The sequence below is a fragment of the Rattus norvegicus genome, chromosome 2 (assembly GCF_036323735.1).
Source record: "Rattus norvegicus strain BN/NHsdMcwi chromosome 2, GRCr8, whole genome shotgun sequence".
NCBI classification, from domain to species: Eukaryota; Metazoa; Chordata; class Mammalia; order Rodentia; family Muridae; genus Rattus; species Rattus norvegicus.
This window is the reverse complement of record NC_086020.1, coordinates 250,865,633-250,937,721: the sequence shown is the minus strand read 5'-3', so window position 1 is coordinate 250,937,721 and position 72,089 is coordinate 250,865,633. Positions and strand designations below refer to the sequence as shown.

Here is a 72,089-nt window from a genome sequence, read left to right as displayed (position 1 = left end):
GGTCCAGGACACCATAAGGACACTTACAGCATTAACTAACCTGGGCTCACAGTGACTGGGCCACAAACAGAGACCATGCTGGATCTGGACCTAGACTCCCTACAGAATTTTAGCAAATATGCAGCTAGTTCTTCACATGTGACTCCCAATAAGTGGTCTGTGCTCACTGCCCCTAGATACCCTTTACCCTACCTAGACTGCCTGGTTGGTCCCCATTGGGAGAGAATATGCTTAGTCCTGATGGGACTGGATGTTCCAGGGTGGGGTAGTACCCAAAGTGGGCTTCTCCCTTCTTTGAGAAGAAGGGAAGGGAGCAATGAAGAATGGATTTGTAAGGGTGAGACTGAGAGGAGAGGAGGGAGGCTGGGCTCTGATCAGGATGTAAAGTGAATTTAAAAAGTAAATTATCAGAACAAAACAAACTTAATTATCTGACACTGATGGGAAAATTCTCTGGGGCTGGGGAAAGACTCTTTGGGGCTGGTAAAAAGGGTGATACACACACACACATACACACACACACACACACACACACACACACACACACACACAAACACACACTTGCTGGGTGAAGCAAGGTTCCACAAGCCCCAACAACTAACTTCTTACCCTTTTTATGTGAAGTCAAAAATTCTTTATGCAAGAAAATGACAACCTCATAGCCACAAGTTGCATGTTCTCCAAAATCACACAATCACAAGACTATATTCCTCAAGAACAGATTAAAATAATTACCCAAAAGGAAACAACAGGATTATTCTGTATTCCTTTTTGAATCTCATACATAACTAAACACATATCTTTCTTTGTACAAGTTCACTGTAATCCCAAAGCAATTTTTGTCACTGATTAAAAAATTTTAAGCAAGCCAGTCTATATAGTAGCAAGTTTTTCTATATGTTTAGCTGAAAACAATTTGTATTTACCAAAAAACAGATAATCATGTGTCTTATGTCTTATTTTTGAAGTCTTATTCAGCTAAGCTGGCTAATCATCTATGCCAGTAGCCACCTGGCCTGAAGAGGGGTTGAGAGGAGACACAGAGTAGGACTCTAGTGGGGCTTAAAGATCGAGGGTCTATGGACCTTCTAGCTCTCCAACAATACTAAAATGCTGATAATAACTTCTAAAACATCCAAAAAACTTTCTTGCTCTGAGGGTAAAAAGCTGCTGGGTGATGTGATTTACACCTGTGGCCTAAGACTGGGAGATTATGTAATATGGCCATTGTTCTTTCAGCAGGAACTTCTAGCCTGCTAGTAGAATTGAAGGAAGGAAAAAAAGAACACTTTGAAAAGTGATTATAGTGTTTATTTCTAAGTTGTAAAAATTACCTGTGAAGACTCTCTAAGCAAAAGGGGAAAAGCAGAAAGATCCTAAGTGGGCAAGCGAAAAATTTTCTCACACTCTGCTCTCTGTCCTCAGCACATATATGTCTTTCAGAATACTTGATCACATGGTAAAAGTTCATCACAAGTTTACACAAATTCAAATCAAAAACTAAGTAAGAAGTTTACAATAGGAATGTTTACATGCAAATCCATTAGGAGTAATTATCTGGCTAAACATTAATCACCTGTCACAGCTCCACAGGCTCACTGAGAGTTAAAAATCATACCTAAGTTATTAGTGAAGTTTTGTATAGATAAACCCAGTCAATATTTTATCTTCAGTCCTAGCACCTATAATTAATCATTAGTCCCTTTTAATGACTTTTGGTTAACGGTTTTACAACTGCTTGGAATGTGCTCTGAGTAGTCGAAAGTCTGGTACCTATCTAGAAGCAATTAACTGGTGACACATGGGAGACTGACAGAGTTCTCTTTACAGATTTGGCTATCAGAAGAGAACAGCAGTCTCAGTATAAAAGAACTTAATAAATACTGATATAATTTTAGGAATTCTTATAGGATCATCATACAGAATTAAGAAGTCATCTATTTGTCAACTTAGCATCACTATTGGACAGCATATCTTTCAAAAATGATTTTCTCTTAGGCCTTGCCTATTGGAATTCTGTCATAGAGGTTAATCTAAGGTGGTCATTTCAGGAAGATTGCCTGCTAGTTATTAGCTTGTCGTATGATGGCTCTTGACACATCTGTTCTCTATTCTTATACTCAAAATAGAATTATATATTCATTGTTCATAACCCTGTCATTTCTTTGTATACATTGAAATCTGTGGCCACATCCCTAGATCACAAGATCAAGGAACTCCGACCCAAACTAGAATGAACGTTTTCTTTTATCATTAACTTGTCCCAAGCCAATTTTTTTCTTCCAAGTACAATTATATGCTCGTAACACAGGAAAGCTCACTATATTCCTTTTCTAACCCATGTAGCCCTCACTATTTTATAAGGGAGGGAGAAATTCTGCTCTCAATTCTAACTTCATTATATCTTTCTGGCAAAACAAGTTGAACAATCTCCTTAAGTCTTCTGTCAACTACCCTCAGTTCCTAAAACTAGTTAATTCAAATCAGGATTTTGTAAAAATTATTAAATCATCTAAAGTGATTATTTTATGAAAGTTTGTCTTCATATTATTTTTCAGGAAAATTGACAAAAAGAGTGGACTTTCTCAAGAAACACACACACGCAGAATATAGACAGTGAGGGTCCCCCGTCCACTCACACCATACTAGATATATGAGGAATATAGCAATGACAAACATGAGTGTAGAGGGCCGCAATAACATTCGCCACCACTAGATGGCGCTGGCTTCCACTGCGCCCCACGTGGAAGGCCAGGATAGCCTCCGCCATTACAAGATGGCGCCAGCCTTCAACGCGCCAGCCGGCTCCCTTTCAGGAAGTTAACTATGCGCATGTGCAAGAGTGCCTTCGTGCCAGGTCTTTGCCCACTCCGGGGCGTGCCTTATGAGATCATGGGTAAACAACCAATCAGGTGTGGATGCGCCGCACTAGGGTGTTTATAAGCATGCCATGTTGGCGCGGCGGGCCCTTCCTCTTCTAAGATTAATGAAGTTGGTCACAGTAAGGATTTCTATGTACCCACGTGTTTCCTGCCGGTGGGAAGTCGCGCGCGGGACATTTGGTGCCGAGAATCCGGGACACAAAAAAGCTACATCATCGCCGGTGCCAAGAGGAGGCTCCGTTTCATGGAAGAAGTCCAGAAGCTGTGAGTGGGGTTAAGACTCTGAGAGACTATGTTTAGCCTTGATCTGTTCCAGCTCAGTCCTCTGCCGGACGCAGCAGGAGCCGCTATGGTTGCTCTGGCAGCCCTCGGGTTGTTTCTATTGACCTTTGAGTTTCTAGTTACAGCCAAACGGCATCAGAGGTCACGTGGGAACTGCTCAGCTGTAACAGCAAAGCGGAGAGTGTTGGGGGAAGGGCGAAGCGTGTCAGAAACAGAGGGTAGTGAAAAGTTGCAACGAGAAAAGGATCCTGATCGATCTCAAGCACCAGGCCCCTCTGCGGTCTTACCACCACCAGAGGCGAAAGATTAGGGAAAGAACGCCCCGGGTGAGGAGAAGGGAGGAGATAAAAGAAACACAGCATTTTGGGAGAAAAATTTTGTCTTTGTGTCTGTTAGAAGTGTGCTTAAGCTCCGGCGCCGGCTCTGGGGACGCCGTGGCGTCCCTGCGCTGACGTGACAGCTTTACAGAGTCATACTGATCAGATTTGATAGAAGCAGACCGCCTGAAAATTTATTCAGGAGAATCAAACAAAAGGACATCTCAGTGCCCGTGCACAGCCTGATGGAGTTAATGTAATTGGGTTGTGAGTAAATATATTCAGGGCTGTGTTTCACTTCCATGCCATTGGCGAATGTCAGTCGTTCTGCTCATATAATATATCTCAGTATCTTACAGGAATTGGGTTTCAACACGTTGGTGGACTAGTCCAGGAATTGAGACAATCCATCGCCCATATTCGACTCCACTCGAGTGGATAGTCGCGGTGAACACCATCTGTTTTTTTCCCTCTTTGTCTATTGTTTGTCTCTGGTGCACCAGGATGTCCCCATGTCTGTCAGTGTATGTCTGTGGTTTTTATTTCTCATTGTTTAAATGTTTTATGTTTCATGTTCAAAAGAAAAAATGGTAAAAACTTTATCTGCCGGTCATTCACACCTTGACTTGGTTTTAACTCGTTTCAAAAGGGAACAAATGAATAAAAAACAGTTTCAATCAGGTCTTTGGGCCCCTGTGCCTGGAGCCAGGTGTCTAGATTAGCTGGAGAAGCTGCCCAGAGGCTAAGCGTCTACACGAGCTGATCTTAAAGGCGCCAACAGCTTCTCAGCTTCTTCGATACAAGAGTTGATAGCTGTTTCTCTTAGAGAGATCCCTGACTTATTATTTGACTCAACAGGTGACAAGGTGCTTCTCTTAAAATCATAGCTAAAAAGGTAAAAATGGTGTTTGGTCTAAATATTAAAGATATGTGTAGCCACTTCAATTTTGTTTCTCATTGGTTTTAAATGTATACATATGCTCTACTTGCCTTGGTTATGGACTATTGGCTTTCAAGTTATTAGATATGGTTAAAAAGGTATAATATTGGTAACAGAAGGTTGACATAAAGCTGGTAATCTGGATGAAGTCATTCTAGATAACGTGTGACATGGGCCAACCTAGGGAAACAGGTCTAAATTGAAATAATATTTTTATGGAATTCTTATCCTAGAAACCAGGCTTCTAAAAGAATTTAGGACATTGTCTCTTTGTTGAGGTATTGGAGACTGCACCATCGTGCGTTCATATATAAGAATTGGCAGTCAAACTTTGTATCTGTATTTTAATGCTAATTCCGCTACCCCAAGAACAGCTGCCTAGCGAGGTTTGCTTTCCAAAGTTGTGGTTTGCCCTAAAGCTATCTGTATTTTGATGCTAATTTCTAATGCCCTAAGGACAGCTGCCTAGTCACATACTCAGAACTCAGGTGATGTTGTGGTTGCGCTCTGGTGTTACAAAGAGAACTTAAGGATTGTGATTTAGGATTGCCAGTGTTACATTGACTAACTCAAACTTATTTTCAATTAAGGAAAAATCAAACAGGTAGAGATTGTTACAAGATTTACGAAGGATTGATGAGGTTTTGGAACTTGTGAGAACATTACAGCCAGTTTACTTACTCCAACTGCCATTTCAGGATAGATTTAGAGGATTGCTAACAGCCTTATATTAGGTAATTTTGTTGCTTCCTCAGTGTAAGAAGTTAGAACTTAAATCTTTCAATGTATATGGAAATTTTTACTACAAACCTTTGCTCTCAAATTGAGCTTTGATATTTGGGGAGTAGCTGTTACACTACTCCAGATAAGAATATTTGAAGCTAATTTTAAGCTTCTAAGGATCTGTTAATTGGCTAAGTACCTCACCCTACCTGAGGACTTAGGTCTTTGTTATGCACATTGGAGATAAAGCTTCAGCTGTGTTAGTACAGAGTTGTAGACTGGAGTCATGGAAGTATTTTGAAAAGAAACCTGGTAAAACATTTCTTATTCCAAACAACAGTTAATTGGTTATTACAAAATACTGATATTTGGCCTATTACATATACAAATTTTTCAGACAAAATTGATAATTTTACTCTTTACATGCTTTTGTACTTCCTGTATATTTGTGCATACAACCCATAGGAAATGCGCTTACTGTATTTATAGGTGGTTCATCTAATGAAAAGGCTACATGTATGATTGGATCACTTGTTTATTCTCTTGAGTTTCTATTGCTTCAACACAGATTATTAAATTCTGTAGTTTAGCCACTGTTTTAAAATCAAACTTTCATTTCACATACTGATAGCCAATATGTGGCTTGTGGTTTACAATTGATTTCAATTACTTAATGCTTTATTAGAGACAGGTTTTCTACTTAAAATCAGTGAGTGATTTCAGTGTAAATTGTCTGACAACTCACTGTCCTTTCAGTGCTCTGGCTAGGACAACTAAACAAAACCATAGCCCCAGCTCTTCAAAAATGGTAATGGAGTTGATAACACACCCTCCCGAAAAGAGGAAGACTCCATTTGCTTACTTTCAACTCCCAGCCTCACACTGCCAGCTCAGGGATTTCTAGTAAGACTGAATCTAGACGATATTTACAAGATTTGACATTTCTAATTAATGCTTATGTTTAGGTAAATAAAGTTTGTGAGGTGCTAGAGAAATGGCTTAGTGGTTAAGAGCACTAAGTACTGTTCCTTTATATAGGACATTTAAGAACTCAAACTGGATTGCCTGGGCTCTTTAGCAAGGGAGGACAAGATACCAGATTATAGGCCTTACATAGGAAGAATTAGTCAAAAAATCTCATTCTTTATATATCCAAAACAATAATGCTGGAGACAATAATTTGGTATACAAGTCAATTTATAAATACAAGTCCTCAGTGTCCTCAATTTAATCCTCGAGGACTTACCTTAATAAATAATATCTTTAATATATCTTAATAAATAAAAAGGGGGAGTTATCCCTGTATGCTAAATAATGCTCCTTTTATTTCAATTTTAAAATTTTGGATGCCAAAGTTTATGGCACCCTACAACTAGGCATACTTCTGCCTAGGTGAAATAGAGAGATCCACTTATTGACATGTTCCTGTCTAGATATTTTATATGGGGAAGAGGGAATGTTTGTGTTTTTTCTACAGGATGTTACAAGAGTGTGCCAGCTGCCTGAGTGGTTGCTGAGACTTGCTGATCCTGGTTACATGAAGATTCAGCTCTCGTGGTTCGGGTCCCTGGAGTCATCCCTCTGCCCTGAGAGAAAAATGAAAGATTCCCCTTCATCCTTTGTCATCACAGAGATTTTGCCATTGCTGCAGTCAGAGTTACTGCTGCGTGTGTCCCGTCCCACTATGGCCTGCTCTCTGACCCCCTGTACACTGCTGCTTGCTGGAGAAGACTGGACTCCAGCCGTTGCTGCCCCCTTCATTTTCCCTGGTGACTCTTGCTGCCTTAACTGGTCATTTTATAGACTGTAGCTTTACAGGAATGCTACCTTCATAAAGCTACAGTGGACTGGGGAACTCTGTCCTGGTTATACAGATCTCAGAAATGGTTCCATTGTCTGCTGGTTGTTCCAGAGAAAAATGACTGATCCTGAACTGTCCTGGAAAAGACCTTGTCACTTTCGCTGCTATTGTAGCAGCCATTACTGCTGCAGACATTGTGTCTGCAGTGTCTGGAGTTATCCTCCCCCAATCTATTGTTAGACAAGTACAGTGGGTGAACTTTCTGGAGTAGTTACTAACAATTGGGAATTCTAAATTTTATTATAGGAGTGGCTTGACTACGGCCCTTGATGGTAACAGCTGAGGAGGACCAAATGAGGTGCCCACTACTTATCGGGAGTGGCTCTGTCTGGTGCAGCCCTATGCTGTGGATCAGTGTTCATACTATGATTGGTTTGCAAACTCAGATCTCAACAGAAACGTGACAAGGCCGTTATCACTCAAGCACTTGTGGCCATTGTACAAGGGGCCTCCCCTGGAATTTGGTTATCTTGCTCAGGACCCTCTCTGTATCTGAGTTCTCTGCTCCTGAACCCCATGGATCTGTGGATCCATTGCACTGGGAGGAGAGGGACTCTCTCTGTATCTGAGTTCTCTGCTCCTGCACCCCAGGGATCTGTGGATCCATTGCACTGGGATGAGAAAGACTCATTGTTCCTTTGATCAGCCCTTCCACATTGCTGAGGTTTCCTCATTGCACGCTATAGGGTGATCATGACTGCTATAAAATAATATAAATTATAAGGGCGAGATGTAGAGGGCCGCAATAACATTTGCCACCACTAGATGGCGCTGGCTTCCACTGCGCCCCATGTGGAAGGCCAGGATAGCCTCCGCCATTACAAGATGGCGCCAGCCTTCACCGCGCCAGCCGGCTCCCTTTCAGGAAGTTAACTGTGTGCATGTGCAAGAGTGCCTTCGTGCCAGGTCTTTGCCCACTCTGGGGCATGCCTTATGAGATCATGGGTAAACAACCAATCAGGTGTGGATGCGCCGCACTAGGGTGTTTATAAGCACGCCATGTTGGCGCGGCGAGCCCTTCCTCTTCTAAGATTAATAAAGTTGGTCACAGTAAGGATTTCTATGTACCCGCGTGTTTCCTGCCGGCGGGAAGTCGCGCACGGGACACATGAGAAGTCATAGAAGCAGCAAGAAGCAATCTAGACACAAACCCCCCAAGGTTTTGCCTCTCTGAGGTACATTCACCACAGCTGTGACAAATAGTGGACGTCTTCAGGAAGCTTACTTGCCCACTGCAATTCCTCCTGTATGGTGTCTACAAGCAAGGCAAGTGTTTTTGCCATCTGAATCATCTCCCCAGCCCTTTCTTGATATTTATTCTCCACCTACCAAATAGCAAGGTATCCAGATCATTTTTCAAAAATACAAATATTTTAATACAAAAAGTGTGTATCCATTAGAAAAAATCTAATTTTCATAAAAAACAAAATTAGAGACTGTTCCACTGTGTTCTAAGCACAGAGAAAAGAATTCCTCATGTGCATAGTTTACTTTTGTCTTTCATCTTCCAGATGGAAATTTTGAAATGTTTGAGAAACTACAGTTTTAATCTTTGCACTTATAAATTTACTTGCTTGCTTCTTCCTTATCACAAGACAAACATGTTTTAAACTATGTTGTAAATGTATTGTAAATATTATATATAATCATAGCTCTAGTTATATAAACTTAATTATCTTTTACTTTGTGATATTTAACTTATTTCTAGAGTTGAGCATGGTGAAAGATGTGACATATAACAAGTCTTTCTACTCCATTCCCAAATGAATAACTACAATTAAATATCTTTCTCAAATGTACTTCTACATAGATTCCAGATGGAGTAGAAATTTAGTATTTATCAAGTGGTATCATAAGGGAATTAGAAGAATATAAAGATGAATTTTTGTATAATCTTGTTCTAAGAGACTTATTAAGTAACAGAATAAGATGAAAGGCACTACATGGAAATAATTAGTAAATTTAGTTACACAGAATTCAAGATCTGCCTTACAATAGAATATATGCCTGTATTTTTAATACTATGAAAAAATGACTGCTATGCCAAAAGCCCTTAGAAATCAACAATGTGCAAATAATATGTGTTATCTCAAACTGATATATGAGTAATTCACAGACATGGCAAATGTTTAAACATCATTAGCACTAGTAATAAACATAAATTAAAACAATATTGCCTCTAAAGGCTGGTAATTCCTAATGCTATCAGAACTAAAATGACACAAAGTGTCAGACATAGTGAAGATGTCAGTAAGCCATTTCTCTGCATGGAACTGACTATACCAAAGACTCTAAACATAGTGTACTTTCTTTTTATTGGATATTTTCTATATTTATATTTCAAATGTTATTCCCTCTCCCTGTTTCCCCTCTGGAACCCCCCATCGAATCCCCCAACCCCTACTTTGATGAGGGTGGTCTCCTATCTATCCACCCACTCCCCGCAGCCCACCTCCCTGCACTGGAAATCCCTATACTAGGGCATTGAGTTTTAAATGACCAAGGGCCTCTTACAGCCTCAGCCATGGGTCACTCAATGTGTACCCTTTGGTTGGTGGTATAGTACCTGGGAGCTCTAGGGTATCTAGTTCTATGGAGTTGCAAACCCCTTCAACTTCTTCAGTCCTTTCTCTAACTCCTCAATTGGGAACCTCATTCTCAGTCCAATGGTTAGCTGAGAGCATCAGCATCTGTATTTGTCAGACTCTGGAAGAGCGACTCAGAAGATAGCTATACCAGGCACCTGTCAGCATGCACTTCTTAGGATCCCCAATAGGGTCTGGTGTTGTTGACTGTATATGGGATGGATCCCCAGGTGTGGCAGTCTCTAAATGGCCTGTCCTTCAGTCTCTGCTCCACACTTTGTCTCCATATTTCTTCCTGTGAGTATTTTGTTCCCCCTTCTAAGGAAGACTAAAGCATCCACACATTGATTTTCCTTCTTCTAGTATAAAGCTTAAGTCCAAGTGGATCAAGGACCTTCACATAAAACCAGATATACTCAAACTAATAGAAGAGAAAGTGGGGAAGAGACTCAAACACATGGGCACAGGGGAAATTTTCCTGAACAGAACACAAATGGCTTATGCTCTAAGATCAAAAATCGACAATTGGGACCTCATAAAATTGCAAAGCTTTTATAAGGCAAAGGACACTGTCAATAGGACAAAACGACAACCAACAGAGTGGGAAAGATCTTTACCAATCCTACATCCAATAGATGGATAATAACCAATATATACAAAGAACTCAAGATGTTCTATACTTTAAAAGGATTCCATGCAGTGGAACCTATACTAGAAGGGTATTTCAAGTGTAGCTACATCTTTGGAATGTTCTGGTGAAGTTGTTTCTATACCAACCGCCTCCCAAAAGGGGACTGTGATATTTCTCTTGTCTTTTGTTCATCATTTCAATGCCTGAAATAGTGTTCTGTACCTCATAAATACATTAAAGTGTGTAAAGCATTATTTCCACCGTGTTTCAACTGTACATTGCACAATCATCTACTTGAACTCTTTCTAGATCATGTTTCATGGTTCATTTAAAGCACCTATTTCCTGTTTGCTACCACATCTTTTAAACAATATTTTGCCACATTGTTTCTCTGTCATTTGGTATAGGACCCAATAACTATAAGTTCAACTCTCATTTTCACCCTTTCCAAGAAAGTGATAGCATTTCACAGGAGAAAACTCATACCTGATGTGCTAAAGAAGATGAGGCTGGCTTAGGAATGAGCCTACAGCTGTTAATTTGTTAAATCAACACAGTATGAAACTACCATCTAAATACGTACCCGTGTTCATAGGTTAATATAGCTCTCAGTCTTTATCAGAATAGCATCTGTGCAGAGACACAACTGGTCAAAGTGCAGAGAAACAGTGTCCATGGAGTGCTTAGTCACAGTGGGACATATGGCCCATACCTTCTCCTTCCAGGGCTCAGGGAACATTGTGAAGCAGGAGAATGGAAAGGACAAAGCCAGGGAAGGTTGGGATGAAACAGTGTCCTCTGTACATGACAGGACCACTGCAATCATGAACTGGCTGCCACCGTGGTTGTCTGCACAAGATCTCCACAAAATCAAGCCAGTCAGCACTCCAAGACAGATGGAGGAGAGGCATGCAAGCTCTCCTACCCAGCTGAGAAGTGACTGACAGTTAATGGCTACCCAAAGTGAAAAGTTTCCATGAGATGCTAGAAATGAGTCTTGATCATCTGCAAAGATGCTTCTTCTGTTCTTGACAGTGACTATGCCATGAAAATGCATACTGCCTTTCTGATCTGATAAGCAGTGGTCACACACAGGTGATCCTTTCTGAGTTTGTTTGTCTGTGCACTGCATGTGCTTGTTTGTGTGTGCAGGTACATGCACTTAGACTCAAGATCAGTTTCCAATATCTTTTTCCATGTGCTCCACCTTATTTATTTAATTTGTGTGTGTGTGTGTGTGTGTGTGTGTGTGTGCATGTGCGCACGTGTGTGTTATGGTTTATCTATGCTCAATCCAGGGAGTGGCACTATTAGAAGGTGCGGTCCTATTGGAGTAGGTGTGTCACTGTGGGTGTGGGCTATAAGACCCTCATCCTAGTTGCCTGGAAGCCAGTATTCTGCTAGCAGCCTTCAGATGAAGATGTAGAACTCTCAGCTCCTCCTGCACCATGTCTGCCTGGATACTGCCAAGTTTCTGTCTTGATGATACTGGACTGAATCTCTGAACCTGTAAGCCAGCCCTAGTTAAATGTTGTCTTTTATAAGAAAAAAAAAGACCTAATACCAATACTCTGTAACTATTCCACAAAATAGAAACAGAAGGAATACTACCGAATTACTTCTTTGAAGCCACAATTACGGTTATACACAAACCACACAAAGACTCTACAAAGAAAGAAAACTTCAGACCAATTTCCCTCATGAATATCGCTGCAAAAATACTAAAAAACTTTTTCATGAACCAAATCCAAGAACACACTAAAATGATAATTTACCATGATCAAGTAGACTTCATCCCAAAGATAGTTTAATATATGGAAATTCATTAATGTAATCCACTATATAAACAAACTATAGTAAAAAAAATGAGATCATCTGATTTGTTTGAGTCGATTTTATATCCAGCCACTTTGCTGAAGTTGTTTATCAACTGTAGAAGTTCTCTGGTGGAATTTTTGGGTTCACTTATTTATACTATCATATCATCTGCAAATAGTGATATTTTAACTTCTTCCTTTCTAATTTGTATCCCTTTGACCTCTTTTTGCTCTACTCCTGGATTTTAGTGGGATTGTTTCATTTCTCTCCATTTAGCTTGATATTGGCTACTCATTTGCTGTATATTGCTTTGACTATGTTTAGGTATGGGCCTTGAATTCCTGATCTTTCCATGACTTTTATCATGAAGGGATATTGACTTTTGTCAAATACTTTCTCAGTATCTAATGAGATGATCATGTGGTGTTTTTCTTTGACTGTGTTTACATAGTAGATTATATTGATGGATTTCTGTATAATGAGCTATCCCTGCACCCCTTGATCATGATGGATGATCTTTTTGATGTGTTCTTGGATTCAGTTTGTAGAATCTTACTGAGTATTTTGACATTGATGTTCATAAGGGAAATTGGTATAAAGTTCTCTTTTTTTTGTTGGGTATGCCGCTTTAATACAGTTTCTCTTGCTTTGTTAATGCAAAAAACATAAGATTATTTATTAACACATAACTGTAATTTTGATAATATTGAATTTTGATAATTATGAATTGTAATGTAAATATCTATGCTTTATGAAAAGGCCTACATGACCCCCAAAGGGGCCAATATCTGTAGGTTTGTGATTTCAAGTGAGTAGTGATTTCTGGGTTTTGGTGACTGCCATTTCTCCAGAATCTAAAACATCTCTGGACTCATTATAATTGCTCAATAAAATTTTTAGAAATAAATGTTATGCCAATATAACTGATTATAATTCAGGACATAACTTCTCTTCCATTTGGTTAGGAGAGTTATGCTACTATATCAAATTTTAAGTAAAATATAGCTTATACTTGTTGCAGCAGTTAATGGATGTGGTAAATCCATTTTATAAAAATATTGGCTGTTTCCCATTTATTTATATCCTTCCTTGAGGATATAGTCAATCATATATAGAATTTGGTTAATCATAGACACAACTCTAAACCACTGAAAGGGATAATATCCAATATATACAAAGAACTCAAGAAGTTAGACTCCAGAGAATCAAATAACCCTATTAAAAATGGAGTACAGAGTTAAACAAATAATTCTCAACTGAGGGATACTGAATCACTCAGAAGCAACTAAAGAAATGTTCAGGGAACCTGAAAGAAACAGACCGGATAAACAGTTCTCTACACCCAAATCCCGTGGGAGGGAGAGCTAAACCTTCAGAGAGGCAGACAAGCCTGGGAAACCAGAAGAGACTGCTCCCTGCACACACATCTCGGACGCCAGAGGAAAAAGCCAAAGACCATCTGGAACCCTGGTGCACTGAAGCTCCCGGAAGGGGCGGCACAGGTCTTCCTGGTTGCTGCCGCTGCAGAGAGCCCCTGGGCAGCACCCCACGAGCGAACCTGAGCCTCGGGACCACAGGTAAGACCAAATTTTCTGCTGCAAGAAAGCTGCCTGGTGAACTCAAGACACAGGCCCACAGGAACAGCTGAAGACCTGTACAGAGGAAAAACTACACACCCGAAAGCAGAACACTCTGTCCCCATAACTGACTGAAAGAGAGGAAAACAGGTCTACAGCACTCCTGACACACAGGCTTATAGGACAGTCTAGCCACTGTCAGAAATAGCAGAACAAAGTAACACTAGAGATAATCTGATGGTGAGAGGCAAGCGCAGGAACCCAAGCAACAGAAACCAAGACTACATGCCATCATCGGAGCCCAATTCTCCCACCAAAACAAACATGGAATATCCAAACACACCAGAAAAGCAAGATCTAGTTTCAAAATCATATTTGATCATGATGCTGGAGGACTTCAAGAAAGACATGAACACACTTAGGGAAACACAGGAAAACATTAATAAACAAGTAGAAGCCTACAGAGAGGAATCGCAAAAATCCCTGAAAGAATTCCAGGAAAACACAATCAAACAGTTGAAGGAATTAAAAATGGAAATAGAAGCAATCAAGAAAGAACACATGGAAACAACCCTGGATATAGAAAACCAAAAGAAGAGACAAGGAGCTGTAGATACAAGCTACACCAACAGAATACAAGAGATGGAAGAGAGAATCTCAGGAGCAGAAGATTCCATAGAAATCATTGACTCAACTGTCAAAGATAATGTAAAGCAGAAAAAGCTACTGGTACAAAACATACAGGAAATCCAGGACTCAATGAGAAGATCAAACCTAAGGATAATAGGTATAGAAGAGAGTGAAGACTCCCAGCTCAAAGGACCAGTAAATATCTTCAACAAAATCATAGAAGAAAACTTCCCTAACCTAAAAAAAGAGATACCCATAGACATACAAGAAGCCTACAGAACTCCAAATAGATTGGACCAGAAAAGAAACACCTCCCGTCACATAATTGTCAAAACACCAAACGCACAAAATAAAGAAAGAATATTAAAAGCAGTAAGGGAAAAAGGTCAAGTAACATATAAAGGCAGACCTATCAGAATCACACCAGACTTCTCGCCAGAAACTATGAAGGCCAGAAGATCCTGGACTGATGTCATACAGACCCTAAGAGAACACAAATGCCAGCCCAGGTTACTGTATCCAGCAAAACTCTCAATTAACATTGATGGAGAAACCAAGATATTCCATGACAAAACCAAATTTACACAATATCTTTCTACAAATCCAGCACTACAAAGGATAATAATTGGTAAAGCCCAACATAAGGAGGCAAGCTATACCCTAGAAGAAGCAAGAAACTAATGGTCTTGGCAACAAAACAAAGAGAATGAAAGCACACAACCATAACCTCACATCCAAATATGAATATAAAGGGAAACAATAATCACTATTCCTTAATATCTCTCAATATCAATGGCCTCAACTCCCCAATAAAAAGACATAGATTAACAAACTGGATACGCAACGAGGGCCATGCATTCTGCTGCCTACAAGAAACACACCTCAGAGACAAAGACAGACACTACCTCAGAGTGAAAGCCTGGAAAACAACTTTCCAAGCAAATGGTCAGAAGAAGCAAGCTGGAGTAGCCATTCTAATATCAAATAAAATCAATTTCCAACTAAAAGTCATCAAAAAAGATAAGGAAGGACACTTCATATTCATCAAAGGAAAAATCCACCAAGATGAACTCTCAATCCTAAATATCTATGCCCCAAATACAAGGGCACCTACATACGTAAAAGAAACCTTACTAAAGCTCAAAACACACATTGCACCTCACACAATAATAGTGGGAGATTTCAACACCCCACTCTCATCAATGGACAGATCATGGAAACAGAAATTAAACAGTGATGTCGACAGACTAAGAGAAGTCATGAGCCAAATGGACTTAACAGATATTTATAGAACATTCTATCCTAAAGCAAAAGGATATACCTTCTTCTCAGCTCCTCATGGCACTTTCTCCAAAATTGACCATATAATTGGTCAAAAAACGGGCCTCAACAGGTACAGAAAGATAAAAATAATCCCATGCGTGCTATCGGACCACCACGGCCTAAAACTGGTCTTCAATAACAATAAGGGAAGAATGCCCACATATACGTGGAAATTGAACAATGCTCTACTCAATGATAACCTGGTCAAGGAAGAAATAAAGAAAGAAATTAAAAACTTTTTAGAATTTAATGAAAATGAAGATACAACATACCCAAACTTATGGGACACAATGAAAGCTGTACTAAGAGGAAAACTCATAGCACTGAGTGCCTGCAGAAAGAAACAGGAAAGAGCATATGTCAGCAGCTTGACAGCACACCTAAAAGCTCTAGAACAAAAAGAAGCAAATACACCCAGGAGGAGTAGAAGGCAGGAAATAATCAAACTCAGAGCTGAAATCAACCAAGTAGAAACAAAAAGGACCATAGAAAGAATCAACAGAACCAAAAGTTGGTTCTTTGAGAAAATCAACAAGATAGATAAACCCTTAGCCAGACTAACGAGAGGACACAGAGAGTGCGTCCAAATTAACAAAATCAGAAATGAAAAGGGAGACATAACTACAGATTCGGAGGAAATTCAAAAAATCATCAGATCTTACTATAAAAACCTATATTCAACAAAATTTGAAAATCTTCAGGAAATGGACAATTTCCTAGACAGATACCAGGTATCGAAGTTAAATCAGGAACAGATAAACCAGTTAAACAACCCCATAACTCCTAAGGAAATAGAAGCAGTCATTAAAGGTCTCCTAACCAAAAAGAGCCCAGGTCCAGACGGGTTTAGTGCAGAATTCTATCAAACCTTCATAGAAGACCTCATACCAATATTATCCAAACTATTCCACAAAATTGAAACAGATGGAGCCCTACCGAATTCCTTCTACGAAGCCACAATTACTCTTATACCTAAACCACACAAAGACACAACAAAGAAAGAGAACTTCAGACCAATTTCCCTTATGAATATCGACGCAAAAATACTCAATAAAATTCTGGCAAACCGAATTCAAGAGCACATCAAAACAATCATCCACCATGATCAAGTAGGCTTCATCCCAGGCATGCAGGGATGGTTTAATATACGGAAAACCATCAACGTGATCCATTATATAAACAAACTGAAAGAACAGAACCACATGATCATTTCATTAGATGCTGAGAAAGCATTTGACAAAATTCAACACCCCTTCATGATAAAAGTCCTGGAAAGAATGGGAATTCAAGGCCCATACCTAAACATAGTAAAAGCCATGTACAGCAAACCAGTTGCTAACATTAAACTAAATGGAGAGAAACTTGAGGCAATCCCACTAAAATCAGGGACTAGACAAGGCTGCCCACTCTCTCCCTACTTATTCAATATAGTTCTTGAAGTTCTAGCCAGAGCAATCAGACAACAAAAGGAGATCAAAGGGATACAGATCGGAAAAGAAGAGGTCAAAATATCACTATTTGCAGATGACATGATAGTATATTTAAGTGATCCCAAAAGTTCCACCAGAGAACTACTAAAGCTGATAAACAACTTCAGCAAAGTGGCTGGGTATAAAATTAACTCAAATAAATCAGTTGCCTTCCTCTATACAAAAGAGAAACAAGCCGAGAAAGAAATTAGGGAAACGACACCCTTCATAATAGACCCAAATAATATAAAGTACCTCGGAGTGACTTTAACCAAGCAAGTAAAAGATCTGTACAATAAGAACTTCAAGACACTGAGGAAAGAAATTGAAGAAGACCTCAGAAGATGGAAAGATCTCCCATGCTCATGGATTGGCAGGATTAATATAGTAAAAATGGCCATTTTACCAAAAGCAATCTACAGATTCAATGCAATCCCCATCAAAATACCAATCCAATTCTTCAAAGAGTTAGACAGAACAATTTGCAAATTCATCTGGAATAACAAAAAACCCAGGATAGCTAAAGCTATCCTCAACAATAAAAGGACTTCAGGGGGAATCACTATCTCTGAACTCAAGCAGTATTACAGAGCAATAGTGATAAAAACTGCATGGTATTGGTACAGAGACAGACAGATAGACCAATGGAATAGAATTGAAGACCCAGAAATGAACCCACACACCTATGGTCACTTGATTTTTGACAAAGGAGCCAAAACCATCCAATGGAAAAAAGATAGCATTTTCAGCAAATGGTGCTGGTTCAACTGGAGGGCAACATGTAGAAGAATGCAGATCGATCCATGCTTATCACCCTGTACAAAGCTTAAGTCCAAGTGGATCAAGGACCTCCACATCAAACCAGACACACTCAAACTAATAGAAGAAAAACTAGGGAAACATCTGGAACACATGGGCACTGGAAAAAATTTCCTGAACAAAACACCAATGGTTTATGCTCTAAGATCAAGAATCGACAAATGGGATCTCATAAAACTGCAAAGCTTCTGTAAGGCAAAGGACACTGTGGTTAGGACAAAACGGCAACCAACAGATTGGGAAAAGATCTTTACCAATCCTACAACAGATAGAGGCCTTATATCCAAAATATACAAAGAACTCAAGAAGTTAGACCGCAGGGAAACAAATAACCCTATTAAAAAATGGGGTTCAGAGCTAAACAAAGAATTCACAGCTGAGGAATGCCGAATGGCTGAGAAACACCTAAAGAAATGTTCACCATCTTTAGTCATAAGGGAAATGCAAATCAAAACAACCCTGAGATTTCACCTCACACCAGTGCGATTGGCTAAGATCAAAAACTCAGGTGACAGTAGATGCTGGCGAGGATGTGGAGAAAGAGGAACACTCCTCCATTATTGGTGGGATTGCAGACTGGTAAAACCATTCTGGAAATCAGTCTGGAGGTTCCTCAGAAAATTGGACATTGAACTGCCTGAGGATCCAGCTATACCTCTCTTGGGCATATACCCAAAAGATGCCTCAACATATAAAAGAGACACGTGCTCCACTATGTTCATCGCAGCCTTATTTATAATAGCCAGAAAATGGAAAGAACCCAGATGCCCTTCAACAGAGGAATGGATACAGATTTTGTGGTACATCTACACAATGGAATATTACTCAGCTATCAAAAACAACGAGTTTATGAAATTCGTAGGCAAATGGTTGGAACTGGAAAATATCATCCTGAGTGAGCTAACCCAATCACAGAAAGACATACATGGTATGCACTCATTGATAAGTGGCTATTAGCCCAAATGCTTGAATTACCCTAGATCCCTAGAACAAACGAAACTCAAGACGGATGATCAAAATGTGAATGCTTCACTCCTTCTTTAAATGAGGAAAAAGAATACCCTTGGCAGGGAAGGGAGAGGCAAAGATTAAAACAGAGACTTAAGGAACACCCATTCAGAGCCTGCCCCACATGTGGCCCATACATATACAGCCACCCAATTAGACAAGATGGATGAAGCAAAGAAGTGCAGACTGACAGGAGCCGGATGTAGATCGCTCCTGAGAGACACAGCCAGAATACAGCAAATACAGAGGTGAATGCCAGCAGCAAACCACTGAACTGAGAATAGGTCCCCTATTGAAGGAATCAGAGAAAGAACTGGAAGAGCTTGAAGGGGCTCGAGACCCCAAAAGTACAACAATGCCAAGCAACCAGAGCTTCCAGGGACTAAGCCACTACCTAAAGACTATACATGGACTGACCCTGGACTCTGACCCCATAGGTAGCAATGAATATCCTAGTAAGAGCACCAGTGGAAGGGGAAGCCCTGGGTCCTGCTAAGACTGAACCCCCAGTGAACTAGTCTATGGGGGGAGGGCGGCAATGGGGGGAGGGTTGGGAGGGGAACACCCATAAGGAAGGGGAGGGGGGAGGAGGATGTTTGCCCGGAAACCGGGAAAGGGAATAACACTTGAAATGTATATAAGAAATACTCAAGTTAATAAAAAAAAAAAAGAAATGTTCAGCATCCTTAGTCATCAGGGAAATGCAAATCAAAACCACCCTGAGATTCCACCTCACACCTGTCAGAATGGCTATCATCAAAAACTCAGGTGATAGCAGACACTGACGAGGATGTGGAGAAATAGGAACACTCCTCCATTGGTGGTGGGATTGCAAGCTTGTACATTCACTCTGGAAATCAATCTGGTGGTTCCTTAGAAAATTGGACATAGTACTATCTGAGGATGAGGTGTACCACTCTTGGGCATACACCCAAAAGATGCTCCAATATATAACAAGGATACATACTCCACTATTTTCATTGCAGCCTTATTTATAATAGCCAGAATCTGGAAAGAGTCTAGATGTCCTTCAACAGATCAATGGACACAGAAAATATGGTACATTTAAACACAGCTATTAAAAACAATGACTACATGAAATTCTTAGGCAAATGGATGGAACTAGAAAATATCATCCTGAGTGTGCTAACCCAGCCACAAAAGAATAAAAATGGTATGCACTCACTTGTAAGTAGTTATTAGCTTAAAAGCTCAAATTACCAAGATACAATTTACGAATAACATAAAATTCAAGAAGAATGAAGACCAAAGTGTGCATGCTTCAGTCCTTAGAAGGGAGAACAAAATACTCATGGGAGGAAATGCGGGAAAAAGAGTGGTGCAGGGACTGAAGGAAAAGTCATCCAGAGACCGTCCCACCTGGGGATCCATCCCATATGCTCACACTAAACCCAGTCACTGTTGTTGATATCAAGTAATGCTTGCTGACAGGAGTCAGATGTGGGTGTCTCCTGAGAGGCTCTGCCAAAACTCTACTGATACAGATGGGAATGTTTGCAATCAACTATTAGACTGAGCACCGGTCCCCAATGGAGGAATTGGAGAAAAGGCTGAAGAGCTGAAGGGCCTTGCAACATCATAGGAAGAACAACAATATCAACCAACCAAACCCCACCAGAGCTCCCAGGGACTAAACCACTAACCAATGAGTACACGTGGAGGGACCCATGACTCCAACCACATATATAGCAGAGGATGGCACTGACCAGCATCAGTAGGAGAAAAAGCCCTTGGTTCTGTGAAGGCTTGTTTCCCCAATGTAGGGTATGCCGGGGTATTGAAATTGGACTGCTGAGTGGGAATGGGAGCATCCTCATAGAAGCAGGAGAAGTGTTTAAGGGGTATAGGAGAGGGGGAAAAGGGAATAATATTTGAAATGTAAATATGTAAAATATCCAAAAAATAAAATTAAAAAATACATTAAAAAGTAAATAAACCAGAACTCCCAGGGACTAAACCACTGCCCAAAGAGTTCACATAGACAGACCCATGACTCTAGCAGCATATGTAGCAGAGGATGGCCTTGTTGGGTACCAGTGGGAAGAGAAGCCTTAGTCTGGCCAAGGCTGGACACACCGCGTTAGGGGAATGTCAGGGTGGTGATGTGGTAAGGAGGAGGTGGTTAGGGAGTGTGAATAGCCTCATAGAAGAATTGGGAGGAGGAAGGGATAAGGGGCTTATGGATGGGAAACTGGAAAAGGTAATAACATTTGAAATGTAAATAAAAATATCCAATAAAAAGAATAAATAAATAATAAATACATAAATAAATGTCAATTCTATGTGTTTATAAGTTTATTAAATTGTATTGACTTTGGCTCTAATTAATTTTGATGTGTAATGTTTTTATTTGCATGTTTTAAAATTAATAGTTAATTTAAAAACAAATTAAAATTAAGCACCAAAATATGGAAAAGGAATTAAACCTCTAAGTATAAAAGTTTCTGATGCCCCTTACTATATCATGAAAGTACTTTCTCTGTCCAGTTATGGTCAGATAGAAAGTTTTAAAAGTAGCTAGTAAGCTACAGTCACAATTGTCTCAATATTTTTACATCATGATTATTCTTACAACAAAGACAATCAAAAAAACTGTTGGGATTCTAAGTCCATGAATTAGATTCTAAGTTTAAGTCTGTCAATTTATAACACAGTGATGATCTCAGAGCATTTCATAGTGTTCTGCACTAGTGAGGACAGGTATCAAAAAATAGAAAAAAACAAAACAAATAAAAATGACAGGGAGGTCAATATGCAAGAACAATTACCTTTGAATTGACTTATTTTCAAAGATTCGATATTAACAGAGGTGGGGCTATATATAATTTTTATATTAACTCTCACCACTAACAATTAAGTCATTAACTGAATAAACTCTAAGTCATTGACTAATCTTTATCACCAGATCCAATAGAGAAAGCAAGATACAACTGCAGTGATGTATAGCAACTGCTGAGTAAGGTACACAAAGTAATGTATAGATTTTCAGCTGCCCTTCTGAAACACTATTATTGCTCTTTCTCTCTCTTAGAACTCTGGTCTTTTTTTTAAAGATTTATTTATTATATATAAGTACACTGAAGAGGGCATCAGGTCTCATTACAGATGGTTGTGAGCCACCATGTGGTTGTTGGGATTTGAACTCAGGACCTCTGGAAGACCAGTCAGTGTTCTTAAATACTGAGCCATCTTTCCAGCCCCTGGTCTTGGTCTCTTTAAGAACTTTCTTCTACACTATCTGCAGCAAATGTAGATCTTCAGGGCAAATTTAAGCATGTGAACCTATCATGACAAAGAAATTTTCTATGAGTTTTCTACTAGTTTATATTGACTGAGTATAATTAATAAAGATTGGGCTTATCTCCTAGGTCCAAACTCTGAGTATATGAGAAAACAGATTTCTATGGGTGACAGAATTACTAAATTATGTAACAAATGAAACCAGCCCTTCAGGAGTCCACATTTCTTTAAACTAGAAAATCCCTTAGTTGTTGTTCCCACTAATATTAATATGTGCACACTACAATCAACCCCAGCAATGTTCCTCTCATTTCTTAAGGCAGAAAAGTAAAAGTAAGATAACAAAGAATTGTCTCATATCTGTTTTGAAGACAGAAAGACACAAATACAGAGGGCAGAACATGCTTATATGAGGAAACCAAATTCTTCCTAGACATTTTCAGACCAAATTCCAGGGATAATCTTCTGCTGTGAGTAAAAGTAGGCTGCAGAATCACTTGAAACATAGAGGACAGTTCCACACATCTATTTTCACCCTGGATCTGTAGAGAACACGGGTGTGAGGTTTCTGGAATTCCATCTCTATTATGAACTTACGAAATGAACTGAGATATTTGCCATACTCACCCATAGTTTGGAACAATTGTCACACCACTACATTTATCTTTCTTTCACTGTTCTACGACATGACAGCCAAACTATCTGAAACATGAAACACCTTTGGATAGGAAGAAGGATCCAGATTACTTGAAATAAAATTTGTTCACCTTAAGAGGAATGTAGAAATTCCTATGTTTGATGAGTTTCAGAACTACAAAACAAATGTTCCTATATCAATTCACCCTACCTTTCTCTTAAATATAAACTTCAATTTGATTAATTCTCTAGTAGAATCATAATAATTTTCAGTAATGTATATATGTAACACAACAATTTGGCTGAAAAATATCTGACTCTAATTTTTCCAAAGAAAAAGTGTTGGAGCCCTGAGAGTGATGTGATTTTTCTGTCTCCTTTTGATTTTAGTACTTTGCCTGGAGCCATGCTGAGTGATGTTCTCTGCCTGAAATACCCTATTCTTTGGCAGTTATTTCATGCATAATCTGATAAAAGACCAAAATATGAACTAAAGACTGACATACTAATTATTGTTTCAATGGAAAAAAAACATTTAGGAGGTGAGGGTGTGAGTTCCCTTGTTTCATTTCAATAATACCAATCAAACCTCTAATTAAAATTAAGCACTCAATTGCTTTCTAAATGATTCTGGTGACTTCATTAATCTTCAATGATGAGCTACCTCTGTGCATTTAATCCTGACAAATCAAGGCACATTTTTTTCAAGCACAAGTGATAATTTGGTTAGTTTTCTGGTATTTCTGGACAGTGGAAGCTATTGCTTCTCTTTTGCTATTAAGGGCATATTTGCAGATGCAGTTCATGTCTTACATGGATTAAACACTTGTCTAATGTTGCAACCTCCCAGAGGGCAGACACCAGTGCCAGCTATAATGCATTTCAACTCTACCAAAGGAGCACTAAAGAAGTGATGAAGTTGTTCATCAATTCTGCCCGATGAGGTTTAGGCTGAAGAAGCTAGTCTCAGAGATTAGTAGCATCTCCTGTATCCCTGAGGTGAGAGTGGCCCACTTGTAAGAATCATTTCTCTGAAGAACAATTTTACTCTAACAAGTTCAGGAGCTTTCTTACACATCACAGTCCCTGGATATTATCAACATGATGATCTCACTGTGCTTCTATCTTTATCTCTAGTCTTTCTCTCTTTCTCCTGAGCCAGACATAATCACTCAACAATTACCTGTGCATCTGTTGAATAAGAGTCAGGTCATCTTCTAAAACTATGTTCATCATTAAGAAATTTATAGTTCATGTTCACAGTTGAGAAAAATTCCCTCACCTCACACATTTAATTGATTACTGAATCTTGATTCTTCTTATTATGCTATCTTATTATTTGCTTCATTTATGATTTATTTATAGCCATTTTCATCTGCTCTAATTTGTATTTAGGGTGCTCTTAAAAATCCATCTTCTAAGGGCTTTCTCCAGCTCCAGCCTATGGAGAAAACTGTACAAAATGGAGAATAATAGTAGTAAATGATGTTATTAAGGATAATACCTTGAAGGTTGTAGTTCTGTTAGTCCAAAAATGGCTGTATATCAATGGAAAGTCTAAGTAGTAGTTGTTCAGTCCATGAGGCTGAATATCTCCGCAGATCATCCACGTTCAGTGGAATCCCAAAGCTCTCATGCCACTGAAAGTATAGACTTGCCAGCCATGGTGACAGCAAATGGACAAAGAGTGAAGAGTTTCCTTCTTTCATCTCCTTTATATAGGCTTCCATTAGAAGGCTTGTGGACAAGAATAAAGGAGGGTCTTCCGACTTCAAAAAGATCAATCAGGCTTAATGTTATTTCTTTACACTTTAAATGACTAATTAAGAAAAATACCTCACAGCTAAACCCAGTCATTTGGGTTTTGGTTAATTCCAATGAAGTCAAGTTTACACCAAGAGTAGCCATTGCAGGAGGTGTGGCCTTTTTGAAAGAGATGTGGCAAAACATCATTTCCAGTATACATTCTACTCTGTTTGTGGATCAAGATATGAGCTCTCAGCTGCTACATTATCCACTTGTTGTCATGCTTTTTCTCTGACATAATAGACTCTAACCTTCTGAAACTGTAAGCCCAATTACACTCTTTCTTATATAAGTTGTCTTGATCATTGCTTATCATAGCAATAGAAAGTAACTAAGACAGAAAGCAGTACAAAACAGTAGGCTATTGTTTGTGACCATCCTGAGTACACTGGTTTTTGGAAGAATATGATTTTTGGACTTTGGTTTAATGGCCCATCCTGATATGAGTTCAGAATTTATTATTGCTGAGAGCACTGTGAATTTCTGAAGCCCTACTCAAGAGGTTTCAGAAGGGAACAATATTAGCAACTAGATTAGAGACCATTTTTGGTGATACTTTGGCAAAAGATGTGGCTGCTTTCTGACCTTGTCCCAAGAATTTGAGGCCAAATTGAGTAGTGAATTAATTTTCTTAGTGAAGAAGACTTCAATACACCCTAACATTGACTCCGTTCTATTGTTATTAGTGATGACTCTTATGGACAACTAAAATGGAAAATAGCAAGTGTCACAAAAAGAAATACAAACTGTAGAATTTGAAGAAAAAAGGAGACCCAGGAATGTTAGATCTCAGACTTGTGATGATAGGAATTAGGAGAGCAAGTCAAGGCCTGATTTCCATTGGAGTATACTGAGAGATACCATTTGGGTAAGACCTAATTGCTCCAACTTGTAAAAAACAAAACAAACAAACAAACAAACAAAAAAACAAACAAAGAACTTTTCTAATGATAAAAAAATAACAAAAAAATGTGAGTCAAGGAGTCCATTAAAAGAATGCAACTGAACTTAATATTTATCACAGGAATAAAAGTATAACTAAAAAAATCATCTAAAGAATTTAGTGAGTAGAAAGTCCAATTATTTAAAACAAGAAGTATATTAAATAGCAACTGCATCAGGTGTGTAAAATATCTTGAATTTAAATGAGTGAAATGACACACTATCTGGTTAAAAATGACCTCTGAAAAAGAGCTGAGAATAAAAATCGTTAGTGCTCTGTTCTGAATGGAACATTCATATCATTCCACTTGCAGGATCAGTGAACATCATGGAAAAAGAGACAGAGAAAATGTAAGAGTCTTATTAAGGTGTATTTGTCTTTATTTTATATTACATTAGTTTTAGATGTCTTGTCTACTGAGAAAGAGAAAGGGTACAAATTTGTGTGGGTAATCAGGTGGAGAGGATTTGGAAGGAATTGGGGAAAGGTAAATTGTGATCAAAATATATTGTATGAAACATTATTTCAAAAAGAGAAAGTATGAAGAAGACTGTTGTGAAATTTTGTCATGTGGACAAGACATTGCCATGTACTTAGAGTACAAAAGTTATGGTTATTTGAATAAGATCAATCAAGTTAAAAATACATCATAGAGAGGGAGAGGTATGTGAGTTCCTACACTTATCTGAGGGACTAAGGACATTTGATGGCTTCTGGAGTAATTTTCCTTTGAGGCCATGGATACTGGTATGTTGCTTATGCTCTAGTAGGTGCTTACATATTACTGTGCATTAAGGTAGGGACTCAATTGGTTAAAAAAATAAAATGAGGGGGCCATAAATTTGAGAGGGACCTAAGGGAAGTTAGAAGGGAGGTAATAGGAGACTATAATAAAAATACATTGCACATACTTTTAAAATTATTCAGGTCTATATTAGTATTATATAAAAAGTTAAAAAATGAACCTGGTAATTAACCTCCATGTAACAAATACCATACCTGGTTAAGAGGCCTAGGTTGACGATATAGTACATACAGATAAGCAGGTTATTCCATTCTCAGAATACCAGGGAAGAAGTGTCAAGAAGTCACACTTCTTGTGCTATCGAAAGAGAAAGGAAGGACACAAGAAGATAGGAAAGGAAGAGAAGAGAACAAGGGAGGGAAGGAGAGGGGAGGAATAAAGGAGTATAGTAGAAGAGAAATAAGAAAAAGAAGGAATAAAGATGCAAACTACAATGGAGACTAATGAACCTAATAACTATACCTGTGCTAGATACACTCATATCATAATAAATGTAGTATTCTTTATGGCAACACCTTCTGAGAAAGTTTAACTAGGATTAAAAATAAAATTTCTCCAGAAAGATCTCTCAATCTACATGTGATTATTCATCTTGCTTTGCAATTTTTTGAGCTATTTGTTTCTGTTGACTGTTTGATTGCAATGATAATAGAACTGATTAAAATATTAAAATGTTGTCCATTCTGTGTTCCAGTAAACTCTCCAACCCAAATATGCCCATACAATGAAAATACAACTCAATTAATATGAATACAAGCTGCATGCCTAGATTGGGCAGGTCTACCACTACTCTACTCTATTCCCCAGCTATGAGATCCCTTATAACTTGTGGATTCTCCAGGCCATGTGCTTCAGCTCCATTTTCCCTCTATCTTTCCTCCCTCTATCATTTTTTCTCTTTCTTCCTCAAACTTTTCAACTCTACCTTCCCTTCCCCTGCCCAATCACTGGCTCTAACCTTTATTTTATGAGTTAAAATGGGGAGAAGGTTCTTATGAAGTCACCTGAGTAGGTGATTCATTAACTTGTCCTAGGCAGACCTTCTTGGGGAAGCAGAATTAGCATCAAAATATAAACAGTGGATGCTTCAGTTCTTTTTAAAAGGGGGAACAAAAATATTCATAGGAGGAAATATGGAGACAAAGTTTGGAGTAGAGACTGAAGGAGTGGTCATTCAGAGACTGCCCCACCTGAGGATCCAGCCCATTTGCACACAGGCAGAAAACCCAGACAATATTGCTGATGCCAAGAAGTGCCTGCTGACAGAAGCCTGATGTAGCTGTTTCCTCAGAAGCTCTGGCAAAGCATGACAAATACTGAGGTGAATATTCTCACAGCCAACCATTTAACTGAGAATGAGGTCTCCATTGGAGGAGTTAGAGAAAGAATTAAAAGAAATAAAGGAGTTTGTAACCCCATAAGAACAACAATACCAGCCAACCAGAGCTCCCAGGGACTAAACTAATACCCAAAGAGTTCACATGGACAGACCTATGGCTCCACCTGCATATACAGTAGAAGATTGCTTTGTTGGGCACCAATGGGGGAGAAGCCCTTGGTCCTGCCAAGGCTGGACCCCACAGTATAGGGGAATATCAAGGTGGGGAGATGGAAAAGGGTGGTGGTTGGGTGGGGGGACACCCTCATAGGAGAAGGGGGATGGGGAATGGGATAGAGGGTTTATGGATGCAAAATTGAAAAAGAGGTGTAACATTTGAATTGTAAACAAAAAAATCCAGTTTAAAAAATACAAACAATACCAGGGCAATCCACATTTTCCCCTTTTTATCCAGTTAAAAGGCTCTTTTCCCTTAGATACAAATTGAGTATAACTATTACCATTCTATAATTTATAAAGTAGAAGATATGCTTAACATCCAGTCCATAAATTTGTCCATTAAATAAAGCACTTTGCCATCTATCCTAACTTAAAAGACCTACAATTGTACTCTTGACTTATGCCCTACTTTTAGATTGTATGTCATTTGAAAAATCATCTTCTCAAATCTATATCATCTTTCTCAATGCTAAACAGCTTGGGTTAACTATGAGACTACCAATCTTCAATCACTTCAGAAAACCAAGAATGACTAATACTACATGAAAGTATAAGAATCACAAAACATAGCCTCCAAAATTTAGCTAATTTATAGACACTGCTGATCACCTGGACAGTCCCCCATTCTTCAAAACATTGGACCACCAGTCTTCAGCCTTCTGGTCCAGGATCATCTGACAGACATTTGTAAGGCACAGTGTTTAAAGGACTGGTTACATTGTCTTGGCAGAGATTATCAGTTGACTATTCTACATGGTTTGTCCCTTTTCTGGACAGCATTTTGTCTATAGATGAAATGGGACAATTCTTTCCAATGGCTGTCTCACCATAATTGGAGCAACTCCACTGATGCTCAGTTTCTTCCTAGAATCCAAGAAAGGAATGCTGTCAGGAACATACAGGTCTCTAGTCAAATGATCTTTAGTAATGAAATGTCCGTAAGCTTCTGCTATCTTTGAAAATTATCTATACAAAGCATTCTGAACGGTTAAGCTTGACTACTTCTGTCATTTCTAATTGATATATCTCAAAAAAACACCCTTTTAATTAAGTGAGAGCCATGAATTTGCTCTCTGACCCTTAACTGATAAAGCTTAATCATCTAAAAACAGTTTATATTAGCAGTTATAGAACTGGTTCTAAGCCTTGTTTTCTTAAATGTGTTGTATAGGCAAAGTACCTATATGAGAGTAATAATAGTCCCAATTTTATATCAATAAGAAATTCATTCCAGACTGAACTGACCCCATCCCACAGCTCCCTGCACCCAAATCTCATAGAGAGGAGAACTGAACTCCCAGAGTGAAGGCCATCCTGAGATCACAGGACAGACTGCCACTTCTGTCTGCATTCCTGGTCCAAGAGGAAACTGTATAGTGCCTCAGGACATGGGAATATAGGACCAGTCAGCTGTAGGTACCTGCAATTCTGGTCTACACCCAGAACTGAACTGAACCAGTTAAAGAGATCCCTACAGGCAAAATTCATGGGGGAGAGTGCTGGATCCTCAGTAGTGCAGATACTCCTGAGAAATCAGAGTAGACTACCATCTGCTCACACTCCCAACCCAAGAGAGAATCACCTAGTGCCAGCTGTGACTCCCTGGGCACAAAGACTAATAAGAGTCAGGGGCAGAACCCTTCTGATTCCTGCCCACACTGAGAGCTGAAAAATAGTCACCAGGAGTGCCTGTACACCTGAGGAAAGAGCACCTGTTCCCAGAAATAGCTGAAAGAAAATAGGAAAACAGTTCTACAGGAGTACTGACACAGAGGCCTACAGGAGGGTCAAGCCACTTTCAGAAAAAGCAAGACAAGCTAACACCAGAGAAAACCCGATGGTGAGAGGCAAGTGCAGGAACCTAAGCAACAGAAACCAAGACGACTTGTCATTATCAGAGCCCAGTTCTCCCACCAAAGAAAACACTGGCTATCTAAACACACAAGAAAAGCAAGATTTAGATTTAAAATCCCATTTTATGATAATGATGGAGGACTTTAAGAAGGACATAAATAACTCCCTCAAAGAAATGCAGGACAACACAAATAAACAAGTAGAAGCCCTTAAAGAGGAAACATACAAATCTCTGAAAGAACTATAGGAAAATACAACCAAACAAGTGAAGGAACTGAACAAAACTGTCTAGGATTTAAAAAGGGAAATAGAAACAATAAAGAAAGCACAAAGGGAGACAACCCTAGAGATAGAATACCTAAGAAAAAGACCAGGAGTCATAGATGCAAGCATTACCAACAGAATACGAGAGATAGAAGAGAGAATCTCTGGGGCAGAAGATACCATAGAAAACATCGACACAACCATCTATGGTAATGTAAAACAGAAAAGGCTCCTAGCCCAAAACATACAGGAAATCCAGGACACAATGAGAAGATCAAATCTAAGAATAATAGGTATAGAAGAAAGTGAAGACTCCCAATTTAAAGGCCCAGTAAATACATTCAACAAAATTATAGCAGAAAACTTCCTTAACCTAAAGAAAGAGATGCCCATAATCATACAAGAATTATACAGAACTCCAAATAGATTGGACCAGAAGAGAAATTTCTCCTGCCACATAATAGTCAAGATACCATTTGCACAAAAAAAAGAAAGAATATTAAAAGCAGTAAGGGAAAAAGGTTAAGTGACATATAAAAGCAGACCTATAAGAATTACACCAGACTTCTCACTAGAGACTATGAAAGCAAGATGATCCTGGATGGACATCATACAGACCTTAAGAGAACACAAATCCCAGTCCAGGCTACTATATTCAGCAAAACCCTCAATTAACATAGATGGAGAAACCAAGATAGTCCATGACAAAACCAAATTTCCACAATATCTTTTCACAAATCCAGCCCTACAAAGGATAATAGATAGAAAACTCCAATACAAAGAGAGAAACTATGCGGTACAAAAAAGCAAGAATGTAATCTCCTTGCAATGAAAGCAGAAGAGAGACACACAATATAATCTCACAACTAACAATGAAAACACAGGAAGCAACAATCAATATTCCTTAATATCTCTCAACATCAATGGACTCAATTCCCCAATAAAAAGACATAGACTAACAGACACCATAGGGTGTATCTCGGGAGGATATCCAGAGGTGGAAATATGGAGTCTTCCTACCTCCATGTGACAACTCAGAACTGAACCCCCACCACCACGCCTATAAAGCTGAGGGTTTGGAGCACCTGAGCTCCTTAGAGTTTTGGAATGTTCTAACAATGGGAGCAAAAGGCATTGGAGTAGAATGTTAGTTCCAAAGACAGTAATGCAACCCCAATGGAAGCTGACTGCAAAGAACATGGAGAGGTTTCCCATAAGTCTCTGGTGCAATATGGTAGAGCAGACAGGGACCAGGCTGGAGAGGTAGCTTTAGAATATGCCAGAAAATATCATATTCCTTACAAATCATTCAGACTGTATCAGGACTTTGTCGATCACCAAGCGATGGTGACAATTATTAGAAAGTCATTAGGAAAAACTAAAAGTCTGTCTTAAGCATGAGGAGAGGAAGAATTTAAATACATCCAAACCACACCTTAGGTTGTCACCATCCTTCCTGAAATTTGAAAAGTCAAAAGTAACACAGAAGATAAGGGATAGTTTAAAAAGGAAAATGCTATCACAATCAAACCCTAGGAAGCTCTTGAACTGATCCAGAACAATACATGGTTTAGTTTGGAAAGTCCTAACACAAGAGGTCAAGAAGGAAATATAGACTAAAAGACTGGATATGTAAAGAGGACCCAGCATTTTGCTGCATGCAGGAAGACAAACAGAGACACTAACTCAGAGTAAATGGCTAGAAAACAATATTCCAAGCAAATGGCCTGAAGAAACAAGCTGGAGTTGCCATTCTAATATCAAATAATATTGACTTTCAACCAAAAGTCATTAAAAAAATAATAAGGAAGGATACTTCATATTCATCAAAGGAAAAATCCACCAAGATGAACTCTCAATCCTAAATATCTGTGCTCCAAATGCAAGGGCACCTACATTCATAAAAGTAACCTTACTAAAGCTCAAAGCACATATTGCACCTCACATGATAATAGTAGGAGATTTCAACACCCCACTGTCATCACTGGACAGATCATGAAAACAGAACTTAAACAGAAACTTAGAGGAACTAACAGAAGTTATGGTCAAATGGATTTAACAGATATTTATAGAACATTCCATCCAGAAACAAAAGGATATACCTTCTTTTCAGCATCTCATAGTACCTTCTCCAAAACTGACTATATACTCGGTCACAAAACAGTCCTCAACAGATACAACAGGATAGAAATAATCCCATGCATCCTATCAGATGACCACGGACTAAGGCTCGTCTTCACTATCAACAATAAGTTCAGAAAGCCCACATATAGATGAAAGTTGAACAACGCTCTATTCAATGACAACTTGGTCAAGGAAAAATAAAGAAAAAAATTAAAGACTTCTCAGAATTTAAAGAAAAAGAAGATACAACATACCCAAACTTATGGGACACAATGAAAGCAGTGCTAAGAGGAAAACACATAGCTCTGAGTGCCTGAAAAGGAAACAGGAGAAAGCATACATCAGCAGTTTGACAGCACAACTAAAAGCTCTAGAACAAAAAGAAACAAATGCACCCAAGAGGAGTGAAGACAGGAAATAACTCAGGGCTGAAATCAACCAAGTAAAAACAAAAATAACTATATAAAGAATCAAAAATCCAGGAGGTGATTCTTTGAGAAAATAAACAAGATGGATAAACCCTTAGCCAGACTAACCAGAGGTCACAGAGTGTGTAAACAAATTAACAAAATCAGAAATGAAAAGGGAGACATAACAACAGAATCTGAGAAAATTTGAAAAATCATCAGATCCTACTACAAAAGCCTATATTCAAGAAAACTGGAAAATCAGGAGGACAAGGACAATGTCCTAGACAGATACCAGGTACCGAAGTTAAATCAGGAACAGATAAACCATTTAAACAAACCCATAATTCCCAAAGAAATAGAAGCAGTAATTAAAAGCCTCCCAACCAAAAAGAACCTAGGACCAGATGGGTTTAGTGCAGAATTCTATCAGACTTTCATAGCAGACCTCATATCAATACTATCCAAACTATTCCACAAAATAGAAACAGTCAGAGCACTAACAAAATCCTTCTATGAAGCCACAATTACTCTTATACCTAAACCACACAAAGACCCAACAAAGTAAGAGAACTTCAGACCAATTTCCCTTATAAATATCAACACAAAAATATTCAATAAAATTCTTGCAAACAGAACCAAAGAACATTTCAAAACAATCATCTTTCATGATCCAGTAGGCTTCATACCAGGGATGTGGGGATGGTTCAATATAGAGAATTCATCAATGTAATCCACTATATAATCAAACTCAAAGATAAAAATCACATGATCATTTCAGTAGATTCTGAGAAATCATTTGACAAAATTCAACACATCTTCATGATAAAAGTCCTGGAAAGATCAGTAATTCAAGACCCGTACCTAATTACAGTAAAAGCAATATACAGCAAACTAGTATCTAACATCAAACTAAATGGAAAGAAACTTGAAGCAACTCACTAAAATCAGGGACTAGACAAGGCTGCCCACTCTCTCCCTACTTATTCAATATAGTACTCCAAGTCCTAGCCAGAGCAATCAGACAGCAAAAGGAGGTCAAAGGGATACAAATTGGAAGGGAAGAAATCAAAATATCACTATTTGCAGATGATATGATAGTATACTTTAGCGACCCCAAAGGTTCCACCAGAGAACAACTTAACCTGATAACAACTTCAGCAAAGTGTCCTGATACAAACTTAACTCAAACAAAATAAGTAGCCTTTCTCTACTCAAAGGATAAACAGGCTGAGAATGAAATTAGGGAAACAAATCATAATAGTCCAAAATAATATAAAATATTTTGGTTTGACTTTAACCAAGCAAGAGAAAGATCTGTATGACAAGAACTTCAGGTCTCTGAAGAAATAAATTAAAGATCTCAGAAGATGGGAAGATCTCTAATGCTCATAGGTTGGCAGGATTAATATAGTAAAAATGGCCATTTTGCCAAAAGCAATCTACAGATTCGATGCAATCCCCATCAACATTCTTACTCAATTCTTTATAGAGATAGAAAGAGCAATTTGGAAATTCATTTGGAATGACCAAAAAAAAAAAAAAAAAACCAAACAGGATAAGAAAAACTATACTCAACAAAAAAAGAACTTTTGGGGAATCACCATTCTTGACCTCAAGCAGTATTACAGAACAATAGTCATAAAAACTGTATGGTGTTGGTACAGAGACAGGCAGATAGACCAGTGGAATAGAATTGAAGACCCAGAAATGAACTCATACACCTTTGATCTTTGACAAAGGAGCTAAAACCATCCAATGAAAAAAAGATAGCATTTTCAACAAATGGTGCTGGTTCAACTGGAAGTCAGCATGTAGAAGAATATAAATTGATCCATCCTTATCAACCTGTACAAAGCTTAAGTTCAAGTGGAGCATTGACCTCCACATCAAACCATATCAAACTAATAGTAGAAAAAGTGGGAAATAGTCTCAATCACATGGGCACTGGGGAGAATTTCCTGAACAAAACATCAGTGGCTTATGCTCCAAGATCAAGAATAGACAAATGAGAGCTCGTAAAACTGTAAGGCTTCTTTCTGTAAGGCAAAGGACATTGTCTTTAGGACAAAATGGCACCCAACAGATTGGGAAAAGATCTTTACCAATCCTACATCTGATAGAGGGCTCATATGCAAAATACACAAAGAACTCAAGAAGTTAGACTTCAGAGAGCCTAATAACCCTATTAAAAATGGGGTACAGAGCTAAACAAAAAATTCTCAGCTGAGGATTATCGAATGGCCAAAAGCACATAAAGAAATGGTCAACATCCTTAGTCATGTTGGAAATGCAAATGAAAACATCCCTGTGATTCCACCTCATACCTGTCAGAATGGCCAAGATCAAAAACTGAGGTGACAACAGATGCTGGTGAGGATGTGGAGAAAGAGGAACACGCCTTCATTGCTGGTGGGATGGCAAACTCATACAACCACTGTGGAAATATGTCTGGAGGTTCTTCAGGAAATTGGACATTCCACTACTTGAGGACCACTCCTGGGCATATACCAAAAGATGTTCCAACATACAGCAAAGACACATGCTCCACTATGTTCATTTCAGCCTTATTTATAATAGCCAGAAGCTGGAATGAACCCAAATGCCCTTCAACAGAGGAATGGATCCAAAATATGTGGTACATCTACACAATGGAGTATTACTCAGTAATCAAAAACAATGACTTCATGAAATTCATATGCAAATGGAATGAACTAGAAAATATCATCCTGAGTGAGGTAACCCAATCACAGAAAAACACACATTGTATGCATTCATTGATAAGTGGATACTAGCCCAAAAGCTTGAATTACTCAAGATGTAATCCACAGACCACTGGAATCTCAAGAAGATGACCAAAATTTGGATGTGTCCACTCCTTAAAGGGGGAGAACAAAAATATTCATAGGTGGGGATATGGAAACAAAGTTTAGAGAGCAGCAACTGAAGGAAAGGCCATTCAGAGCCTACCCCACATGTGGCATATATATATATATATATATATATATATGTATATATATATATATATATAGTTATCCAAACGAGATAAGAATGATGAAGCTAATAAATGCATGTTGAAAGGGACCAGATATAGCTCTCTCCTGACAGACACATCCAGAGCATGTAAAATACAGAGGTGAATGCTAGCAGTAAACCACTGAACTAAAAACAGGATCCCCTTTGGGGAAATTAGAGGAAGAATTGAAAGAGCTGATGGGGCTTGTAACCCCATAAGAACAACAGTGCCAACCAATCAGAGCTTCTAGGGACTAAACCACTACTGAAAGACTATACATGGACTGACCCAGGGCTCCAACTGCATATGTAGTAGAGAATAGCCTTGTTGGGGCACCAGTGAAATGGGAAACCCTTGGTCCTGCCAAGGTTGGACCTCCAGTTCAGGGGAAGTTGGGAGGGATGGTAAGGGGGGGTAGATTTAGAGGTTACACCCTTATGTGGGAGGGGAAGAGGATAGGGGTCTTATGGACAGGAATCTAGGAAAGGGGATAACATTTGAAATGTAAATAAAGAAATATATCCAATAAAAATAAATAAATAAATAAATAAATAATAAATAAATAGAAATTCATATTAATGAAAACCTTAAATTTGTATCAAATAAATTCTGTACCAATGTAAGAGATTAAATGTTGTGGATCATCCTGGTGCTGTTTGTACTTTTATGCCGATTCTGCTTCCCCAAGATGGTCTGCCTAGGACAAGTAATGAATCACATAATCAGGTGACTTCATAAGAACCTTTTCCCCATTTTAACTTGTAAAATAAAGGCTAGACCCAGTGATTAGGCAGGGAAAGGGAAGGCAGAGCTGCAAAGTTTGAGGAAGAAGGAGGGAGGAGAGAGAAAAGAATGATAGAGGGAGGAAAGATAGAAGGAAAATGGAGCTGAAGAACATGGTCTGGAGAAACTACAAATTATAAGGGATCTCATAGCTGGGGAACAGAGTAGTGTAGTGGTAGATCTGCCCAATCTTGGTGTGCAGTTTGTATTCATATTAATTGAGTTGTGTTTTCATTTTATGGGCATATTTTGGTTGGAGAATTTACTGCAACGATCTCTTCATTCTCCAACAGTCTGGTTTTTTTCTCACTTCTGTATCACAGTAAATATTCTCTGCAGGTAAATAATGTAACTTTCACCCATCATAGACCGAACACTCAGTGCTCCATGTACCTTCCTTGAATATATTTTGGATGGAATAGAAATCACATTCCTTGGCAATTGACTCAACATTTGCACATGTAATCCAGAGTATTTATTAAGGTTTCCTATGACGAATGTCAGAATATAAGAATAAAATTGATGGAGGCTCTTACATTTCTGCAAGAATGATATAGGTCACAATCTTTACGCTAAGGCCTCTTGTTCAAGTTACTTGTGGTAGACATATGCACCACGTCTTCTGCCTGTGGGAGAGTCCTAAGACACACTAGGACTAACTATCCTTCTGTTGGAGAGTTCTCATTTAGCCCACAGAACAAGACCCTAAGGTAAAGCATCCCCAGATATAGATACTTTCTTTTAAGCCTTCAATTTGGGATTTGGGGTAGTATACTAAAGTCCAAGCATACAACCCCATTGCCCATCATGAAATCCCCCCACAAAAAAGGGATTATCTAAAGTGCCTACAAATTGAATATAGAGTAAATGGCATCCAAAAATTTGGAGTTTCTTCTGGTTTATATTTAGCATATGGAGCAATAAATGAGAACTTTGGATCAAAGTCTGAGAGTTTAAGATGGTGTCAGTCATGGCCATGGCCTTTTGTCTCTTTAATTCTAAATACAAAACTGCAGACAATCACAACCATTCTGTGATCTGCTCTATTGTTTTTTGTGACAAAATATTATAATAAATGAGTAAGGGTAACAATATAAATTGCTAATCACCTAAGTTATTGATGGGAATGTACCTAGTAAAACTCACAAAAGCCATCTCAGTCATTTTCTGTCTGTAGACAAAGATCTGTTTTGTTGTTGCCATATCTTGCTATAGTGCCCTTATTAGGAAAGAACACAATTGTCAGAAGCAGAGGCATTAGGAATCCAGATCTGGCTTTGTTCACTTCTTGTGAGCTGTGTCAAGCAGAATATGCTAATCAGGTGAATGTACACTGAGGTAGATATCCTGCATTGTCCAAGTAAAAAGCAGTGTAATCACGTATTCAGAGAGAGGTACAAGAGACAGGGGTGATTGTTAGGCTGTGAATACAGTTGCTAGTTTACTGAACTTGCTGAACCATTATACACAGACAACCTCTAAAACCGTGATTTTAGACCTGTAAATCACAATCCCCTTCACAGGAGTAGCACATGACCATCAGAAAACACATATTTACATAACAATTAATGATAGTAAAAAATTGCAGTTATGAAGTAGCAACTAAAGAATTTTATGGTTGGGATAACCACAATCTGAGGAAATATATTAGAAGGTCACAGCATTAGGAAGGTTGAGAACCACTGCTCTAGAAGAAAAGGGAAGGAAATGGATTATCCATCTGGAACTTCAAAAAGTAGAGCTCTTCTAACTCCTCAAATTTTGGTCCAATGAGACTCATTTTTGGACTTTTAATCTCCAGAATTATAAGAAAGAATGTTGTATTAAACTACTAAGCTTGTAATAATTTATTATAATAGTTACAGAAAAATCATTCATAGGACAAAATTATCTTAGACAAATTGCTAAAGAACTCAGACCCTTATCTACAGACTTTATTTTTAAATATTTCTTTTAGTTTTTGAGATTATAATTTAACTGCATTAATTTTTCTTTTCTTGTCTTCCCTCCAAACTTCAGCTTTTTAAATGTATTATCCTTTCTTTCAGTAATTGGTGTTATACTCATAAATGTGTATACACATATCCTTAAATACATAAGTACAACCTACAAAGTCTACAACTTTACCTAGATGTATGTTTGAACAGCCAATTATTTTATATTGACTAACTAATTAGTAAGCTCTTCCCTTGGGAAAATTATTTTACTCCCTTTTGCATTCTTTAGTTGCCTTTAGTTCTAGGTATAAGATTGAGGCCTCCTGGGACTTCTCTCATCCCACTACATGTCTATTATCCATACTCAGCTCCTGTTTAGGTAGTGTGATAGTTTGAATGGTAATGGTCCCCATAGGCTCATACTTGAATGTTTGGTTACCAGTTAGTAAACCCTTTAGAGGTGTAGTCTTATTCAAGGAGGCAAATTACTGTAGTTATGGGGTTGGGAATTCAAAATTTCACATCAGACCCAGTCTCCCCCATTTCTGCATGTAACTTGTGGGTCAGATATAAAATTTCAGCTAGTCCTTCAGTACCATGCCTTCCTACCAACTGCCAAGCTGCCTACTATTGTGGTAATGGACTTACCCTCTGAAACTGTAAGTAAACCCCAATTAAACGCTTTCTTTTATAAGCTACCTTGGTCATTTTGTCTTTTCATAGCAAAAGTGTTGAAAGGTAAACTCACCAGAGAATATAAAATGAACACTCTTAAGGCTGAAGAGAAAGTCTTTATTGTAGGTCTTTTGTTCAATGAGTGACTTGACCAAATCATGTGTCCTTATTCTTACAGTTCATACTGTTTTAAGTTCATAAACCATCTCCTGGTTGCCACATTTACATCATAAGGGGAGCAGACTTTGTGCACTGGCTCCTCACCCAGTCCTACAACACCTATAGGAAACTTGAATTCCAAGTGTTCTAACATGCCCAAGATCACAGTTGAGGAGGCCACAACGTCTGCCCCAAAACCCAGAGTAACTGGGCCCCTTGGAATCCAAGAACCCCTGCCCAGCCGGTGGCACAGGTTCCTTCTGGTCTGGATCAGTGCCCTGAGCAGACCATGGGTGCTGGTTCTGTACCCATTCCCACAACACCCAGAGAAAAGCCAACTCCCAGGTGCCCTAACATGCCCAGAATCAGAGGTGAGGAGGCCATAAAACTGTCCCAACACCCTGAGTAACTGGGACCCCCGGAATTCAGGGATACAGGAACCCAGCAAGTGGCATGGGGTCCTTCTAGTTGGAACCTGCACGCAGAGCCGACCTTGGGCACTGGATCTGCATCCTTTCTTTCAACACCCAGAAAGAGGCTGACTCCCAGGTTTTCTGAAACACCCAGGATCACAGGATCACAAAAGAAGCTTGACTCCCAGGATATCAGACACAACCAGGAGCACTGGAGCTCTGAAACACTCAAGATCATAGTTGAGGACAACACATCTTTCCCAGCACACAGCTTAACTGGGATTCCCCACAGGAACCAAGGAAACATAAACCCCTGCCCAGCCAGAAGCATGGGTTTCTCCCAGCTTACAACTGTGCCATTCCTGCATCCCCCTGAGAAAGCTTGACTCCCAGGAGCTCTGACACAACAGGATCTCAGGAGCTGGGTCACACATGAATTCAGAATCCCAGTGGAAGCTTGACTCCTGGAGCTCTGACACACACAGGACCTCAGTATCCCAGGATTCCGAAATCACAGAATCACAGGGATAGCTGTATTCTAAAGAGTTCTGACACAACTAGGGTCACATAAGAGATAACAAGATGGTCAGAGGCAAGCACAAGAACATAAGCAACAGAAACCAAGGCTACTTGCCATCATCAGAACCCAGTTCTCCCACTACAGCAAGTCCTAGATAACCCATCACATTGGAAAAGCAAGATTTGGATTTAAAATTACATCTGATGATGATGATGATGATGATGATGATGATGATGATGATGATGATGATGATGATGATGATAACTTTAGGAAGGACATAAATAAATCCCTTATATACAGAAAAACACAGGTAAACAGGTAGAAGTCATTAAAGAGGAAACACAAAAATCCCTTAAAGAATTACAGGAAAACAAAATCACACAGGTGAAGGAACTGAACAAAATCATCCAGGATCTAAAAATGGAAATAGAAATAATAAAAATCATAAGACAATGCTGGAGATAGAAAACCTAGGAAAGAGATCAGATGCCATAAATGCAATCATCACCAACAGAATACAAGAGATAGAGGAAAGAATCCCAGGTGCAGAAGATATTATAGAAAACATTGAAAGAACAGTCAAAATGCAAAAACTCCTAACTGAAAATATCCAGGAAATCCAAGACACAATGAGAAGACCAAACTTATAGATAATAGGTATAGGAGAGAGTAAAGATTCCCAACTTAAAGGGACAAAATTATAGAAAATGTCCCTAACCTAAAGAAAGAAATGCCTGTGAATATATGAGAAGCCTATAGAACTCCAAACAGACTGTATCAGAAAAGAAACTCCTGTCACATTATAATGAAAACACAAAATACATAAAACAAAGAAAGATTAAAAGCAGTAAGGAAAAAAGGTGAAGTAACATATAAAGGCAGACCTATCAGAAAAAAAAAACAGACTTCTCACCAGAGACTATGAAACCCAGAAGAACTTAGGCAGATGTCATACAGCCCATAAAAGAACACAGATGCCAACCCAGGCTAATATACCCAGCAAAACACTCAATTACCATAGATTGAATAACCAAGATATTTCATGACAAAACCAAATTTACACATAACTTTCCACAAATTCAGCCAACCAAGGATAATAGATTGAAAACTACAACATAAGGATGGAAACTAAAAATTGGAAAAAGGAAAAAACTGTCTGTCAACAAATCCAAAAGAAGATAGTCACACAAACATAATTCTACCTTTAAAAATAACAGGAAGCAAAAATCACTTTTTCTTATATCTTTTAACATCAATGGAATCAAATACCCAATAAAAAGATATAGATTGACTGGGTATATAAACAGGACATAACATTTTGCTGCATACAGTGAAAAAGATAGACACGATCTCTGAGTAAATTTCCCAAGCAAAGAGTCCCGAGATACAAGCTGGAATATCGATTCTGATTTCAAGTAAAATTGACTTTCAACCAAAAGTTCTCAAAAAAGATGAGGAAGGGCACTTCATATTCATCAAAGAAATATTCACCAAGATGAATTCTCAATCCTGAATATCTATACTCCAAATGCAAGGGCACCCATATTAATAAAAGCAACTTTAATAAAGCACACATTGTACCTCCAATAATAATAATGGGAAACTTCAACACCGCACTCTCATCAATGGATGGATCATGGAAACAGAAACTAACCAGAGATACAGTGAAACTAACAGAATTTATGAACCTCATGAATTTAACAGATATCTATAGAATATTTCATCTTAAAACAAAAGAATATACCTTCTTCTCAGCACATAATGGTACCTTCTCCAAAACTGACCATATAATTGGTCATAAAACAGGCCTGAACTGATACAAGAAGATTGAAATAATCTCATGCATCCTATCAAAACACCACAAAATGAGGCTTTTCTTCAATAGCAAAAAAAAAACATCAGAAAGCCCACATAAATATAGAAGCTGAACAAGTAACTACTCAATGATAATTTGGTCAAGGAAAAATTAAAGAAAGAAATTAAAGACTTTTTAGAATTTAATGACAAATAAGGCACAACATACCCAAACTTATGGGATACAATAAAAGCAGTGCTAGGAGGAAATCTCATAACTCTGAGTGTCTTTAAATAGAAACTGGAGAGAGCAAACACTAGAAGCTTGACAGCACAAGGGAAAGCTCTAGAAAAAAAAAGAAGCAAATACACCCAAGAACAGTAGATGGTAGGAAATAAATTCAGGGGCTAAAATCAACCAAGTAGAAACAAAAAGAACTACATAAAGAATCAACAAAACCAGGAGCTGGTTCTTTGAGAAAATCAAGATAGATAAACCCCTCTCCAGATTAACCAGAGGGCACAGAGACAGTATCCTAATTAACAAAACCAGAAATCAAAAGGGAGACATAAAAACAGAAACTGAGGCCATTCAAAAATTATCAGATCCTTCTACAAAAGCCAATACTCAACAAGACTGGAAAATCTGGATGAAATGGATAATTTTCTAGACAGATACCAGGTACTAAAGTTAAATCACGATTCGATAAAGCATCTAAACAGTTCTATAACCCCTAGAGAAATTGAAGCGGCTATCAAAACTCTCTCAACCAAAATAGTCCCAGGCCTAGTGCAGAATTCTATCAGACCTTCAAAGAAGACCAAATACTAATACTCATCAAAGTATTCCAAAAAATAGAAACAGAAGGAACACTACTGAATTCGTTATTTGATGCCACGATTACACTCATACCTAAACCACCCAAAAACCCTACAAAGAAAGAGAACTTCAGAACAATTTCCCTTATGAATATAGACATAAAAGTAATCAATAAAATCTTGGACATCAAATTCAAGGACACATCAAAATGATCATCCATCATTATCAAGTAGGCTTCATCCCAAGAATGCAGGAATAGTTCAATATATGAAAATCCACCAATGAAATCCACTGTATAAACAAACTCAAATAAAAAAAAAAAACCACATGACCCTCTCATTAGATGCTGAAAGAGCATTTGAAAAAATTCAACACCTCTTCATGTTAAAAGTCTTGGAAATACCAGGAATTCAAGCACATACCTAAACAGAATAAAGCAACATACAGCAAACCAGTAGCCAACATTAAACTAAATGGAGAAAATCTTGAAGCAATCCCACTAAAATCAGGGACTAGACATGGCTGCCCACTTTCTCCCTACTTATTCAATATAGTACTTGAATTCCTAGCCAGAGCGATTAGACAAAATAGGAGGTCAAAAGGATACAAATTAGAAAGGAAGATGTCAAAATACCACTATTTGCAGATGATATGATAGTATACTTAAGTGACCCCAAAAATTCCACCAGGGAACTCCTAAACCTGATAAACAACTTCAGGAAAGTTGATGGATATAAAATTAACTCATAAATAATTAGACTTCCTCTACTCAAAGGATAAACAGGCTGAGAAAGAAATTAGGGGAAGATATCCTTCCCAATAGTCACAAATTATATAAAATATTTTTGGGGGATTATTTCACAATAAAGTGAAAGATCTGTATAGCAAGAACTTGAGCTTCTGAAGAAAGAAATCAAAGAAGATCCCAGATGATGGAAAGATCTCCATTCTTATGGATTGGCAGGATTAATATAGTAAAAATGGCCACCTTGCTGAAAGCAATCTATAGATTCAATGCCATCCCCATCAAAATTCCAATTCAATTCTTCATAGAATTAGAAAAGGCAATTTGCAAATTCATTTGGAATAACAAAAACACACAGGATAGCGAAAACTATTTTCAACAATAAAGAACTTGCTGCGGAGTCACCATCTCTAAACTCAAGCTGTATTATATAGAGAGTAATAGTGTTAAAAACTGTATAATATTGATACAAAGATAGGCAGGTAGATCAGTGGAATAGAATTGAATACACAAAAATGAACTCACACACCTATGGTCACTTGATCTTTGCCAAAGAGCTAAATCATTTAGTAAAAGAAAAACAAAACAAAACAAAACACCTTTTTCAACAAATAGTGCTGGTTCAACTGGAGGCAGTCAGCATGTAGAAGAATGCAAATTGATCCATACATATCTCCTAGTACAAAGAACAAGTCTATGTGGATCAAGGACCTCCACATAAAACCAGATACTCTGAAACTAATAGAAGATAAAATGGGGAATAGCCTGAATACATGGGCTCAGGGGGAAATTTCATGAACAGAACAACAATGGCTTATGCTCTAAAATAAAAAATCAACAAATGAACCTCATAAAATTGCAAAGCTTTTGCAAAGCAAAGGACACTTTCAGTAGAATAAAATGGCAACCAACAGATTGGGAAAAGATCTTTACCAATCCTACATCTGATAGAGGGCTATCATTCAATATATACAAAGAACTCAACAAGGTAGACTCCAGAGAACCAAAAAACCCTGTTAAAAATGGGGTACAGAGCTAACCAAAAAATTCTCAACTGAGGAATACCAAATGTCTGTGAAGCACCTATACAAATGTTCAACATCATTCGTCATCAGGGAAATGGCAATCAAAACAACCTTGAGATTCCACTTCACATCAGTCAGAATGGCTAAAATAAAAAACTCAGATGACAGCAGATGCTGGCGAGAATGTGGAGAAAGAGGAATATTCCTCCGTTATTGATGGGATTTCAAGGTTGCACAACCACTGTTGCAATCAGTCCAGTGGTTCCTCAGAAATTTGGACATAGTACTACTTGAAGACCCAGCTGTATCAGCCTTGGGCATATACCCAAAAGATGCTCCAACATATAAAAGGACACATGCTCTTATATTTTCATAGCAACTTTATTTATAATAGCCAGAAGCTGGAAAGAATCGAGATGTCCTTCAACAGAACAATGGATATAGAAAATATGGTACATTTACACAATGGAATATTACTCAGCTATTAAGAACAATGACTTCATGAAATTCTTAGGCAAATGGATGGAACTAGAAAATATTATCCTGAGTGAGATAACCCAGACATAAAAGAACACACGTGGTATGCACTCACTGATATGTGGATATTAGCCCAAAATACTAGGAATAACCAAGATACAATTTACAGACCACATGAACTCGAGAAGAAGGAAGACCAAAGTGTGGATGCTGCAGAGCTTCTTAGTTGGGGAAAGAAAATATTCATGGGATGAAATATGGAGACAAAATGTAGAGCAGAAACTGAAGGAAAACCAGAGAGTGTCCCACCTGGGGATCCATCTCATACATAGACACTAAACCCTGACCCTATTGTGCCAAGAAGTGCATGCTGACAAGAGCCTGATATTGCTGTCTTCTGAGAGGTTCTGCCAGAGTCTGACAAATATAGAGGTGGATTTTCGCAGCCAACAATTGGACTGAGAATGTGGTCCCCATTGGAGGAGTTAGTGAAAGTACTGAAGGAAATGAAGGGGTTTGCAACCCATAGGAACAACAATACTATCAATCAATAGGACCACCAGAGCTCCCAGGGACCAAACCATCAACCAAAGAGTATGCATGGACAGACCCATGGCTCTAGCCAAATATGTAGCAGAGGATGGCCTTGTTGGACTTCAATGAAGAGAAAGGCCCTTGGTCCTGTGAAGGCTCGATATCCCAGTTTAGGGAAATGCCAGAGCAGTGATGTAGGAGTGGGTGGGGGGAATAAAGAGCTTATAAAAGCAGGGGAAGGGAGGACAGGATAGTGTTTCCAGAAGGGGAAACCAGGAAAGGGATAACATTACAAAATGTAAATATATAAAATATCCAATAAAAAAGACAAAAGTACAGGCAATCATGTTAGTGAGACTCTATAAGTATATCAATCTCACAGCAAATTCCCTCTTCCTCAAGCTCTTATAATCTTTCTGCCATTTCTTTCACAATGATCTCTGAACCTTAAGTGAGTATAAGAGTTGTATTGTAGGTGTCTAAATTGGAACAGGGCTCCACTACTCTGCATTTTGTTTGGTTATAGAACTCTGATGGTTTGTCTGTTTTTGATGTGCATTTAACACTACACTTATCTGTGGGAATAAGAACAAATGTTTAGAATGTAGTTAGGGATTATGCTGGTTTAGTAGAGTGAGGTTGCTGGTAGGTTTTGCTTCAAGACCCATGACTTAAACTATTCATTGCTCACTTCCTTTGGAAGCTTCTCAGTGCCTTCTGGTATGATGAAATCTAGTCCTCACGGAGGATGCATTCAGGTCAGTTCCCTATCAGGGGCTTTTGGGTACTATGTCTTCAGGTAATGGTGTCTTCAGTGCTAGGAACTTACCTTCTACCTCTGGAGTAGCTAAGAGCAACAACAATATCCTGTAATGCTGTGGGAGTCTCTTGGACACCCCTGATTAACAACTCCAAAGAAGGATCTCATGCCAGGTTATTGGAGTTTTAACTCGTCTTTAGTTCTTAGAGAGAGCATTTTCAACCCAGGCAGAAAATTTTCATTTTTAAACCATATCTTAAAATTTGTCTAATCATCATTTTGATGTATTATAGGCTCTTTAGGTAATTCATAATTTGATTCCTTATGACTGTTTAGACATCCTTGCTGCTATTTTACCTCCCTTCCTCTTTCTATATTTTTACTCCCTGTCCCTAATTAGAGATCCCCTGATTTTCTCATTCTTCCAATTAAGTCATATGTACTCTGCTGTTCTACACTCTACTACTCCTCCAACCCAACAATTGTCCTGTTTTATTTTTCTGATTTGTGTAGTTACGTTAGCATACACACTCACATCTGAAGATTTTGAGCTAAAAGTCTCAGATGAGAGAGTGTGGTGATTGTCTTTCTAGGTCTGGGTAACCTCAGCTGGTGTTATCATCAACATATTATTAATTTTTTACAGAACACTATAGGTCATTTTAAATTTAACATATCAGAAAACTCAAGCCTTTAGGAGATTAATTTCAAAGGTCTCATTCACAGTAAGAAGTGAAATTTTTACTAATACAATTACTTTCCTAAGATCTACTAGTTGTAATGGTAATCAATTAATACCACAATATGGTGTTAATATATGATTTACAGTGTAGTTGAGAATGAATAAACTTAAAATTCTCCATAAAATAAAATGGACATTTAAGTTGATCCTGCAAGTGAAATATTATTCCTTTCTCTACCATGTACTCTTAGTATTCCTGTATTTTGACACACTTTATTCTTCTTCTGGTGTTCCCCAACATCTGGGAGTTATGAAGATGATCTTCCCAAAATATGAATGAAAGGATGGCATTCCTTGAGTCAAACCATGTGTACACTTTGTTTAAGACTTTTATTACACTACAAAGAATGCCAGTGTGGAACGGTTAATGCTTACCTGTTACCATTTTCACAAATGTATGCTATTTCAAGCTCTGTTTATAGCACTTGGAATTTTCCAATGTTCCTCTTTAGCTGGATACCTTTCAACATGATATCCTTATACCAAGAATGTCATTAACTCCCCTTTGAAAATATATAAATACTTTAAATTCTATCTGATGGTAAATAATGTAAAATGATTGGCCTGATAATTAGTATTTTGGAAAATGAAAATATCTTTTCTTTGAGGCTCTTAGCTTTCTATATTTTAGTTAGAAGGTATTCTAACTAGTTTCTGGTTAAAATGTTCATGTTCAAGTTGCTTCAACATATCTTTGCTTGCTGTTTTACTCCTGGAAGTCTTACTGGACATTTTTTCACCTCACATTTATCCTTCTTGGATATACAGTTCAGGTGTTGCTGGCCTTAGAGGTCTATTCCCTGCCTGCCTTAAACACCCTTGACTCCCTTATATACAGTTAATACCTCTCCTTATCTCAGAAACTCTTTTTCTGCATTGGATATTGAGAACCCTCATTAAACATCAAAAACACTTTCTGAAAAACATTTCTGACTTCTCCAAGAATAACTCTTCCTTTCCCTAGCTCCTACACTGTTGCATTTTGGCATACTTCTTAAAGGTGGCTCATCATATATTGATTTTATTCTGTAAAATGTAAGTGGCATTTGAGGTAGAACAACATTAGTTTCTAGTTAGATTGTTTGTGTTCTAAGGCTTTGCCACTTAACCATCAGTAAACTACTTAACCTTCTTTTCACTTTCTTAAACCAAAAAGTGAACATTACAGTCAATGATCTGTGGAGCTGTGAGAGGGCCAAAATGCAAAATAAAGTAGAGCCAGCACTAGTTAGCCAACATTATCATGTTAATTTATAGAAACACTGAAATATTTCCTTATACTGGTGATGAAGAAAAGTTTATGCTCATCTTTGTTTCATTCCAGCTTGTTCAGAGCCCACAACTATGACAGAACTTGCTATGGAATCAGCTATAACACCAGGATGTAGATAAATGTCAGTGTTATGAGTTTATTTCATTGTCATTGTATCAGAAACTTGTGAGTTTGTAATGGATCCTAAGAACCAATGGATCTAATAATAGAGCCTTTGTAGTCCACTTTTGTGATGTTATTCACCTTGCAATTTCATCAGTTCTCCAGGCCTTTTGTCAGGTCTACATGTGTTCTTTTCTATACACTGGATAATACCTAATCAGACTTTGAAGACCCAGTCTGAGAGCCAGGTCTGCTTTCTTGTATGCCTAGCTGAGTTCTCTCAAAACCTGGTATTTGCTCTACATTTGACGACATTACTTAGATAGCAGTGGACTTTTGCGGCTCTGGCTTCCTCTCCTTATCAACTGGCATCTTTAAAGCGCCATAATTTCTTACAACTTTGAGTTCACATAAATTATGTGATAGAATGGCTCATGTGTTTGCAAGCTAGAAAACTGATGACAAGATGCTTAATTGTGGTGTACTATTCCTTTCTTCCCAAGCCAATTTATAAATTCTGATGCATTTACTGGCTGTGGTTCTTCCTTCATTTTAATAAGCTCAGTTCTATGTGCTTAGCAGCTGCCACTGAACCATTCAAAAAGAGAAGTTGTTTGATCAAGCATCTCAAATTGCTTCATCCCTTCACAAGTCATCTAAAAGATTCAAAGAGGAAAAAAAAGTGCCTCTGAAACCTGGATGCTGATCCAGGCTATTAAATATAAAATAGCTTGTAGCATGTACTGATTATTAATATTATCCTGACAGTCCACCTGCCATCCAAATTCCTTTTGTTAAATGGAGTTTTGTAGGAAGAAAATATCTAAATAATTTTATGTAACCAAAATGGATTGCTCATAAATTACAATTTGTGAGTGCTCATCTAAGCCCACCTTTTCTTTCTAAACCAACTTTAAATTCAGCTAGATGAATCCATCTTTTGGTGCACCTTTAAACTTACAGATTGCCTCTTTCTTCTGCTCCAGCAGAATGAGAGATTAAATCTCACTCAAAGGCATTGCATTCCTCTTTCATTTGTATATTAGTGAAGAATCTAAAAGAAGTTTTTCTCCTAAGCATCGTGTTCCCAAAAGACTTTAAAAGGGTAACTCCCGAAAAATCATCCTAGTAAATTCATTTGCAAACTGGACTATGATACTTACCATTGCTTGAACAGTTCAGCCTGTGCTATTGCCTTCATTGATAAAACCTGATGAAAACTATGAACACCTAAAAAACATGCAGAATAAAAAGTCATGTGGAAGGGTTGGACAGAGCAAGAACACTAACCTGTAACAGCTGTGAATCTGCACTCATGAGCAAGCTCTGTGTATTTGGCCTGTTTGCTCTCCTCTGAGCATCAGCTATTGGAAACTGTTTTCCATCCGAAACACTGCTTTTCTGAATGTTGATTTCAAGTCATCATCCTTTACCATTAAACAAATATGTTTCCCTTTCAAGGCTCGGGGAACATGGCAAAAGAGAGGCAGAAAGAGAGAGCCGGAGAATAGGGAGAAATCCTATGAAATGCTGTTTTTAGGACACGGAATAGCTGTTGCACTCACAAACTCACAGCAGCTAGGTTGATCTGAGTAAGACCTGTACAAGATTGGGATCACATACAATTTACTGGATGGAGGAGGGGATTGTGAGAATACATCCCTCCCTGAGGAACTATGAACAGTTAATAGTTGCTGGAAATGGAGGGAATGGTTTTCTTCAGAGACATAGGCTCTAGTAGTTTAGCCTTACTCTAGTAGATAGCACCCCCACCTGTTCATGTTCATGTAAGCATCACTAGCTAAATTCAGTGGGACATATATATATATATATATATATATATATATATATATATATATATATATATATTTACCACATTTGTAGTTCATGCTTTTATCATCTGAAATTTTTAATAATCTGGTTACCTCCTTAACAGTCTCTCTGATATATGCCAGTTCACAGGGATTTAGAGTTAAAATATGTTTTCGTCTCAAACCCCAGAAGATTCTTTCTAATCCCTCAAGACCCAGGCTATTAATCATCCTCCCTTGGTACAAGTTTAGCATTTGAGATGCAGTGGTGAAGAAAATTATCTCGATTCACAACTGTTTCCTATATTCTAGAAGAATAGATGAGAGATTATAGTATGAGCAACATGGCAATGTGGCCTGTGTTTTCATATGAACTGTAGTCTATAAGTTCTTAGATTTCAATAGCTCAATTCCTAACCAACTACAGAACTCCATTCTGGTTCTGATATTCACATGCAGTGATTCATGCTGGGTGCATGACTTTATGCCTGTCACACACTCAAAATCCTTAAACAGAAACTATAGGGAAAGCCTTTTAGGGATACTGAGCAAGAATACTTAGGCTCATCTTTGGAGTCTAGTTAAAACTGGTATGATTGCTTGTTCTGAAAGAGGCCAGGCCAGGTGCAAGAGAAGAAGCAACAATGTTTTTTTTTGTTTTTGTTTTTGTTTTTGTTTTGTTTTGTTTTTTCTGGAATTAGGGACTGTAACATGGAGGGAAATTTTCACTTCCTTTCCTAAGTTGCTGTCATCTTTGTGTATGTATCATTCTGTTTATGTTCCTAATGTACCTGTCATTGTATCATCATTTAGCTGGATTTTTGAGGGTATAGTTTATATTTACATTTTTTATATTTTTTATATTTTTTATTTTTTATATTTTTTATATTTTTTTATATATTTACATTTTAATCATTATTTTCCTAGCATTTATAAAGGACTGATACACTGTGAGGAACTTTTATTTATTTTCATTTTTAATCAAATATATTCTGATCAGACATGATATGATCTTCATCTAAAATAAACTGATATGCTTATTTTTCCCTCCAGGATAGATAGGGAACATTAGGGGTGTTTTACATTTTCATGCAATATATTTGATCTTATTTGTTCTCCTATTCATAAATTCTCTCAGATTCTCCCCTCTTGCTACCCATCTAACTTCATGATTTCTTTATGTCTTCCCAAAATAATAAGAAAATAAAGTGAAAAATAAGACAAAAAACACGAAACCACAAAAAAAAAAAGAAAACACAGTGGAAAACATAGAGTTTGTTTTGTGTTGTAAACTACTTCTCTCTTTAAGGCCTGCCCTAGAGCAGTTGATATATCCATGTCATTCCACTGGAGAAAACTGGTTTCCCCTTCTCCCAGCAAGTATAGATTTCAATTATTTCTTGGTAATGGGTGGGATTCTATATCCACTTCTTCTCTAAGGTATGATTTTTCTCTGGTTTAAATATCTTTCAAATCTTGTGAGTGCTTCCACAGTATCTGAGTGTTTACAAATGCATCATCCCTATTTTCTCTGGAAGATGCTGTTTCCTTGGGATCATCCATCAGCTCTGGCTCTTACAACCTTTTGGTTCCCTCTTCTGAATAGATTCCTGAGCTTTGAAGGAGAGATTTGACATAGTCATTTCAGTTCTTCATACTGTGCAATTGTGGATCTCTATGTTAATTACCAAGTACTGCAAGAAGAAGCTTATCTGAAGAGGGTTAAGTGATAAAACGATGATTTATTGGTATAGAAATATGTCAATAGTTGTTTTGTTGCTATGTTTATTTTGCAGAATAATATTAGGTTGTTTTTCCTAGGATCTACAACCTGTATAGTATCATGTTCTTGGCCTTGCTAACAGTGTCAAGACTGGGTATTAAATACAAGTTTAAAAGTGGTACATTACCTTAGTGCCACTATGGCACTGGTACAACTTGCTGTCAGGTCAGTTTCGTAATTTGAAGAGTCTGTAGCTGGGTAAGATAATTATTTTTTACTCACTCTAGTTTATAAAGTACTATCCAGAACTATTAATACTAGTAATAGTAACACTAGTAAATGCAAACCTTGTAATTGGGAACCAACTCAATTTTTCCATGTTCAATGACATAAGTAAATGGTATCTTCAGAAGAAGGATCTTACTCTAATGTGGATGGTAAAAAATATTAGATATAGCCTGTAATGTTTGGGGGAATCTATGAGGCCCATTTGGTCAATGAATCAACAAGATGTAACCCATTCATGGTATTGGGTGTTTTACTTAGGAACCTGTGATGTCTAGTTGATGTCTAGTTGGAGTACTGTCTCCTTTATATATTTCCTCTATTCAAATTCCATTTTAAGAGTCCAGAGTGACTTTTCAAAAGGCTATTAGTATCAGATAGGAATATCTATATTCTCTCCTTTATCATGCCCTTACATTTTCCTCCTCACTTCATACTCCTGTTCTGCTTTTCTCATTGTCCTTTTATGGAACTATATTCTATTTCTCCTTACTTGGAAGAGTAGGAGTAACTTTCAACAATAAAAAGAAATACTGTTACATAGATTTCACTAGATAGTATCAAAAATGTTCACTGTATATGTACATATAAGGGATTATTGGAAAGAATTTTTCATTGATTTGGAACTGTAATTTTACTGAAATAGCCAGCTAAGCTTGTGAACATTTGGTCTATACAAACCACCAAAAACATCCAGGTTATCTTAATCACAATTACATTGTAGTAACAAAGTAATCCAGATTAATAGTTTAAAGAAGGATATAATTACTTTGGTTCAAGATTTCTGTCAGTATACATATTGCTCTATTCTTTTTACCTGGGTATGTAATGGTATGGAGCACAATGCAGGGGAACTTTTGGCAGAGCAGAGTAATAATTCACAAAACTGCCAGGGTCCCAGGATATAATATCTTCTTCAAATATACTTCTAGTGGCTTAATTCTTCCATCAATGTCTGTCTTAGTCAGGGTTTCTATTTCTGCACAAACATTATGACCAAGAAGCAAGTTGGGGAGGAAAAGGTTTATTTAGCTTACTTCAACATTGCTGTTTCATCACCAAAGAAAGTCAGGACAGGAGCTCAAGCAGGTCAGGAAGCAGGAGCTGATGCAGAGGCCATGGAGGGATGTTTCTTACTGGCTTGCTTCCCCTGGCTTGCTCAGCTTGCTCTCTTATAGAACCCAAGACCACCAGGCCAGGGACAGCACCACCCACAATAGACTGGGTCCTCCCACCTTGATCACTAATTGAGAAAATGCTTTACAGCTGGATCTCGTGAAGGCATTTTCACAACTGAGGCTCCTTTTTCTGTGTTGACTCCAGCTTGTGTCAAGTTGACACACAAAACTAGCCAGTACAATGTCCCTTTCCTACCTTTTCCATGAACTGCCAAAAGTACATGTTAACAATTTTCACACTTTGCATATTCTGACTAGAATGAGATGGAAACATGAGTTTTAATTTATGTTTTCGTAATGGATAAGCATGTTGAGTGTTTTTTTTCAAATATTTATTTTGAATTTATCTTATTTTTTGAGAGATGTTTACTTTAGTTCATCAGCCCATTTACCAATTGAATGACTTGATACTTTTATTTATTTGCAGTTCTTTATATCTTAGTATTCCTTGTTCAATGTGTGATAGTTCTCCTACATCAGACTTTTGGCCTATAGATCAGAGCCATTGCATAGATGATTTACTTTCAAATCATTTCACATTAAAATCCAAATATTTCTCTTAAACTCCTGGCAAAAGGAGTAGTGTAAAAACATAAATCAAGACAGAAGAATAACTTACCTTTTTCTTTAATGTTGGATCATTGAATTAAATTAATTCAAAGAAGAAATTGTCTTCCCCTTATTCCTGATCTAAGCAATCATGTAGCTTTTTAAAATATAAACAAAGCAAATAGGCTCTACACATACATAAAATGAAAGATTTGAATTATTTGTAACACCAATCATTTTACAACAGTAAATGACAGGCAATGGTGAAGGAGGGGTTTACTGCTAATTTAACTTTTCAAAGGAATGAAGAAAATTGTGCTAAGTTTAAAGACTACTGAGCAATAAATATGCAGTTGATTAATGCAAATGTTTAAAATCTTGGTCAAAGTAGGAAACGGTAGATATTGTGCTACTGTGTGCTACTTGAGTGAGACTCTGGGTACTTCTGGTTCCCAATAAAAGCTTGCAAAACTTTGGTAGAGGTTGTTTGGTTTTTTTGTTTTTGTTTTTTAATTTTTTTCTTTGTTCCCATGGTGTGGAGAGGGCTCATACTGCTGAACAGGTGCAGGCAAACATATGTTGATGTTTGAGTTTGTTGTATCATGACAGGCAGAATGTAAGGAAGTGAAAAATGTATCACAGGGGCCACTTCTGATCCATACTAGCCAGGTGAAAATAGGTAAGTGAGATGTGTCACCTCTTCTAATTCTCCTGGTTTTGTTTTACTCAAGGAAAAGAAGGAAGGAAGGAAGGAAGGAAGGAAGGAAGGAAGGAAAGAAGGAAGGAAGGAAGGAAGGGAACGGTAGTGAGAGATGTTTCAAATGACTTAAAATTGCTCTTCAAATACTAAACTTAGCCTGTGATCATTAGCTTAAAGAAATGCCCATGAAGGTGTATGTATGCCTCTGTGTGTGTGTGTGTGTGTGTGTGTGTGTGTGTGTGTTTGTGGGTGCATGTGTCTGTGTGTATGGATGTGCATATGTCTGTGAATGCATGCGTGGTTGCATATGTGTCTGTGTGTTTTTGTGTGGACATGTCTTTATCTGTGTGTGTGTGTGTGTGTGTGTGTGTGTGTGTTTAGGGTTAAGTTTTCAAATCTATGTAAAGAAAAGCAATAGTAGCATCATTATTTTGTCCTTATTTAGCTTCTTATTTTCTAGATTTCCAAAGGGACAGGTTAGGTTTCTTCTTAGTGGAACGTTACTTAGAAAGGAATGCTTCTTCTAAATTTAGGGAAACATTTGGGATTACAACTTTTGTGGTGATATACTTTTGCACAATTCTGTATTAATTAAAAACTTTGGGTACTAAGTTTTTGAGACACAAAACAGAAATAGGAAAAGAAAGGGCTAATAGAGAAATTGTAAACCTTCTACTTTTCTAAAAACCCAGAGATGGATCACCAGGTAAATCAGTCTCTGGATAGCCTTTCTTTCAGTCCCTGCTCCAAACTGTCTCCATATTTCCACCTTCTAATATTTTTCTTCCCCCTTCTAAGAAGGACTGAGGTATCTGCATTTTGGTGGTCCTTCTTCTTGAGCTTCATGTGGTGTGTGGATTGTATGTTGGGTAATCTGAGCTTTGGGGCTAATATCTTCGTATCAGTGAGTGCATACAATATGTGTTATTTTGTGTTTGTGTTAGCTGACTTAGGATGATATTTTCTAGTCCCATTCATTTTCCTATGAATTTCATGAAGTCATTGTTTTTAATAGCAGAGTAGGATTCCATTGTGTAAATATACAACATTTTCTGTATCATTCCTCTGTTTAGGGACATCTTGGTTCTTTACAGCTTTTGGGTATTATAAATAAGGGTGCTATAAACATACTGGAGCATGTGTCCTTGTTACATGTTGCAGAATCTTTTGGGTATATGCCCAGGAGTGGTATAGTTGAGTCCTGAGGTAGTACTATGTCCAATTTCCAGACTGATTTCCAAGGTGGTTGAACTAGCTTGCAATCCAAACTATTCCACAAAATAGAAACAGAAGGAACGCTACCAAATTTCTTCTATGAAGCTTCAATTACACTTATACCTAACCACACAAAGACCCAACAGAGAAAAAGAACTTCAGACCAATTTCACTTATGAATATTGATGCAAAAATACTCAATAAAATGATCATCCATTATGATCAAGTAGGCTTCATCCCAGGGATGCAGAGATGGTTCAATATATGGAAATATATCAATGTAATCCACTTATATAAACAAACTCAAAGAAGAAACTCACATGATCATCTCATTAGATGCTGAGAAAGCACATGACAAAATTCAACACCCCTTCATGTTAAAAGTCTTGGAAAGATCACGAATTCAATGCCCATACCTAATCATAGTAAATGCAATATACAGCAAACCTGTAGTCAACATCAAATTAAATGGAGAGAAACTTGAAACAATTTCACTTAAATCAGGGACTAGACAAGGCTGCCCACTCTCTCCCTACCTATTCAATACAGTATTCAATCAGACAACAAAAGGAGGTCAAAGGAATACAAATTGGAAAGGAAGAATTCGAAATATCATTATTTGCAGAAAATATGATATTATACTTTAGTTACCCCAAAAGTTCCACCAGAGAACTCCTAAACCTGATGAACAATTTCAGAAAGTGGTTGGATATAAAATTAACTCAAACAAATCAATTGTCCTCCTCTACTCAAAGGGAAAACAGGCTGAGAAGGAAATTAGGGAAATGACACACTTCACAATAGTCACAAGTAATATAAAATACCTTGGTGTGATTAACCAAGTAAGTAAAAAATCTGTATGACAGGTACATCAAGTCTCTGAAGAAAGAAATTGAAGAAAATCTCTCCCATGCTCATGGATTGGCAGGATTAATATTGTAAAAATGTCCATCTTGTCAAAAGTGATCTACAGATTCAATGCAATCCCCATCAAAATTTCAACTCAATTATTCATAGAGTTAGAAAGACCAATTTGCAAATTCATTTGGATAAACAAAAATCCTAGGAGAGCAAAAACTGTCTTCACCATGAATTAAAGGGAGAATCTGAGAGAAGCTGACATAATTATAGGTAGATCTATGACCCAACAATGATAAATACTGAATCAAAAATATTTAATAATATTGCACTGAATAATTGAATAAAAGGGGAACTTGAGCATCCCTACAGAAACATACTGTTATTATTCTAGCATCATTTTATTGCCTTCTGGGATAACCAAAATACAGCCCAGAGCTTTATACCCAAACCTATTCATCTTAGTCTTAACCCAGTAAACCATATTTTAATCAAAGATAAACAACCTCAGGAAGATTTTTCAGGAATTTTCTTCACTTATCTCTAGGGAAAATAAGAAGCAGAAATCTCCTTGCTTCAAGGCGGGTGATTACCAGTGCCATGGGCTTTGTCACCTATAGCCGGCATCCAACAGGGCAAGGAAAGTAAATAACACTTCTGGTCTGAAATGCAGGATATCAATGACAAATAAGTACAGATGAACCAGGATTTCCATTTAAAATTTCACAAAGAATGTGGCATACAGTAATTAGCATTTCATCTATCTTTAAAATGTTATCTAATAACAAATCTTCAATGGGGAAAAATGTCTTAAATGTAGCAAATAACTAAAGTGTGGCAGTTTTTGGCAGCATTAACCAGACTCCAGAAATAGCTCTGCCTGATGCTTGGTCAGAAAGTGCTTCATCACCTGGAGGATCCTAAGTGTCTCTACTGACACTTTGCTTTGATTATGGCTCCTGCCAATATATTTGATCAATGCTCTGCTTGCTTAGTGGAACCTACTAAATTCTCATTTGCAGCTGTCACTTTTCAGGGACTTGCAAACGCTCACAGATCATTAAGGTGACATGCCACGTGACTCATATTTGACAGACAATCACTTGCTAAAAATATCTGTCCTGATCGGTGAAGATGCACTAAAGGGATATTTTCAGCTTCTTGTTCTCTCAAGCTCTGTGATGATTCTCTACCTGGTGAGATAAAAGCAATAGAAGAAATAGCATTCTGAAAGGCAGCAGGTTACTTCTGAATACAGCCTGTCCATGGGGATTTGGGTCAGAAACAGGATTTCAGATAGCTCTGTGGAGGTTTAAATTTTGCTGTTCCTTATAGCTTGTGAACCTGTCTCTGCAAGCATCTAATTTGCAGATAGCTGCAGCTCTCATCTTCAAATGGTCTTTAATTAGGATTGCTACCAAGATTTTTTGGTTGGACAATTTGATCTGACTTTGTTCATGGTCATTATAATCTCTCCTGATTCATGCTCAGTTTCTGCTGTTGAAGTTTAGGATCTTGCATTATATCTCAAAGTAGCAGATTGTGATGACATGGAGCAGAATGTCTAGGTCTTGTGACCCATCATAAGTCTGGTGAGCTCTTTAACACCTCTGCTGCATATGCCTTAATATTTTTACAAGAGGTAACAAATGGTAATTACTCTCACTTTAAGCTCTAAATTCAGCAAATATGACCTCTCATATCAAATTTGTAGTTTATTCTGAATTGCATTGATGTTTAGTCCTTAAATGTCTGCCTTTATTCCTAAATATTCTTACATGCTTTCTTGCTATAGCTTTTGAAAACTATGTGTTTCCAGACTAAAGACTACCTCAAACACCTCTCCAGCTGAATAAAAATGATATTGTTTTCCTAAGCTTAAAAATTTCTTCATTTTCTAAATCCATAAGCCTAAATTCAGGCTGTTAAAATTTTCACCTTCAATTTTTATGTGTATTAGCTGACAGTTGGTATTAACACTACTGTATAGTAACTGAAGACAGTAAATGCAATTGCCAAGCTATTTCTCATTTCTATAATCTTTTTGTACAGTAGACCTATCAGAAATTTGATTTTTGGGTAAGTGAGATGAGGTTTGGTTGGTTGATATATGTCATGAGGCGTTCACATTTTAGGAGCTCAGTCTCAAGTATGGAAATGTGAAAAGTGTTGAAACCACTAAAGCAACTGTGTTGTTTTGGTCACTATATGTACATTGAGTTACTAACATAATTTTCAGCTCTTTGTTTTCAATTAATACATTCTTTCTGTTTAAAATTACAGGTCAGAATTATTACTTTTTCACTCAGATTTTTGGAGGGGAGGAGGGTTTATTCAGCTTACATTTCCATACATCACCAAAGGAAGTCAAGACTGGAACTCACACATGGCAGAAACCTGGAAACAGGAGCTCATATAGAGACCACGAAGAATGTTGCTTACTGGATTGCTTTCCCTGGCTAGCTCAGCTTGCTTTCTTTTAGAACCCAGGACTACCAACCCAGGGATGGCACGACCCACTGTGGACTAGGTCCTCCCACTCCTGATCATTAATTGAGAAAATACTTTACCGCTGGATCTCATACAGTCATTTCCTCAAGGGAGGTTCTTTTCTCTGTGATAACTTCAGCTTGTATCCAGTTCACTTTCAAAACCAGCCAGTACAGAGATTTGAAATTTGAAGAGTCTCAAGTGCAAATCCACGTGAAAAGTGACTCTCTATGGCTTCTAGCAACTGGGTGTGGATTACCTACTTCATAGCTGGACTGTGAGGACTAGGCAATGCTTGTTCTCTCCACCACTGCACTGCATTCTTTTTTTTTTTTTTCTTTTCTTTTTTTCAGAGCTGGGGACCGAACCCAGGGCCTTGCGCTTGCTAGGCAAGTGCTCTACCACTGAGCTAAATCCCCAAACCCACTGCACTGCATTCTTACACAGGGTTTTGGACACTTACTGCATAGCATACATATTAGAGCAGAATCCCTCACCTGTCTTTACCTGCAGAGATACACTCAGACTTTTGACAGCTATATTGTCTTTCAACGCTGGATACCTTAAGGGCTTGTTTTAAATTTTGGAACACATCTATTTAACTTCAGTCTTTGACTCTCTATAAGCTTCTGGAATCTTTGCATTTTGATAATTGTTCTAAAAGGCCCAAATAGTTGTTCTAGTTGATGGATGTTTTTTGGTGACCCCTGCAACTGAAAATAGATGTCTTAAAATTTCTCAGAAATGCTTTAAATTTTCAATATAAATTTTGTATTTATTTTGTTTGCTTTTTTATTTTTGTTATTTTTGGTTTTTAGATATTTCAGTATTAGTTTTAAAGTTTGAGTACTGTTTCTTAGACTTTCTCTTAACTTTCACTTCTGATCCATTCTTGAAATATCTACTATGTTTTGTTTCTATGATAATTTTAATTCCCAAGATTTTTTTCTTTGTATCTGTTTCTCTTTTATCCTGGATGTTATGTGTGACTCATGAACTGTATTTAATATTATTCAGACAAAAATATCAAAAGGACATTGGTAATGGGAATTGTAAATTAAGGCACTGGATTTTACAGTGATTTCTCTGGCTACTGTGGTTTGTGGTTTTGTCCTCATGTGCTTTCTCATCAGTAGTGCCATTTTGTTTTAACAATTCTTCTTCCAGACAACTGTAGACAAAGAACACAGGTTTTTTTTTCATTTTGGGGTTGCCAAAAATATAGATGAAACATCAAATAATTCTGTATATTAAAGGACATTCATTCTTTCAGACCTAAATGTAGTCCATAGCCCACTTATTTCCAAAATATGTCCCTGACAAATCTAATTCAAATGTTTCCTTTACTCCTTCTATTCTATGTTTATACCTTCTTTCTATTTATTATTTATTCTACAACTCATGAATATTCAGACCTAGAGAAAGTTATGTATGTGATGCTATAAGAGTTCATGCCCAAATGTTCAATGAAGGAGATAATGGTGATATGAGATAAATATCATTGCTGTGTAATCCAGAGTTCTTATTATTGAGCCCTTACCCAGAATAGTAACTCTTCTCTAGAAACAAGAGATTTCCTGCCTATCTGGTAGAGAACACTAGGGACCAATTGTATATAAGGTACATCCATATTTTTTATATACAAGGTATATAAAAAATGCATTAAAACCACATGTTGCCATCAAACAGAAGAACCACAGAGATATCTAGCTACCAAAAACAGGAGATAAAAGCTTACTGTGTCTAAAGGTCACTGATGAAAGATTATAGGAAAAGCAATTCTTCTAATTAGTCAAGAGACTAATGTCTCAAGACACTGGGATTTGGAGTATTTCTGTAATTTTTTTACAGTTGTTCCCCTGACAAGTGAGACTACTAATAAAGAATTGTCATGGAAACACACCATAAAAGTCAAAATGGCAGTACAATAACATAATGGCTATGGGATGACCAGTTTACAGAAGACATTTGTCTAAGCATGTGGCATACTAACTCACTTAATATTCACAAGTAAGGTATGAAGTAAATATGGGCTATGGCCTACACATATGTGGCCTTCCAAAATACATGCTTGGATTTAAACCTCAAAGTGATTATTTAAGTGCTGGGGAATTTTTAAGGCGACTAAGTTGTGAACATTCTGCCTTTATTACTGGGACAAGTATAATAAAATGACTAGAGTCTCCATCCCTATGTTGCCTATCTACTATGTGATGAAACAGAGAGATGCCACCATCTTTGAAGCAGAAGGTAAGCTTAATAGAAAATCTTCTGACCTCAGGCTTTCTGGCCTTCAGAACTTTGAGAAATGAATTTCAACCATGTATGTATTATCTAATACAAGTATTTTGTCACTTAAGTATTCTATCATAATAGCAGATTAGAATAAACAGTATAATTAACACCCGGAAAATTATATAAGGAAATCAAGACTTAATAAGCTTAAAGTTGCTCTCTGGCATCTCACAGCTACTGCAGCATAAATGTGTGTTAGAACCCCTGAGAATGGGAACAGAGTAGATGCTGTGTTTATAACACTAAACTGCTCAGATTACTAGTTCTGTAAATCCATGTCTCCAAACTAGACATAGATCACCAAGAGTTGAAACTGCCTTGTCCAAAGATTCATCAAAGCCCTGATATGGGATTCTGTGGTTCAGATTCTGCTTCCCCAACCAACAGAGTGTGATCTGCCCGCTGGGAGCAGGAGAGACCTCAGGTGTCTGTTAACACAATGAGAATAAACTCTCAGAGATAGTTTCTGTGAGACATCTCATGTAATGTGGTGAACAAAGGCTACATAACCTTGATTATACATCATTGGCCAGGGCCAGAGCACTGGAAATGCCTCCTTCACATAAGGAGGAACTCCAGGTGCTGCTGGACATGACCTTAAAGGGGGAGAGGAAATTTAACCTGGCTACTAGGCTATGTGACCTACTGGGTGGGAGTACAGATGCAGGAGCATAGGGCTATGGCACTGGATAATGAAGGCTTGGGGCAGGAGTAGGGGGGTTTATTGGCCCTACTCCTTCTGATCCCAGAGTTAAACATGCCTCAACACAACTCTTGCTCTGTGCCAGATCGCCCTTCATTTCCATGAATCCCTGCCACATAGGATTCTGCTCTGGGCAATATGTATTCTGCTGCCTTGATGTATAGAATTTGCTATTCTCCCTTCATTCCCAGGTACACCGATTCATTTCTCTAAAACAGCTACCTTGTACTTCTCCAATTGACCTCTTTCTGACAGTTTTGAACCTTGCCAGATCCTGGTCGTCTCATGTCCTCAGGATATCTTCCCACAACAAGCAGTTTCTACTACTCCATATAGTAGATGGAGATCAAGTGAATGAAGAAAATTAATCAACTAAAGGGAATTCTAGGAATCCTGCAATCATTCAACAGTCATCTGTAGGATATTTCTGTAGTTCATTCAAGCAGTATGCTAAATGCCATGTATGAATTTTTTTTTTACCTTAGAATCTCATAATCTAATCTAGAAGATACATCATCTGTACTGAGAACTATAAAAATTGGCATAACTGGCTAGGTATTCAATATGTGGTATGACAGGATAACTCAGTAAACAGTAAGTACCCTGTAACTTGAAATGCTAAGGCTTCAAGAGATTATCTTCTCAGCAGCTTCTTGAAGTCTTTAGACAAATGAGAAAATCAGATCTCCATAGGATGCAGGCAGTGTGGTCATTCCAACAAAAGGGGTTATTTACCATCCCATTATCTTAGTATCTAGAAAGAATTGCCTTTAACTAAAAAATGGTTCTCTGAGCAAGGCTGGTGTAAATGATTGGGAGATGGTCAATTTTAGACATGCTGTTTGGTAGTAATGGCCTCACTTGTACTGAAGTTCAAAGTTCTGTGGAATGGATGCTATTTACATATTGAGAGTAAAATAGCTTGACCAGTGTTACATAGAAATAGATGACAACAATAAGATGTGTCAGTTCAACCTCTTTTAGAACTGGATTTTCTTCTGACTAGCTATAGCTCAAAGTCTGGACCAACATTTAAATCTAAGGGAAACAGGTATAGTAACACATGCCTTTAATTCCAGCACTCGGGGGATGGGGAGTTCAGGCAGATGGAGCTTCATTAGTTGAGTTCAAAAATAATATCCTATTTCAGTAATAAAATATTAAAACAAAACAAAATAAAATATAAGAAGAAAGGGAAAGTAAAAAAGAAGGGGAAGAAATCTGTGGTCAAATAACCCTGGAGAACATCATAAAACTAAGAAGTATATTAGTCTTTGTACTAAGTCATGTGCAACATGAAAAATCTCCAAGAGAACATACAGATGGCAGTATTTCCCAACATGGGAGCACCTTTAAGACATTTACTCATTAAATATATCTTGCAGGAGAATGCATTTTAGAGTTTGGGAGACAGAACAGAGTTTCATGTGCTGCAGGAAAGAGGAGGGTGAGGGAGACAGCAATGTAGGATTAAAGCTTTCCTGCCCTATCTGAAGCAGTAAATATAGGCAGCCAGATTCTACAGCTTCAAGTCGGGTCAACCGTGGCTGAACACATGTCAGGAGCTCAATCAATACTTACAGAATTGAATTAGAACAGAGAATACAGCAATCCTTTCCTCTCACCAGAGGTGGCAACAACTGCAGAACTATTTAGAGGCATGCTTTGTGGAAAACTGTGTTGATGATACTTTGATGGTAACCACAGGCAACAAAAGGGCATATTGTGAAGTTCTCTTCCTCTGAAAAATCTAATAGAAAATTCTAGAGCTTCTCTTCCTACTCAAGATCATTTCCTTTCTTTACCCCAAGCCTCCAACTGTGACTTTAAGTTTTATGCTATTTGTTCTCAGATTTTCAGAGGAAGCCTAGTTTGCAACTCAATTACATCAAACATTTATATATTTTACTTTGAAGATACAATATTACACTTTAAGATTACATAGAGATAATTGAAACATTGTGGTTCTTAAGTTGCAAACCCTCAGAACTGTTGTGAAAAATGTATTTTAAATTTGCACAGTTTCTCATATTGTCAAGGGAGAGATAATGAAAATATGGTATCAAGAGAAAAATAAGCAAAAAATGGATTAACATAACATTAAACTTATCCAGTCACATTTCAATATTGTTATTTTTCTCCAGATAATGATCAGAAAGAATAAAGACAATTCTCTAGCCCTTCTGGGCAAGCTCAATAGCAGCAAGTTTCACCCTGTTCCCTCTTTATTTCCTGGGTCACAGCTCTGCTTGTATCCTTGGAGACCTGCTGTCACCAAGGGCAACCAGGTTGGACCTAACATTCCAAAAGCCCCTTCCAGTTGTGTCTCCTAACAATCCCAGCAGTCTAAAGGTCTGTCCTGTCCCTTCTGGGTTCCATCTTCTGGTGTAAACCTCTACCTGCAATCCCTTAGGCCTGAAGCCATCAGGGAAGATCAGGCCTGCCAACACTAGGCACAACCAGACGGCAAAAGGCAAACATAAGAATAGAAAACACCAGCTCTGCCTGCATCTCTGAAGGTCTGCTGGCACCTGGGACAACAAGTTCTACCCTCATTCCCAGAGGACTACTACCCTCAGGAACTACCAGCTCTATCTACAGCCCCAGAGGCCTGCTGACATCAGGGACTACCAGGCCTGACAGCCCTAGAGATAACCAGATGGCAAAAGGCCAACGTAAGAACAAAATCAACAAAAGTTGGGACAGTATGACATAACCAGAACCCAGCTATCCTACTATAGCAAGACCTGCATACTCTAAAACACCTCAAGCACAAGAAACTGACCTTAAATCTGATCTTATAAAGATGGCTTTATGGAAGAAATTAATAAATTGCTTAAAGAAATGCAAGAAAATACAATCAAACGAGTAGAGCCCATAAATAGGAAATGAATAAATATAAATAAATACAGTCTGAAAGAGTCAGATGCAGATATTTACACTCAACCAATGGACAGAAGCTAGTGACCCTGTGGTTGAATTTGGGAAAAGGTGATAAAAGCTGAGGAGGAGAGTAACCCTATAGGAAGACTATAGCTGATATGAGGCCCCAAAAATATACAGTAGAGGACTGTAGGGTCTTGACTCAGTGAGAGAAGATGCACCAAACCCTCAAGAGCCTTGAGGTGCCAGGGAGTAGGGAGGTCTGGTGGGGTGGGGGTGTGGAGGTAGGTATATCCTCTTGGAGACAGGGTAGGAGGTATACTATATAGAGCAGTCAGAGGGTAGACTGAGATGGGGCTAAAGACTGGACTATAAAAAAAGGTTAAAGAATTAAAAAAATCATTAATGTATGCATTTACATTTTCTAATTGATAAAATTTACTTAAATGTTAATTGGAATATTCAAAATAATTAAAAACACAAATAATATTGTTACCTAGTTAGTGTAAATAAATTAATGTCTCTGGTCAAATACATGACAGATCTTATACAATTAATCTCTAATAACTTCTTTTACCTCTGAAGCAAGAAATGTATTTATTTAGGATGTATGCATCAATCCCCTCAGACCTCAGAGAACCTAATGAAAAAAGAATCAGAAGGAATGGAGTAGACTGACACAGAAAACATCAGGAAAACAAGACCCTTTAAAAAACTAAGAAAAGCTCATATTAATTCATAGAATCTGAAGGAATAAGCACTGTGCCTATGTGGATTTTCATAAATTCATCTGAATATATTATAACTTTCATTTGAGTACTTTCATGGTATTTCTGAATGTGTGAATGAATGGATCTATGATTCTTGTGCTTTTGTGTGGGTCATTTTTAGTTTTCTCATGGGTTATCTTGTCAAATTACCTTGTCCAACTTTGGTATGATGAACTTTTGTTTTATATTATTACATTTTGTTTTATTATGCTTAGTTGTTACCTCAGATAATCTCTTTGAGATTCAGAAAGGAAATGGGTCCAGATAAATGAGATGGGGAAGACCTGAGGTAATAAAGGGAGGGGAAATTGCATTCAAATTATATTGCCTGAGAGGAAAATATACTTAATAAAAGGTAAAAAAAATGAAAAAAAAAGAAATACAGGAAAATACAATCAAAGAAGCGAGGAAAATTAATATAACTATTGAAGAACTGAAATAGAAATAAAAGCAATAAAGAAATCACAAGCTGAGGCAATCCCAGAGATGTAAAACCTAAGAAAGAGGAGGAACTACAGTATCACCAAAAGAATACAGGAGATGAAAGAGAAACACTTAGGCATAAATGATACCATAGAAGAAGTTGACACATATGTCAAAGGAAATTTTAAACCAAAAAAGTTTCTAACACAGTATATGAGGGAATTTAGGACATAATGAAAAGACAAAAATCTAAGAATATTAGGAATAGAAGGAGAGGATTCCAAACTCAAAGGCCTAAAAATATCTTCAACAAAATCATAGAAGAAAATTTTCCAAACTAAATAAAGGGAAACCCATAAACATGGAAAATGTTTAAAAAGAACCAATTAGATTGGAACAGAAAACAAAATCCTCCTGCCATATAATAATCATTCAAGGACCTCCACATAAAACCAGATACACTAAAACTAATAGAAGAGAAAGTGGGGAAGAGCCTCAAACACATGGGCATGGGGGAAATTTTCCTGTCAGAAAACAATTGCTTATGCTCTAAGATCAACAATCAACAAATGGGATTTCACAAAGTTTCAAAACTTTTGCAAGACAAAGGAAATTGTCAGTAGGATAAAACAGCAACCAACAGATTGGGGAAAGAGGGCAAACATCTAATATAAACAAAGAACTCAAGAAGTTAGATGCCAGAGCAACAAATAACCCTATTAAAAAATGGAGCACAGAGCTAAACAAAGAATTTTCAACTGAGCCATACCAAATGGCTGAGAAACACCTAAAGATATGCTCAACATCCTTAGTCATCAGGGAAATGCAAATCAAAACATCTCTGAGATTCCAACTCACACCAGGCAGAATGGCTAAGATTAAAAGCCCAGGTGACAGCAGATGCTGGTGAGGATATGGCGAAATAGGAACACTCCTTCATTGTTATTGGGATTGCAAGCTGGTACAACCACTGTGGAAATCAGTCTGGCAGTTCCTTAGAAAATTTGACATAGTAATACCTGAGGACCCAGCTATACCACTCCTGGGCATATACCCAAAAGATGCTCCAACATATAAAAAGGGCATATGTTCCCCTATGATCATAGCAGCCTTATTTATAACAGCCAGAAGCTAGAAAGAGCCCAGATATCCTTCACTGGATGAATGGATACAGAAAATGTGATACATTCACACAATGAAGTACTACTCAGCTATTTAAAACAATGACTTCATGAAACCCATAGGCAAATGGGTATAACTAGAAAATATCATCCTAGTGAGGTAACAAAAACACAAAGAAACACACATGGTATACACTTACTGATAAGTGGGTATTAATTCAAAAGCTTAGAATTCCCAAGATACAATTCATAGAACACATGAACCTCAAGAAGAAGGAAGACCAAAGTGTGTATGCTTCAGTCCTTGTTACGAGGGAGAACAAAGTACTCAAGAGAGGAAATACAGAGACAAAGTGTGGAGCAGAGACTGGAGGAAAGGCCATCCAGAGATTCATCCCATATAAAGACACCAAACCCACACACTATTGCAGATGCCAAGAAGTGCTTGTTGACAGGAGACTGATATAGATGTCTCCTGAGAGACTCTGCCAGAACCTGACAAATATAAAGACAGATGCTCATAGCCAACCAGTGTCCTAAGAATGGGGTCCCCAATGGAGGAGTTAGAGAAAGGACTGAAGAAACTGATGGGGTTGGCAACCCCATAGGAAGAATAACAGTATCAACCACCATATCCTCCCAGAGCTCCCAGGGTCTAAACCACAAACAAAAGAGTACACATGTGGGGGCTCATGGCTCCAGCAGCATATGTAGCTGAGGGTGGCATTGTCTGGCATCAATATAAGAAGAAGCCCTTGATCCTGGGAAGACTTGATGCCCCAGTATAAGGGAATCGCAGGGTGGGAAGACAGGAGTGGGTTGATGGGTGGATGAGTACCCTCACAGAAGCAGGGTGAAGGAGGGTGGGATAAGGGTTTTCTGGAGGGGAACCAGGAAAAGGCATAATATTTTAAATGAAAATGAATAAAATATCCAATAAAAATCAAAATGCTAAATATACAGAACAAAGGAAGAATATTAATAGCTGCAAGAGATAAAGGTCAAGTAACATATAAAAACAGACCTAATAGAATTATGCCAGACATCTCAACAGATACTTCAAAAGCCAGTAGGGGACGGGCATATGTCTTTACAGTCTCTAATAGATCACAGATACCAGCCCAGACTACTATACCTAGCAAAGCTTTCAGTCACCATAGATGAAGAATAAGATTCTATGACAAAACTGAATATAAACAATATCTTTCTACTAATCCATCCCTACAGAGGATACTAGCAGAAAAACTCTAACTAAATGAGGCTAACCATACTCAAAAAGACAAGAAACAAATAATTTAACAGCACCAAAATCAAAAGAAGAGAATCACACGTACGTGCACACTGGCATGCATGTACATGCACATGCAAACAGTACCATCACCAACATCAAAATAACATGAATTAATAACTATTTGTCATTTATATCTTTCAATATCAGTGGACCCAGTTTCACAATAAATAAACACAGGCTAACAGATTGCATATAAAACAAGATCCATCATTCTGTGCATAAAAGAAACACCATCTCAGTGACAAAGTACACTGACTCAAAAAAATAAACCGGACTACTCATTATAATATCTAGTAAAAATAAAAGGTCAAACAGAAAAAAAAAAAAAAAGGTCAAACAGAAGTAGTCAAAAGGGATGGGGAAGGATACTTCATACTCATTGAAAGAAAAATCCACCAAGATGATCTTTTGATTCTGAACATTTATGCCCCAAATTAAATGGTACCCACATTTATTAAAGGAACATTACTAAAGCTTAAATTGTACACTGAACTACACACATTAACAGTAGGAGACTTCAATATACATCTCTGACCAATGAACAAGTCATTGAAACATAATCTAACAGACATTATTTGTCTCCTAACAAGCATTTACAGAACATTTCACACAAACACAAATGCATATTACTTTTCATCACTAATCAGAATCTTCTCCAAAATGACCATATACTTGATAATAAAGAAAGCCTCAACAGATACCAGAAATTTGAAATAACTTCTTGCTTTTTTTATCAAACCATCATGAATTATAGTTCAACTTCAACAACAAAAACATGATAAAGGCTACAAATTTGTGGAAACAGAACAACTTTATTCAATGATCAATGACTTAGGGTAGAAATGAATAAAGAAATTAAAATTTTTGTAGAATTTATTGAAAATGAATGCACAATGTAATCAAACTAATGGGATACCATGAAACGAGTACTAAGAAGAAAGTTCATAGTACTAATTACCTTCATAAAGAAATTGGAGAAATGTCATGTTACCAAGTTAACAAAATCAAAAATTAAAATGGAGACATAAAAGGGACACTGATGAAATTTAAAAAATCATTAAGTCTTACTTCAAAAGTCTGTGATCCTAAAAATAAATCTAAACAAAATGGATAATTTTCAAGACAGACACCATTTACCAAAGTTAAATCAAGATCAGGTAAATGATCTTCATGGTCCTATAGTCCCTAAGAAAATAGAAGCAGTAATGAAAAGTATCTCAATAAAGAAAAATATTCCAGGACCAAATGGTTTTATGGCAGAAATCTACCAGACATTCAAAAAAGCACTAACATCAGTATACTTCAAATTATTCCACAAAATATAAACAGAAGGAACATTGACAGATATATTCTATGAGGCCTCAATCATCGTGATACCTAAACAACACAAAAACTCAATAAAGAGAAATTCAGACCAATTTTTTCTTTTGAATATTGATACAAAAATACTCAATAAAATACTACCAAGCCAAATCCAAGAACACATCAAAACATCAATCATCATGATAAGTAAACCTCATCTCCTGAATAGCTAAAATGGTACTGTTCATTAAAGAACTTCTTGAAGTATCACCAACCCAGATTTCAAAATGTTCTGAAGAGCAATAATAATAAAAACTGTATGGTATTAGTATAAAAACATATAGGTTGATCATTGGAATTGAGTCAAAGACCCAGAAATAAGCCCACACACTTATGGACACTTGATTTTTTTATCAGATATATTTCTTTGCTTACATTTCACACTTTAATTGATTAAAAGGATGCTGTGTAAGTCAGTTTTCTATTGTTGTAATAAATATTAGAGATAATCAACTTAAAAATTAATGGTCTATTGTAAGATCATGCCATTATGCAGGTACAAGATAGAATGAGGTCTGTCATTGGAAGAGAAGGAATAATAGATGGTAGAAAAGTTTTTCAGAGGAGGAGGAGACTGGAGCAAGGAAGGATGAGCAGCCGAGAGAACATGGAGGCAGATGTTATGATTCCTCTCTGCACATTTATAGGTTGTTATGGATATTCTTAAGGCATGGACATGTACAGGGCTTTGTACGTCTAGGTGAGCAATTATAGATTATCAATTGGATCAGAGGTTATTGTATTGTGTGTTCTATCATGTGGTGATTTAATTGAATTCAAGAGAGGTGGTGGTGGCTGGACACTGGGCCGCCATGGATGTGTATGTCTGGCATGATTGCAACCTGCCTTGGGAACTAGACAGGTAGAAAGATTGTTGCCAGGCTAAGAGAGTAGCCATAGACAGTGTGATATGGGATGGAGCAAAGCGAATGAGATGCTTTGCTGCCTGAGATGAATATATCTAACAGATGTCTTGGGAAGCTCTGGTGCCGGATCTAGTGCAGGATAAAAGAAAAAAATTATAATTGTACAGCAACAGTATATTTTTGGCTTGTGATCTTGGAGATTTCTTTCTACCATCAATTGGCCTCCATCTGGAACATGTTGAATAGGGTAAGAAAGTGAGAAGGGAAGAAACTTCATGGGTAATGACCTAAAATGTCCCACCAGATTCTATCTCTCCCATTTGCCAGCAGTACCCACCCCCGACAGAAACAAGGATCAAGCCTTGAAGGTGTAGGGTTTGGGGAAAGCCTTCCCAAATCAAAGAAACTTCACAGGTGATGGCAAGTTTGTTTCACAATGATTTTTTTCTTATGACTATACATTATTAGGATGAAATTTAAGTTGTCTGGACATTTGACTTTTTAATTGATGGTGAATCAAAGATATTAAGGATGGAATTAATTAATTAAGTTTCATGTGAATATGACATAAAATTTGAGGGGACATGACAAAGAGTTTGATTTGAATATCTGTGCTCCCTTCAAGTCCTAGTGTTCAACCATAATTCTAATGTTATGGTGTAAAGAGGTAGGACTGCTGGTAAAGGACTAGGTTATAGAAGCAGAGCACTCATGGGAGGATTTATACCATTGTCATACTGTTCTAAGGAAGTCAATTTGCTTTGTCCTTTATATACAGGCACAGGAGAAGTTCACCACCTGCTATCCACAAAAGAGTCCTTCCTAACATGACCGTGTTAAACTGCTCACCCTCCAAAATTGTGAAAAATATTCTTGCTGTTTGTAAGACTTGAATCTGTAGTGTTGTGATAACTGCTCAACACACAAAGACAGATGGCATCTGGCATTTCAGTTCTGCAGAGATAATGCAGTTGCTATGGTACATGTAGAGAATGTGAGAATAGGGAATGATCCAACTACATTATCTTTCAGAACTTCAAAATAACATGTATTGTAGCATCATCATTATCCCTTCATGTTGACACAGGACTTGATACTTAATGTAAATATCATTACCCATTTGTTATACTGTGACAGCATCAAGGTTGAAATCCAAATCTTCTGATCTCAAATCTTATAATGTGAAACTTATTCAAATTTGTTTCTGCTAACTTAAATATTAACAGCTGTATAATGCACTCTAAGGAAAATGTAGCTATATAGAAAAA

At 37.6% G+C, this 72,089-nt stretch overlaps 1 long non-coding RNA gene across 3 annotated transcripts; it reads right to left on the bottom strand.

Moving 5' to 3' along the window:
* Positions 1–22,473: 22,473 nt before the first annotated feature.
* LOC102550475 (uncharacterized) lies at positions 22,474–63,944 on the bottom strand. 3 transcript variants are annotated; one of them, XR_591422.3, is made up of 5 exons: positions 63,687–63,944; positions 52,020–52,086; positions 49,462–49,528; positions 36,155–36,236; positions 22,474–28,738 (listed from the first exon to the last, which is right to left on the bottom strand). It is a non-coding gene; the product is annotated as an uncharacterized LOC102550475 (long non-coding RNA). The 3 variants fall into 3 exon arrangements; XR_591423.3 differs by lacking the exon at positions 52,020–52,086 and having other exon boundaries at positions 63,687–63,918; XR_010063971.1 differs by lacking the exons at positions 49,462–49,528; positions 52,020–52,086 and having other exon boundaries at positions 63,687–63,943.
* Positions 63,945–72,089: the final 8,145 nt, after the last annotated feature.